Raw genomic sequence first — 70594 nt, 5'->3', positions numbered from 1 at the left:
ATAGACTTTGGCTGCTGATGGGCTTCCCATGATGCACTGAGCATTTCTTCTTCACGCTTCTCTTTTCACTATCTGTACAGGGAGTGCAGAATTATTAGACAAGTTGTATTTTTGAGGAATAATTTTATTATTGAACAACAACCATGTTCTCAATGAACCCAAAAAACTCATTAATATCAAAGCTGAATGTTTTTGGAAGTAGTTTTTAGTTTGTTTTTAGTTTTAGCTATTTTAGGGGGATATCTGTGTGTGCAGGTGACTATTACTGTGCATAATTATTAGGCAACTTAACAAAAAACAAATATATACCCATTTCAATTATTTATTTTTACCAGTGAAACCAATATAACATCTCCACATTCACAAATACACATTTCTGACATTCAAAAACAAAACAAAAACAAATCAGCGACCAATATAGCCACCTTTCTTTGTAAGGACACTCAAAAGCCTGCCCTCCATGGATTCTGTCAGTGTTTTGATCTGTTCACCATCAACATTGCGTGCAGCAGCAACCACAGCCTCCCAGACACTGTTCAGAGGTGTACTGTTTTCCCTCCTTGTAAATCTCACATTTGATGATGGACCACAGGTTCTCAATGGGGTTCAGATCAGGTGAACAAGGTGGCCATGTCATTAGTTTTTCTTCTTTTATACCCTTTCTTGCCAGCCACGCTGTGGAGTACTTGGACGCGTGTGATGAAGCATTGTCCTGCATGAAAATCATGTTTTTCTTGAAGGATGCAGACTTCTTCCTGTACCACTGCTTGAAGAAGGTGTCTTCCAGAAACTGGCAGTAGGACTGGGAGTTGAGCTTGACTCCATCCTCAACCCGAAAAGGCCCCACAAGCTCATCTTTGATGATACCAGCCCAAACCAGTACTCCACCTCCACCTTGCTGGCGTCTGAGTCGGACTGGAGCTCTCTGCCTTTACCAATCCAGCCACGGGCCCATCCATCTGGCCCATCAAGACTCACTCTCATTTCATCAGTCCATAAAACCTTAGAAAAATCAGTCTTGAGATATTTCTTGGCCCAGTCTTGACGTTTCAGCTTGTGTGTCTTGTTCAGTGGTGGTCGTCTTTCAGCCTTTCTTACCTTGGCCATGTCTCTGAGTATTGCACACCTTGTGCTTTTGGGCACTCCAGTGATGTTGCAGCTCTGAAATATGGCCAAACTGGTGGCAAGTGGCATCTTGGCAGCTGCACGCTTGACTTTTCTCAGTTCATGGGCAGTTATTTTGCACCTTGGTTTTTCCACACGCTTCTTGCGACCCTGTTGACTATTTTGAATGAAACGCTTGATTGTTCGATGATCACGCTTCAGAAGCTTTGCAATTTTGAGACTGCTGCATCCCTCTGCAAGATATCTCACTATTTTTGACTTTTCTGAGCCCGTCAAGTCCTTCTTTTGACCCATTTTGCCAAAGGAAAGGACGTTGCCTAATAATTATGCACACCTGATATAGGGTGTTGATGTCATTAGACCACACCCCTTCTCATTACAGAGATGCACATCACCTAATATGCTTAATTGGTAGTAGGCTTTCGAGCCTATACAGCTTGGAGTAAGACAACATGCATGAAGAGGATGATGTGGACAAAATACTCATTTGCCTAATAATTCTGCACTCCCTGTATGTCTATACACCACTGCGCTATTCAGTCATTAGCAGTCATTAAACTCCAGCTCTCTCTTCCATAGTTTGCCCTTTGTCTTTTTCTGTCTCTGTTCCCCTCTACACAACTGGTCATAACAGATGTTTGAACCACCATGAGCCTGGTTCTGTCCAAAATTTAATTCTTTTAAAAATGAGATTTTCTTTCCCCCTGTCACCAAATGCTTGCTCAGAGGGGGTTGTGTAATTGCTGGGGTGTTGTTCTAATATTGTAGGGTCTTTACTTTAAGATGTAAAACATCTTGAGGTGACTGAATTAATTGAATGAATTATATAAATAAAATGGAATTGAACTGAGTTTTCCATCATGAATCTGCGTCTAGTTTATTGATATGATTGAAGAAGTTGCATGACATTGATAGATACATAGTTGATCTAAACAGTTGGTATTAACATTGATTGATATTTTGCCAGATATTTCAACCTTGGACATTTAAAGCTGAACACTAATGTCAATGGCTTGTAAGCTAATAAAGCAGCTCATGGATATTATATATTTCTGGTAGCTAAAGTTTTCCCTTTAGCAATACACCTTCACTCTGGAGGTCTCCATCTGCCATCTTGACTGAACAATCTTATCAGAGCTTTTGCAGAAGGGACTCCAGAGAAGCAGCAGAGAAAAGGCCTGCAGACAATGTGAATGTGTGAAGCACACTGTGACCAACGCCACAGACAGATAACAAACAGTTTATCAGTGAGCCAGAGAAACTCTGTTGGAAGAAGGAAAGCCATCCTGCAATAATCAGTGGAGGATGGGAACAAGTAGGAGTGGTGAAGAGGGTAAGGAAAAAAGAAACAGAAAAAGACTAAAATGCAGCAAGAAAAATAAAATAAAAGAGGCCAAGGGAATCTTTATTAAAGCAGCAGACCATTCATATTGCAACTGTCTGAGCCGAGCTCTGCCTTTCAATAGGGAGATAAATTTGAGGAATCAGATGGGTGATGAAATTGATAAAAAAAAGGCATTCTGGTATCCCATCACTGCAGAGGCACTTGACATTTGTGATGACATTTGAGCTTGTTTGAATCTGCTTGAAATTGAGCATTTCATCCCAATGTAAGGCTACACTTTAGAAAAACCCTTCTTATCTGCAAGATTACGCAGCTATATTATATGAAGGTATTATGCAGTGCTAATAGAGCATGTAGATACTTCACAAATGATACCAAAAATGCCTCGCACCACACATAAGGAGGGATTTGGCCCTTGAATAAAAGAATACTTCCGAGTATGCAAATGCCCACAAAAGAATTAAGGCTTAACAGATTTGACTCACTCAAACAATGGCATGCAGCTCTTTTCCCAAGATGCAACTGTGTTAGTTTGCAGGATTAAGGCTCTGGATTGTGACAATGTGTTGAATGAAAAAGGACAAAGCGACACCTCCTTTATTACAGGGGTATAACTATAAGTGCTTCTCTTGTTATGCCTCAGGAATGATTAAAACCAGGAGGCAGAGACAGAGAGGCAGAGGCTATACACTGCCACCTGCAGGAAAATTATGCTCACTGTGTTTTTTTTGTTTTTTTGGCTTTTTCCCTGAATGGTAGTGCTGCTCCCGGTGACATGGTTTATGTGAAGAATTGTTATACAATTGAGTGTAATTGCTGTTATGAATGGGTTTACTGTTTCCTGTATTGTGGCTGAGTTTTAATACAGTGTGTTTTTTTCCTTCCTTAAACAACATTATTTTAAAATATAGTTTAAGAACAGATGTTTAAGAAAACAACAACAACCCTTATGGTGGATGTAGCACAGGAGATAGAGCAAGGCATTAACTTAGATTGGTGGCTCAATCCTTGCTTGTTGTGTTTTTTATTTATTTAATTTATTTTTGTTGTTTTTGTTGTATAAAGCAATTTGCATGCTCAGGTAGAGTAGAAAAGCGCTATATAAGAATCAGTCCATTTGCCTTCCTCTTGCTCTCTGCCAGCTGGGAATGGCTCCATGAATTGGATAAACAGAAGAAAAGAGATGGAGGACATTTATTATTTAAATTAAAGTGATTATTTTTCCATGTTTCGTTACTGAATTACATGAAGAAATTTTTTATTGAAAGACACAACTTCATAATTCAGGAATTCAGGACTTTTTACATTTCAATGACAATTAATACAGCTAAACTTCAGCTGCAAGTAGAACTACATGACAATCCATTCAAATCTTGAAGGTACAGTTAGTTATTTTTTGAGTTTATCTAATAAATTAATAGTTGTTACATCTTCTACCAAATTGATTCATTCTCATATACTCGGATTAAATTAAAATACATAGAGTGAGCACCAGTTTGTGGTAGCAGACATATTGCCCCATTCTGCCCAATCACGTTATATGTATATGACTATAGACCCGCCACATATGTATTATACCAAAGGTGGAGGAGAAGAGACCTTGTAGGTGTTTGCATGCAATGGAGGAAATTTTAATTGATGTCTGCACCTTCAAGCTCAAGATATGATGGATTACATATAATTTTAACATTGAGAAGAGGTCCCCTTTATGAAAAAGTGAAATGCAAAGGAAAGAGACAACTGACATCTGAATAAAATATCCATCCTCTTTCTCCTCAGTTCAGTTCAATTCAGTTTTATTTATCTAGCCACAATCACAGCAACAGTTGCCTCAAACTGATTTATATTGTAAAATAAAGCACCTACAATAATACAGAGAAAACCTCAAGCTTCTCTCCTGAACTGAAGTCTGGGCTCTAATAGATGAAAACATGCATAAACATTCTCATTTATTCCCAGTACTGTCACAGTTACTTACTGTCAGTGTTAGCCAGCAACTTGTACAGCAGTACAATGAACTGGTAAGCCAAGTGTAAGTGGCTATAAGCTAACATTATGCCAGTTAATGTAAATGTGTCCTAAAAGTCACACTTTCCCTCTAATAAACAGTTTGATAATATTGATTATATTCTCAAATTGTATGACAGTTTATTCAAATAAATTTTCACTAATGATGTATCCTCCAGCATCCTCCAGAGTAAACAGACATGGACAAATTTTTTCAAAATTACTCAGAGTTACACAATGAGCTTTAGTCAGTGTATAAAATATTTAATAATAACTGTAATAATTACTGTAACAAAGTGTCAGTGTTTCTGTCTGACTGATGCCGATGAACTCATGTCATGGTGGTGCCCACCAGAGAAAGCACCACCATATACATAAAACACAAATATATGTTTTATGTATATTCTAAAGAACAAATATACACAGTTTTGTATATTTTTACTATATTGTCAATTTGGTTTATGTTGTATTTAGATTGCACTTGTTTCCTCATTCAACATTATAGTTTCTAAATAAATTCGGGACCATGTCTTAAATGTCATGTTTGGTTTCAGCAGAGGTGCAGTTATTGTGGGTTGAAGGATTAAAAATACTCAGATGATAACCAACAAAAAATAAGTGTCCACATTTTTCTTTAGGTTAAGCCCTAAAGAAAAATGATATAAAATGATATAAAATACAGACTGTTGTAGACTGTTGCGTGTCTTTCTCATAATGGGGGTTGACATTGTGTTTCACGTTTGCATGGTGTTCAATCTTCTGCCTTGTATCTTCATCCAATATGAGCAGAAAGTCAGTGTGCTGAGCTGGATCTCTTATCAGCTCAAGCAATACATTCACCAACCTACCGCTCACCACCCAATCATACTTCACATAGCTTGGGTAATAGAAAAATAAATTGCAGCAGAGGAGGTTCCAAAACTGTGTGGAATTAGAAGAATCTAGAGCCTGATTCCTCTAATATAATGGAGCTTGTAACGCTGGGATTAGGTTATCAAACACAGATAGGATTACTTGCTAGCTCATCCTGATTCCACATTCAGTGTCAGCATTCCTCAGCTATACTGACCGAAAGTAGATGCACACACACACACACACACACACACACACACACACACACACACACACACACACACACACACACACACACACACACAGAGTTTGGTTTGTAAGTATGCATGTGTAGTGACACATTATGTTCTCAATAAAAAATAACTAGAAGCAGCCTAAAGACTCGGGTTTCTGTGAACAACACCAAACATGACTTAGTAGGGTTTCCATACCTTTAAAACACTGGGGCAATTGTGGTTCTCTGTTAAACTGTACATCACGTGTACATCACCCGGCTCGTGATATATATATATATATATATATATATATATATATATATATATATTTCCTCAAGCATTCAGCAGCCATGTGAGTCTTTTGATAAATTTTTGACAGACCTGAAGCTCAAAGCTCAAACGTGCTACACTACCTCACTCCATGATTGTCTTTGGCAATGTGAACGAAAAGTCAGAGAACCACTTCAGAGGGAGGCTGAACTGACACTGTAAGGAGCTATAAAGATTTGTCAAGCATGTGAGTTGTCACAACAGCATGTTAACCGCATGCTAATACAGTCAGTGGCAGTGCTACTGTGAGCAGTTTCCAATCAGAGAGGGAAACACATACAGCCACAGTCTGAGAACAGGATGTTTGACCACATATGCTGTGGCTTAAAGCACATGACTAAACAGTGGTAAGTGGCCCATGGTAAGACATGCTCCATCTGCCATGGGAAGAACCATTTTGCCAGGCAATGCTTCTCGTAAAGAGGAAATGAAAAGATGATCAGTAAACTTGGTTGAAAATACTGATTTAAGTGAGACATTTTTGTTAGTTTGAGCAACTTTTAAAATGAGCCAGACACAGAAATAAATGCCATGGTAAAAGACAAATGGACAGTACCACTGGTAACTGGGACACTTGTCACACCGAAACTAGACACTAGTGTGTGAAAGCAAATCTGATCAGCTTATCTGACATCAAAGGAATGAAAGAAAGGCCCAAAATATAAACAACATAATCTACCCTGAAAGACTACAATGGACAAAATATTAAAAACTTTGGCACATGTAGATTAAAGTAATAGTGAAAAAAAAAGTACAGTAGTCATTGAAGAACACGAATCACTGCTTGTGAAAAAGCCTGCAAAGATATTGGACTTGTGAGACGAGTGTACTATATCAGTGCAGATGTACAATCACCAAATAACTCTCTTGATGACCTAGTTCACATTTTTGCAGATGTATTTAAAAGACCATTCACATATAAAATTGTGCTAAAGAATGACGCAAAGCATGCACCAGTTGTGCATGCTGCAAGAAGAGTCCCTGTACTACTAAAGTTCGACACTTCACAAGGTTTCTGGCTATTAAAGCTGAATGAAAGCAGCACCACATACTGCATCTTCAATACACCGTTTGGCAGATACTGTTTCCTAAGACTACCTTTTGGAATAATCTCAGAGAATCTGCGAGATATTTCACAGGGCAATGGGGCATGGAACATGGAACAATGGAACAGAAGGACTGGAAGATGTCCAGATTTATGTGGATGAGATAATTATCTGGGGCTCTATAATGCAAGAACACAAGGAGAGACGGAGCAGGGTGCCTGAGCGAGTACACAAATATAGACTCGGCAAGAGTAAGTGCCAGTTTGATGTGCAAGAAATTGTATTTTTTGGAGACAAGCTCACTGCACAGGGTGTTCAGCCTGACCAAGAAAAAGTCAAAGCAGCACTGGACATCCCAAAACCCACAGAAGAGATAGGAGTGATTAGTGAGTGAGCAATGACTGAACGATGAGTCAGCATGAAGAGGGGAGGTGCAACAGCTAACGGACAGGTGAGAGTCAACAACCTGTCTCTGAATGTGAATAAAACAAAAGAGTTGATGGAATGATGACTGTCCACTTAACATCGATCCTCTGTGGAGGTTGTAAAGAGCATCAAATTCCTTGGTGTTCACCTCGCAGACGTTCCTCAACACCAGCTCCATAACTAAGAAGGCCCACAGTATCTCTACTTCCTGCAGAAGCTGAGAAATGCCCACCACCCATTCTCACCACCTTCTGCTGAGGGACTATCAAGAGACACTATCTTGTGTCTGAATTGCTCTGTTCTGTCTGGTGTTGCACTGTCTTTGTTTTGGGGTTTTGTTTTGGGTTTTTTTGCAATTTTTGCACACTCAAACTTTATTCAATTCAATTCAATTCAATTCAATTTTATTTATATAGCGCCAAATCACAACAAAAGTCGCCTCAAGGCGCTTCATAGATACAGAGAAAAACCCAACAATCATATGACCCCCTATGAGCAAGCACTTTGGCGACAGTGGGAAGGAAAAACTCCCTTTTAACAGGAAGAAACCTCCGGCAGAACCAGGCTCAGGGAGGGGCGGCCATCTGCTGCGACCGGTTGGGGTGAGAGAAGGAAGACAGGATAAAAGACATGCTGCGGAAGAGAGACAGAGGTTAAGAGGACTTTATGTGGTCCTGTGTTCATTGTCTGCTATATGTACATGGTCTTGGAGGAAAGTTGTCTTGCTTCACTGTGTACTGTACCACTGCTGGTTGAAATGACAATACAGTGGTCCCTCGCTATATCGTGGTTCACTTTTCACGGCCTCACTGTTTCGCAGATTTTTTTTTTGGTGCAATTTTGTTTTGTTTTGTTTTTTTTACAGCACATTGTGTTCTGCGTCCTGATCAGCTGTAGACCATTTTCAATTAATCTCATGCCGTGTCTCCTGTACAGTACAGAAAGTGTTCCGCTTGTCAAATTAACATAAATCTTCACTAGCAGAAGACAACAAACACAACAGTGTCGACGTCAAAGGATTATAAGGTGCATTAAGCGAAACAAAATAGTTAGATAAGTCAAACTTTACTCAAGTCATTCTTTTTGCTTCCTCTATATCCGTACCATTGATTCATTAATGTTTTTTGTTTTTTTTGCCTGTCCCATTTGGTTCTTTAGCCGTCAGAATTGTTGTCTGAAGGCCAACAAGGATACCCAATGGATTTACTTTACCAAATGGATCATCACGGTCTTGCCGTATTGGTCCATTTGATCGACCTTTGTTGTTATTATTTATTTTATTTTATTTTCAGTTGTTGCAGACGGGACAGACATGACTAGGGGATAGGAAAGGGAGAAAGAAAGATGAAGGAAAAGAAAAACAGAGGGGAAGAGGGACAGTGAGAAAGGGCACTTAAAAAGAGGAAGAGAGAGAAAAAAACAAACAAAAACTCCAGGATCACCTGTTGAGAGAAAAAGAAGAGAAAACAAGCAAAAAAAGAGAGCAACAAAACCATTGCATTAATCTAGCTAAGTTTGGAGACTTTGGAGGGCCTGGGAGTTCCCAGAGAGGTGGAGTCTATGACCCGACCTGACATATAGACACAGACAAACAGGCACACATATACAAATACTCAGCACTCACCCAACGTAAAGATAGACACAAATGGACATTGTACACACAATCAATTCAATTCAATTCAATTTTATTTATATAGCGCCAAATCACAACAAAAGTCGCCTCAAGGCGCTTCATAGATACAGAGAAAAACCCAACAATCATATGACCCCCTATGAGCAAGCACTTTGGCGACAGTGGGAAGGAAAAACTCCCTTTTAACAGGAAGAAAATCACACTCCCCAAACATACTCTATACCCCGGGTCCAGGTACCCTCGCCCCCAGAGGGGGAAACGGCACCTAGACCCATGAGATGTTACCCTTTCCCCCGGGGTGGAGGCAAGCAGACTGCCCCGGCTCCGCAGCAGCAGGGAGGCCCCGCATCCCAGATCCCAATCGGACGGCCAACACCTCGTCCCAGCCCCCCCACCCCGATGGCCAGCAGAGAACGGGGGTGTGTGAAGACCCCATACCTCCCTCCTCCCGCTCATGTGTAGTGTTGCTGCGTGTTGTTCTAAAGTGCATTTAAAACACGGGAGGGCGCTTGTTGCTGCTGCCAGAGAACAGCATTCATCAATGTTGAATTCTCTCGCAGTTGCTTTATTCCCGTGTTCTGGACCTGAAAACAGGGTTTGATCTTTGGTTTCATTCTATAATACTGGACTTATTTTTCTACGAAGGTTTGAACTTTCAGAGTGTTTAAACAAGAGAGAAATGTGTGAAAATGCCGATGCCTGTCTGAGAAAAGTGTATGAAGTGTGTAAGATAAGATAAGATAAGATAAGATAAGATAAGATAAGATAACCTTTATTAGTCCCACACGTGGGAAATTTGTTTTGTTACAGCAGAAAGTAAAGTTACATAGAAAATTAGGAAAAAACACTGAAATAAGATAAGAATAAGATACTGTACACAACAGAATAGAATAAAATAGAATGCAAATGCTATATACAATTGAGTATGCCAGAAAAGAGTATTGCATTTAGTGTTATTGCTATTGCACATGTGTGTGTTTGATCAGTTGAAGTCTTTGTTGTGGTGTCTGACAGCAGTGGGAAGGAAAGAACTGCAGAATCTCTCCATCCCACATCGTGGGACGTGGGGACTCCCACGTCTTCATTGTGTTAAAAGTGATTTGAGTGCTCAAAAAGCACATAAATGTGCTACATAGGAATCAGTCTTTTTACCATTAACTTGGTCTCAGTGTTGCTTTTTTTTTTAACATGACATGACAGCTGCACAGTAAAGCTCTGAAACATAACATTTTATACATTTAATTAGTGTTCAGTGCAGTCAAGTTCTTGCTTTGTGCACAGTCATGTTTGAACAGGAAAAGACTATCCCTAAAACTGTTCTCACAAAGATGAGAGCAGTAAATTGTTGCAAATGTTTTGGTATGCTGGAGCATTAAGAGTTCCTTTCACTGGAACTAAGGGGCCAAGCCCAACTCATGAATAAACAACTCAATTACATAACACCCCCTCCACCAACAATGCACAATGCAGTCAGATAAGTACAGTTGTCTTGGCAACCGCCAAGCCCAGACTCATCCATCGGACTGCCAGATGGAGAAGTGTGATTCTTGAAACCAGAGAACATGTCTCCATTGATCTAGAGTCCAGTGGTGGTGTACCTTACCTTAAGTATCTGTTGCTTTGCTTTGTATTTGGTTATGTAAGATGCAGCTGCTTCGACCACAGAAACCCATTCCATGAAGCTCTCTATGGACTGTTCTTGAGCCAATCTTAAGCTCAAGTTTGGAGGTTTGTAGTGAATGGAAAATATTTAGTAGCAAGGAAATTTCATGACTGGACTTGTTGCACAGGTGGCATCTTATCACAGGAATTTACTGAGCTTCTGAGAGTGACCCATTCTTCACAAATGTTAGATAGGGAACGCAGTGCACTGCTCCTGCTTCTGATTGAAGCAATAGTCAACTTAGTTAACAGTCAAGCTTAGTGTATTTGTAGGTAGAATCATTAAAAAAAATTCTTCCTGATGATGATTCCTGATCATACTTCAGTAAGAAATTTAGTTATGTTTGTGGTGTGATGCACATGCACCTGTTATGTTGTGCATGTCTCTTGGGAAAGGAGACTTCATTTTTTACTGCACACAGTGTATTGTAGAGAAGTTTTGGAAGTAGACTGTTACCCTGATACTAACAGGACTAAGGCCCCACACAGGAATTTGGCCTTGGTCATAAATATGCTGTTATATGGTAAATGGACTATTTCTTATATAGCGCTTTTCTACTCAAAGTGTTCTATACAACATGCCTCATTCACCCATTCACACCCACTCGTACAAGCACTTCTATACACAAGTGCAAACTAACCTGCATTCACACGCATTCACACTCCGATGAACGCATCTTGGGGTTAGTATCTTGTCCAAGGATACTTGACATGCAGACTGGGGAAGCCAGGGATCGAACCACCGCCCTTCCGATCAGTAGCTGATCTGCTCTACTACCTGAGCCCCAGCCACCCCATAGTATGTACTATACCCCCTTGTTAACCCTACACTGGAGGACAAGAGATGGTTGCAATGGTAACGGAAGCGTCATCTCCAAATAAGAAGTGGCCAGAAAGCTGCAGAAAAAGAAACCTGAGTCGACATCAGACCCAAGACCACTCTAAACTGTTTTGACCAATCACCTTGGTGCCCTGTTTATCACACATAATATCACACATAATAAAAAGCATTTAATTTCTGGGTGTGGGGCTTTTTGTTTATTTGGATCTCCTGAGGAAGCAAAGAGAGATGACAGCCATTTTTTAACTCGAACCTTTGATTGCTCAAATAAAGAAAACATAAAGTCGGAATTTGAGTCATCAAATTTCAGGCATCATTGCTTTTTGTATTTAATTAATGGAAATATGGCTTTTGAGTATCAGTAGTGTTCCCTCAGGATAAGCAAGGAAGTAGTGCTTGCCTTGACACATTTAAAAATAGACATAAAATGTACCAAACTAAAACTCTTTCTCCTTTAAGACACTACTGACATGAAGCTTCTTGCCTGTCAATTAATATGTCCATCCAGCCTTTACATTTGTGCCATCTTGTGGCTGCAGTTGACTATTGTCGCTGAAAGCTGCAATTATTTTGACCTCATTGAAAACTGTCGCTCTCTCTGTAACACAGGCGGTCCATCCGCACTTCATATGGAAACACATTAGCAAGTAAATGAGCTCCAATGATTTAGCATCTAACAGACAAGTTTCTTCTTGCTAACCACCTTGGTCAATGTATGTGATATAGAGAAGATGGAGCTTGAAAAGGTTGTTAATAATAGCTTGAGTACATTAGCAGGGAAAGCTAATGTACTCAAGGACATTGTCAGAGCTGACAGGGGACAGCAGCTCTGACAATGTCCTTAACCTCCTGACTACCAGGAAAAAAATGTTATCCAATCAATTTTTCTTTTAAATCCCCCAATGTTTGTAAGGTAATCAGAAATATTTGGTGACTGAAATATTTTTTTGGGGAAAAAAATATTTATTTTTCAGATATCACGTGTCCACCGCAGAGGACATAGGAAGGCCAAGCATGTAAAACTGAACTTTTATGGCAAACATTTGCTTCAACTCTTCACCAAGGAGCAGTTTGAAGTCAGGGAACTTTAGTGGTATCTTCCCCCAAAACTGCAAGTCACTGCTATACTGAAGCCATGCGTTGGTGATTGCCAGATCAGAAAAGTAGAGAACTGCACATACTGTCCATTTCCGAGTGCCAGAGACCGTCCTGTACAAACTGAATATTCGGTCAACAAGGTCCACGCCACCTATGTTGGTATTGTACTCAGCAATTGTCAGTGGCATTGGCACATGGACAAACCCTTTGTTTTTCTTGGACCATCTTGTGCGTCTGTCCTGAGGTTGATTGCCATAGGCAGAGGATGCCATGACAACTGGCTTTTGTCCAACCACTTAATGACAGCAAGTTCAGGAGGACTTTGTCTGAGTACCATCTCTGATGCTACTTTCTTTCTTCTTGAAGGGCTTATTCCCTATGACCTTCTTCATCAGACAACTCAAGATCTGAGTTTCCCTCAACAAAATGCAATACATTTCTTTCTAAAAAGGACTCCTTTTCTGGTCATTTGAAAAAACAGAACAAAATGGAGGAAATGACTACAAATGTCCACTATGGAGGACATTTTTTAAACACTTCAATGCTATACTAAAATAAAGTTAGAATTAAGCATACTATGTTTTAATGTGTTATTAAGAGACTTATCTAAAATATGTTAACAACATTTATAGCCAAAAATTGCTCAGTAAACAGTTTTATGCACTTACTTTAGTTCTTTCCATAAAATGTGCTTGCAGCAATGGCCGCCATATTCCCTGATGAAAACACTAAAGTCCCCAGAGCCCCACCTCTTCATATTTGGTATCATTGGAAAGCCCTAAATGTCCTCTGTAGATACCAAAAGGAGGTAATTCTGTAGTATGCAGTGGATGGGAGATATTCAGGTTTAGAAAGGTCCTCTACAGAGGACAAACAGGCAAGTTGAGTTCAGCAGCACTTTCAGATTAGCATCTATGAGAATGTCTAGGAATATACTTAACTAGCTTTTAATCCCCCGTAGATATTGACAGTTAACCATGTCACTCACTGCTCACCTTTTAATTCAGCAGTTTTTGGGTTTTTTTTGTTATCAACATATTTTAGTATCTTTGTTTTCTCTAATTAGATGTGTGTTCCTCCCAAGACAGACACTATAAACTTTATAAAAGACGCTGGAAATGAAACACAATATCAAGTACTTCAAATGAGAAATATTAATTACTTTAACACTGATTTTTCCATTTTTAAATTCATCATATATATGTATATATATATATATATATATATATATGTATATATATATATATATATATATATATATATATATACATATATTATATAATATTCATTATATTTCATATATATATGTATATGAAATATAATATATCTATATATATAGATAGATATTAAATGTTTGTAAAAGTCACAGACGCCACTGTTGAGTATTGTCTTGTGTTAAGTGATTATGTTTTTATCTGATGGAGAATCAAGAAGAGAGATCACAGAGCTTTTCAAATTGAAATATTGTAGGCCATGAATACAGGAATATCACTTTATGAATATAGCCATTACTATGAAAATATTTCCTGTGAATTTGACATGTTCGCTTGAGAGCATTCAAGTGCTGGAGGTGTTAAAACATCTGAGAACAGAAATATGGTTAGTGAACAATATAAATAAATAATATAGATAAATCGAATTAATACAATTACGAGTTTTAATTCCTTTCCACATGATAAAGAAAAAAATATGTATTACAGTAATCCTTCATTATTCTTCTATTAAGTTGAATGTCAGAAATGTAATTAGAAACATTTTAAATTTCTAACGCCTTAATGCCTTAATACCTTAATGCCTTCTTTATCACTTTGTCAACTAGTAACATAAGGATTCCAGTCTTCACTGCCCACAAGAAAATTAACTAATGTTTTAGTCATCTGAAATGTTTTCAGTGACATAGCTTTCTCAGAATCAAAGACGAAACAAAGAAAAACAAGATACACATTGAAAATAAACTACAATAAAATGACATAAATGCAATACAGGAAGGTAATGGAATTAGAGACGCTTTTTTACTGTAGGACTTTATTATTGTTTTAGGGCAGTGAAAAACAGTTGGGATTCTGTGCATGTGGGGGAGGGTTGCACAGGATTAAGGTTGGAGGATGCTGCCTGGAAGGTCATGCTCAGCATGCCTCTCTGGTTGGAGAGCGATAGAGGAGGAGTGACCTCAGGTTTCCAAGTGAGGAAGATAGCTGAGCATAGAGGGTGGATCTACTATTACCACCAACAACAACCACTCCTCCTTACCTTACAGACAGCAACCAAGTGATGCTGTCCTTGGAGAATCTACCTGATAGACATAAGGAGCATTCAGTCAAAGGACAAAGAAGGAGTTTATTTTAACAGGAGGCAGGGATCTGAGTAAATGGTGGAAAAAAATCTAGAAAAAATCTTAATACCATCAATGAAGTAAAAAGGAAGCTGACTTAATTAATTGTGGACTGCATTAGATGACAAATGCATTGCAGATTTTCCTGAAAACTAGCTTTCCAATGCAGTCAAAGCCTGTAAGTTAAAGCTGATTATCAGTCAACAATTAACAATTAACGTGTTAGAGCAAAAATGAGATCAACTTAGACGTCATTGTCATCATTCAAATTGAATAATTTTTTTATGCAAACCTGATGAAAATCGTTCCAATATTTCCCCCTGAATGAAGATGTAGAGAAACTGTAGCTGATTTCCTGTTTTGAGCAGTGAAGGACTGAGGGAACAAGTACCCTGTAATAAAGCAGAGTAAGGTCAGCAGACTCCCAATGTGTCAGCACACTGTGCTGGATTAGCTGCTGTAAGCCTATTAAAGTGGATTGGACTGGGTGGGCCAGCACAGACTACACTTCACTCTTTACATGCAATGATGCAGGCTGGCTAGCTTGAAGCTGCGACCACAGTACGGCATGTGTCCTGTAGGAGTGTCCTTGACCAGCACGGTATTGCTAGACGCATTCCCACAGTCCTTTCAATGTTCTTTTAATGGGATGCAGAGAGCTCAGTTGGATAAGCTGCAGGACCAGGCTGACACCAGAACAAGTGCTGGAGAGGCTGGTCGGGCTGACTCTCCCACTGCACCTCCCCTACCCTCTACAGTGGCAGTGACGCCACATAGGATGGGGGCGGGCTACGACCCTCAGGTATTCCTTGAAACATTACAGGCAATGGCAGAGGCATGCCAGGCTACCTGGCTACCTGTGCCGTTGGAAAGAGAGGTGCGGCTGTCAGGTCATGCTGACGGCCACGCAGCCAGAAGAGGCGAAGGGTTGCAGCCGGCAGCTAGTGGGACGAGGCTATTTCCAGGTCCCCACAGCCCTGCCCTGGCAGAGCAGCCACTGCAGCTACGGGACACTAACCCCTTTCTCCCAGATCTGTCTCACCAGGTCCTGCCAGCGCTGACCCACGGAGGGCCACACCAATGCTAAGGCAGAAGTGTTAGAGATGCTGGTGACAGGACATCTGCGGCGGGAGTGTCCATTGATGGAGGTTGGTCAGGTGTTCCATGTCATTGGGGTCCCAAGAGGGACATACAGTGTTCGGGTAAGCTGCCAGGCTTTGGTGGACTCAGGCTGCATGCAGACATTCCTTTTATCTCAAAAATTCTGAAAAAAAGACTAGTTACAAAACAGCTAACTGATCATCTGCAGAGGAATGTTTATTTAAAGAATTTTACTCAAGATTCAGATTTCATCACAGTACAAAAACAGCATTGGTAACAGTTACAAAGACTCTTATGGCTTTTAACAGCGATTAGAGCATTCAAAAGGCATTAAAGGTACTGCTGCAATAGTTTGAATCTTATTTAATAGACCCCAATTTGTTGATGTAAATGGAGAGCCCTCTTCACACACTTAATGATGGACTTCTACAGGATCTAAAAGACACATACACGTATGTGTATGTATACATGTGTATACATACACATGTATACATTTATACATGTGTAGACATGTATTATATTACTGCTCCCCTATGAGCTGTCCCAGGCAGGCATCTTCTGCCTGATACAAGACTATAAAAGTTTGCTCAAATATCTTATGTATCAAAGTTGTATTGGCGATTTGTTTTGATCTATAGTTTTAGTATCGTAAATTTTGTGTTTTATAGGCTTTTTCCATGTAAATCCCACATTCACTCAAGCCGGTGAATACTTCTGGCTTGAGTGAATGCTGGTGCGTCTGGCTGCCGCTACTGACCGGTACATTTTTTGACTTGGATTTATTTTATTTTGTGCTTCTTTTTTATTTTTCCTTTGTCATCATTGTTATATTATGTGTTTTATTCTTTTTTTTCCACCGCTTGGTTCTTTTGCCATTAGAATTATTGTCTAAAGGCAAAGAAAGATGCCCAACAGATTTACTTTACCAAATGGACTATCCCGGCTATGCCGTATTGGTCTATTTGATTCACCTTTGCTTTTATTGTTTATTTTATTTTATTTTATTTTCACTTGCTACACACGGGACAGACATGACTGGGGGAAAGAAAAGGGAGAATGAAAGAGGGAAAGAAAAACATCGGGGAAGAGGGACGGGGATAAAGGGCAAAAAACAAAAACCAACAAAACAAACAGACAAAAAAAATGCATATATCAATCACCTGGATCACCTGCTGAGAAAGAAAAAAGTGAAAACAAGCCAAAAAAAAAAAAAAAAAAAAAAAAGAGAAAGCAGTATAATAAAGAACATCATCGCGATAATCTATGTGAATATAACAGTAAATACTAAATATTGAATATTATTGTGCAGCACGTAGGATCAACAGCGCACAGTGTGCTTTGAGGTAGGAGCCAAAAAGGGTGTAGTTTGTGTGTGTGAGCACCCGTGTGTACACCTGTGAGCATGAACACGCTTGTATTTAAAAGGTTCCTTCATGTAATGATCTGCTAGAGGGTGTGGGGGGGCCACAGCCCCGTCCTCCAGGGCATGAAGCAGGTATGGAGGAGATCAAGACTCCAGACATCCAGAGGCCCCCAGAACACAAGAGACCAAGGAAGACCAACAGAGGGGCAGCCGCGGCACTATCCCAGAAAGAGCTGAGGAGAGCCCCAGATGAGGGGTCACTCAGCAGCCACGGAGCAGAAGCCGGGGGCGGGGGTTTGCAGTGACGTGCTCGTGAGCTCCGCCGGCAGCCAGCTGCGCCAGAGTGACCGAGCCCCAGGCCGAGGGCAACCGACCCCCTTTGGGGGTGGGGGCTAGAGTTTTATTCTATTGTTAAGTGTCCTCTGGTGTCTTGAAAGGCACTTTCAAATAAGATTTATTATTATTATTATTATTATTATTATTACAACAGTCTTCTCTCAAGACATGTTTTGCACTTCATTGCTTACCAGACTTGGTGACAAATATGCTCATTTGATACTAGTATTAGGGGTATCAGGTCATCTAAAACTAGATGTGGAACATTTTGTCACTCACTGCAAATAATTTGCAACTTAGTAAATATGTCCCATAGGCCTTTCAAGACCCCATGAAAATTTTGATACAAGGAATAAAAATGCTTTTCATTGTGACTTTAATTGTGCAATTTACAAATAGTGCAAAATGCAGACAAAAAAAAAAAAAAGAGAAAGTAAATTTAAAGAAGACATTTTACTGAATATAATTAAGATTAATTATCATTGACTGTTCACACCCTCCCGCTGATCCATGTAGCTGTCTGGAGGGTGCAGCAGATTGAAGCGCAGCAGCTGCAGATCCACAACTTGCCGTTGCTCCTTTACATGGCCCCAGCACTCTCTGGGACCCCAGGCAGGTGGAGATGGGGGAGGCGGGTCAGAGTCAGCAGGATTGGAGTAGTTTTCCTCAGGATGCTGGTGGTTGTTGTTGGGGTTAGAAGGGGATAAGCTGCTGTTGCTGTGGCAGCGAACTAGGAATTTTCCCCGGTGGTGACGATGGTAGAACATGCCGGCAACCACCAGCAGCGCAAGAATTAGTGAGCTGAGCAGGAAGAAAAGGACGTATACACCTTTAGCTTCAGTGGACAGGCGTGAGCTGCAACCTGAAGGGAAAACGAAACCCCCGTCCCCCCCCCAAACAAAACAGGAGATCAGCAGCTGAATTAAAGCAGAATATCTGCAAGTCTAAGTAAGATTTCTGATATGGGTCAAGCATACCTGCAGCCTTCATGTCCACACAGATGGTTCCTCCTGATCCCAGGCGGGACTTATCCTGAAAGCCTGCCCGGCAACGGCATGAGTAGGAGCCAAACTGGTTCACACAGTCTGCATTGATGTCACATTGAACAAGCTGGGTCCCACACTCATTAACATCTGAAACAGACATGCACAGAACTTTTAGCTGATAATGTGTTTAGTATTATATGCATTTAAAAAAAAAAAAAAAAACTATGTAAAACAATGTAGTGTAATCAAATATATATTTATCAGTAATCACTGTTTTTGACTCCTTCCTATTTACAGATTTGTTAACATTACCAAGCAATTTTGGACACTTCCATACCTGCAGTCGACACAGACATGATGATTGCCTTTCTCAGATTTCCTTTGAAGTTGATGCCAGTGGCAATGAGCCCCTGGAGAGCGGAGTGGATGCCCCTGTGGACATGCATGCCTCTAGGTCCCTGTCTAACTTGCAGCCAGAGGATGTACAGCACTCCTGCATGCAACCTGTGCACAAAACCTGTAATTATGTACCGTAACATATACCTTAACAGTAAAGCAACTTTATGGTCCATAGATCCCACTTCATTGTGTAGTCTAAAACAGTCAGACTACACAATGACATAAGTTCAGGCGCTGCAGAGTGAGGTTTAATGTAATAAATACACCAGTCCACAGTTCTCAAGTGGAGTTTCCAGGATTTGTTTTTAGTATGGTAGCAAAAGAGGAAAAAGAATGAGAGAGTTGGGGAAAAGGTCTGGTCCTATATGCTGGATACAAAGTAAAAGGCACCCTTTTTTTCCCCAAGTTGGACATGGAGTCCCAGAGTGACAGTCAAAATGTCCAAAATGTGAAGCAAATGAAAATTCCAACAACCAAAGCAGAACAAAGGGTATCAGACAATGAAACGCCGATAGCAGACACTGAGCATAATTAACACAGATAAGAACAATCATGGGAAGACTGAGACAGGAACTAAAACTTACACAGAGCACTAAAGAAAACAGAATCGAAAACTAGGGGACAAAAGCATAAACAGAAAGACAAGACAGAGGAGGACCAAAATAAGGAAACTAATCAAGTTAAACACATAAGAAATAAGAATGTCAAAATTGGAGCCAAGGTTTAATACAAACCAGAATTTCTAAACTAACACTAGAACAATGAGGCAATCTAAACAGGTACCCAGAACTCCAAAGAAACTAAACAGGGACTTAAATAATACAATTTAAAACTTCAAACACTACAATAAAAGTAAAACCCTAAACAGAAACCCAAATTCAGCAACTTCAAAATCAACACAACACAGCACTGCACAAGAGCATAAGAATTGTAAAACAATTGACACAAAACAAAGTGGCAAAACTGTAGTGAAGTAGAAGAAATATCTCAAGTGTACAAGTGTTCAAATTACATTTTACATCTGATCCCATCTATACTTTCATCCAGTCGTGGTCGGTTTTGCAAGATTAGACCAATGGTATTTACGTGTGGAGTATTCAGTGTGGAGTTGCAGTTCTTTTCTGCATAGGTTCACTCAGAAAAGACAGTCTCATTCAAATGTTTTTAAATGTATTCAAAGACAAACTTATACTTCAGCATTAATGGAAAGACTTGTGAGGATGTTTTCTACAAACCTTTTTATTCTTTTGGAAGACACTGACAGTTGTGCATGCAGAGCCTCCAGCTGTTTGCTGATCTACAGAAACAAAAGCCATGTACAAAGTTTAGTCTGGGCCTTCACCATTTCTTAATGCGTCAGTGAAGCTTTCTTTTTAATATTTATTACAAAAAAAACTATGCACATGCTACATATGACACGCACGTACACACACACACGCACCAAAGCTTTTACTGAAAGCAGCAGTGATCTGGCCAGGTTGTCCCAAGACTTCAGCAAATCCTGACTAAAGTTGATCTCTATAGCCACTTCAAACAGGTGATCTGTCAGAGAGATTTCAGAAGACCAAACCAAAGTCATTATAATAACAGTTTCACTGGTAGCTCAGATAAAATAAATTAACGTTGATCTCCAGATTAGACATACAGGCATACACAAAGTTTGTACACACCTTCTCATTAAATATTTTTTTCTTTAATTTTACTACTTTCTACACTGTAGACATCAAATATATGAAGCAAGATGTATGTAGCAAAGAAAAAAACAAAAAAACAAAAAAAAACAAACCCTCTAAATATACTTTATATTTTAGATTCCTGAAAGTAGCCACCCTTTGCTTTCTTGACAGCACTGCAATCCCTTGGCCTTCTCTCAATGACCTTCAGGATGTAGTCACCTGTCAGGGTTCATTTGTGGAATTTCATACCTTCTTAATGGAGTTGGGATGATCAGTTGTGTTCTGCAGAAGTCAGGTTGGTACAAAGCTGACAGCCCTGTTTGACAACTATTAGAAATTATATTATGCCAAGAACCAATCAGCTAAATAAAGAGAAATGACAGTCCATCATGACTTTAAGAACTGAAGGTCAGTCAGTCTGGAAAATTGCTAAAACTTTGACTGTGTTGCCAAGTGCAGTCTCAAAAACCATCAAGCACTATGATGAAACTGGATGAGGATGCCCCAGGAAAGAAAGACCAAGAGTCAACTCTGCTGCTGAGGATATATTCATCCAAGTCACCAACCTCAGAAATCTGAAGTTAACAGCGACTCAGATTAAGCCCAAATAAATGCCACACAGAGTTCCAGTAGCAGACACATCTCTACATCAACTGTTCAGAGGAGACTGTGTGAATCAGGCCTTTATGGTCAAATAGCTGCTAAGAAACCACAACTAAGGAAGACCAACAAGCAGAAGAGATTTGTTTGTGCCAACAAACACAAGTAGTGGACATTGTTGGGCATTTATTCAAAATTAAAAGGCACACAGAACCAGCATGGTTACCACAGCATCCTGCCATCTCATCCGGTTTGCATTTAGTTGGACCACCATGTATTTTTCAACAGGACAATGACCCCAAACACACCTCCAGGATGTGTAAGGGCTATTTGACCAAGAAGGACAGTGATGGAGTGCTGCGCCAGATGTCCTGGCCTCCACTGTCACCTGACCTAAAACCCAGTCAAGATGGTTTGGGATGAGATTGAGCGCAGAGTGAAGGCAAAAGGGCCAACAAGTGTTCAGCATCTCTGGGAACTCCTTCAAGACTGTTGGAAAACCAGCTCAGGTGACAACCTCATGAAGCTCATCGAGAGAATGCCAAGAGTGTGCAAAGCAGTAATCAAAGGTTGGCTATTTTGAAGACTCTAAAGTATAAAGCATGTTATGAGTCATTTCATACTTTTATCTACTACAAAATTACATGTGTGTTCATTCACAATTTCGATGCCTTCAGTGAGAATGTACAATGTAAATAGTCATGAAAATAAAGAAAAAACATTAAATGAGAAGGTGTGTCCAAACTTTGGAGTGGTAGTTTATATATGTATGTGGACACACACACAGAGACTGTACAACAAGTCAAAGTAAGGAGGCTGAGGACGGGTGAATTCCAGAACCACTATCCAAGCTGAGACAAACATCCACGAGTACAACCAATGGCCACAACCAATTGCGTACTTAGTGAATACCTCAGGCAGCAGAAAGAAAGAAGAGGAGCAAGGAGAAGAAGCATCATGGAAGGATGGGCCCCTGTATGGTATAGATAGAGGAAGTGGCTGATATCCAGAAATCCTACCAGAAGCTGGACAAAGCTGGAGTGAAAGACAGCACACAGGCTCTAATCATGGCAGCACAGGAACAAGCCCTAAGTACAAGAGAGGTGGGGGTCTACCACACTGGGCAAGATCCCAGATGCAGCCTAAGTAAAGATGCCCCAACACATAACAGCAGGGTGCGCCACAACCAAGTGGCCAGCATAGTATACAGGAACATCTGTGCCAGCCTGAAAGTCCCAAGGTCAAAATAGGAGAAGCCCCTAGGGTGGTCAAGAATGAGTGAGCCAAGATCCTGTGGGACTTATATAAAAAAAGCTGGTGATGGCTAACAAACTGGGCATAGTAGTGGTGGACAAGCAGAGGAAGATAACCGTAGTTATAGATGTAGCAATACCAAATGACAGCAACATCAGGAAGAAGGAACATGAAAGGTACCAAGGGCTCAAAGAAGAGCTCGAGAAGATCTGGAGGATGAAGGTAACAGTGGTCTCAGTGGTAATCGGTGCACTTGGTGCAGTGACTCCCAAGCTAAGTGATTTGCTCCAGCAGATCCGAGGAATAACATCTGAGAACTCTTTTCAGAACAGCGCAGTCATATAAATAGCAAAGATACTGCACAGGACCCTCAAGCTCGCAGGCCTCTGGTAGAGGACCCTAGCTTGAAGGATAGACCACCTGCGGGTGGTCCATCCTTCAAAAAAAATTAGTAAAAAATGCATTTTACTCATTTTTTTTTTTTTTTTTAAATGAGTAAATCTATCTATAAAACATTTTTAAAATCCTGCTCATGACCAGACTGTGTGTTCAGCATAAGGTACAATGGCAATTTAGCCAGATAAAAAGAGAACCCACACTTCAGAAAATAAATAAATAAGACATTCTTGTTCAATACTCACCACCAGGAAAATGTTGAATTTCTGAGTCATTTTTCATGTTTGCTATGAGGGACAAAAAACAAAACAAAAACAAAAACCACACAATAAAAAACCAAAACCAAACCCCTCTCCGACTTCCCACGAATGAACCAGTTGTGTAATCCAGTGCTTATCTACACTTAACATAATTTAACACCACTCGACCATATAGATTATTTGTGTGCGCTTTTGTTCGGCAAAAAAACCCCATTTCTTTATAGTACATCCAAAAGTATCTAGAGTGCATCACTTATTCCACATTTTGACATATTCTTTCACATGCACTGTAATAATAATAAATTTTATTTATAGGCGCCTTTAAGACCCTCAAGGTCACCTTACAATAGCACAAACAATAACAGCAATACAATATAATAAAACATGGCAAAATAAAATTTAGAAATAAGAGGAAAAAAAGCATGAAAGTATAAAATCAACTATATAGTTTCTTTTCAGATCAAGTACAATCAACTAAATTTACCACAGGTGAACTCCAATAAGGTTGGTGAATCGTCTGACAGATGATAATTGGAAACTGGATGCACCTGAGCTCACCTCTGAGTGTCATTACAAAGGCTATAAATATTTATCTACATGTTCTATTTCATTTTTTTTATTAAAGTGTAAGAATTTCAAGTTTTTCACTTTGTCATTGTATTGTTTTGTGGTGTGTGTAGAATTTTGAGGTGAAAATGAATCAATCCCATTTTGGCTATAACATCACAAAATGTTGAACAAGTGAAGCACTGGCAATACTTTCTGGATACAGTGTATTCTTATGTTAGGGTTGAAGGGGCCTTAATTACAAGGTTATAACAGGAAAACACTTAACATGTGGAACTTATTTTTACTCACGTATGTATCATGTATAGCTCTTTTAGAAAATCAAAGAGCAAGTTCAAATTTTAATAGCTGTTTAACCTGAAAATGTTCATTGAAAATTTGGTTGATCATGATCTCATTTCAAAGAACTAAACATATCTATATCAAGTGATATAATTACAGTTAGTCAATCCAAAAAAGACGAGTACCTGAAAGATCCAGGAGAGTGTCTGTGTTCAAATGTACTCACAGTTCCCTCTGTGGTCCGACAGTGGCTCCACCATGTTAGGCTGAGGATGAGTCTGATCAGTGCGCTGTATTTCTTGTCTGTCAGAGGATGGGGAAAGCTGGACTGAGGTCTGACTGACCTCTGTTATATTCTCCTTCACTGTCCAGCTCAGAGTTGTGGTCTCATCCTCTGCAACAGTAGATTCCTCCTCATTCATTTGTTTTGCTGTTGTAGTGTCAGTGGTGACTTCCAGTTGGGTGTGAGTGATACCTCTCCCTGATCTGAAGGTCCTTTGGGTGGACACTGATGCAGTTGGCATGGTTGTGTAGTTCCCAGCCAAGGACAGAGGGTTGTTTTTATCCACCTGAAGGACAGACGGTGAAGAGTTTTACAATGTTTTCTGGAATTTACAAGCAAAATAAAAAACAAAACAAGTACTGCAGATTTTTGCAAGATTACCTGGTCTTTATCATGTTGTTTATACTTCTCTGGGTTTCCTTTTGACATATAGGGTCATTACCATTAATGTTTTACGTTCCTGAGCAGTATCCAGTATGGCAATTTGGTGATTAAGTAATGTATGTTATTGTAATCATATTACATTTATGTGTAATTCAGTATTGTATTAAATTCAGTTGTCACATTACAGTTAACCAAACAGCTATGTCACTGTTACTTGAGCTACATAGATTATATGAATGATGGGAAAATAAAAGAAAACTATGTAGCCTTGATTTTTTTAATGCTAACTCACACAGTAATCACGTGACCTCACTTAATGTATGAAATATGACATAAAATGTGACATTTTAAAAAATATATTTTAGAAAGTTAATTTATTAAAGAGAAAATCAAAACAAAGTGCAGAAAAAAGCCTAAATGATTTACACTGCAGAGGAACTGAAAGATCAACTGAAAGAAGTTGCTAAACTTTTTTCTACATTTTTTTTAATCAGTGAGTGAAATCTTTAACATTAGATAGTAATTTTACTAGGGCTGTCAATGTTGACGCCAATTAATCCATCATCACAATTTACAAGATTACAATTTTTAAGGCAATTAACCCATCTGGAGCTCAGAATGACTCAAAATTCCTGAAATGTCTCTGTCAACGCATTTCGGGCAGTTTGTCCAGTCTGTGCTCCATATGGGTTAAAACTTTTAATTGCGTTAATCGTGATGATATGTTAACATTGACACGTTGACTACTTTTTACCCATTCTTAAATTTAATAGTGAATATGCAGCTTTTGCCAGTGTTAGAAATATTGCCAGGCAGTGTAAGGCATCTAAGACTAACACTGTGTCCACTCACCCAAGTGTTTGTGTCTGCAGGCATCTTAGGCTCCGTGGGTAGCTCAGTCATCATTGCTAATTGTTTCTCATCATAACCATACCCCATCTGTTCCCTCTTTGTACCTGGTCCAGATTCACTGAAGTCCATCAGCCCAGGAGATGTCTCTGACTCATTGCTTGTCTCTGTAAAGCCTTCCCCTGGGTTATAAATGACTGGCGATCCAAATGCCTGGTAGCGACCATAAAAGCCCCTGTACAGGGGGTTGGGCCAGCCACTAATCAGTAGCACTACATACAGAATATTGGAGGAGGAGGTGTATTTGGCCTCTTGCCAGCACTTCTGTAAGACTTTGTGTCCCGCTAAATCTCCAACTGGCTCGTCAATGTGGATTTGGTCCTGTTTGAGGTTACAGATGTCATCAGGGGTCAAATCCTCCAGGTAGAGATGAATCCTTTTACTCGGATCCACCTGGATTGTCCAGTTGCACCACAGGGGAGGATTGGAGCATAGGTAGTCCGGGGAGAAAAACTCACCACTGTCACTGTATAGCAACCGGTGACAACTCCGCAAGGCAAAGAAAGTGTTTTCAGCTCCAGAGTCTTCTGTGAACCGAATAGACAGACATGTCATTAAATGAACCGAAATGGTTTTATATATTATTACTAATGCAATTCACTTTTCAACCTAGTTGGCAGGTGCATATTTTAAAATCAGGAAAATATACTAACATCATTCACTTTCACACTGAATAAAAACAATCAAATATTAACCTGTATAAGGAAGGCTCTCCCATAAATCCATATGGGCGATGTCAAACTACCAAAATGAGGTACAGTTTATTTAGAATCCAATTAGCTCAAATATAATGGTCAGATTTCATAAGAAAGTTTGCATGTGTGTTGGTGATCAGGTTTTATGAAACTAAAATCAGTTTGTTAGCACAGGCTGAAACATTTAGACTTACAAAATAACATAGAAACATAGAAAACCCCAAGTTAAACATTTGCAGACTCACCTGGAGGCTGCTCAGTATCTTCTTCATTCACCTAAAGACAGAAAGAAATACACAATTAAACTGTTAACACAAATCCGAAAGAGGTTATCAGTGAGGCACAATAACTTACCTGTGCATTACAGTCAAATGTCAACAAAAATATGAGCAGCACACCCTTGAAGTTTATGACGGCTGTTTGTTTCATTTTCGTATGCAGTTAAATTACTGAAATTTGGGAAGCAACAAAGTCAATCTGATCCTCTCAGATTCAGTTCAACGGCTATTTCCTTTCCTGTCTCTGCAGGTGAATTGCATCAGTTAGTTGATTAAGTTTCCTTTTACTGGCTAGTAATATCCATTTTATCCAGCAGAGGGCACTGTAATATTTATTATTGGGCTGGTGCTTTCTGCTTTAAAGACAAAGCTGAAGACACTGCACCTATTTTATTTAGGGGTTTAGGTTTTATCTGCTACAGATGTTTGCTGTGTTTGAGTTTCATAAACTATTTATTTTAATTTTTTTCCAGGCAAAAAAATAATACCAAAAATCACATGTTATAATTTATGAGATTAGAACACTTTATTGTCGGACATTCAAATACAGATTAGTTTAAAATTTACCACAACAACACACAATAACAAGAGACAGTTTTCATTTATTGAGAGTGAGGAGCAGATGGGTGGGGGTAATGGCTAAAACAATGTCAACAAAACTTAATCCTTATTCAGTCAACCATGGAAAATTGTTGCATATGAGCCAAACTCACTTTACTGCTTATTCAAATACACACATACAAATAAGCAAGAAAAACAGTTAAAATAATATTTCATGAATTGAATTATGGAAGTCTGTGAAAATATGTGCCATGTTTCTGTCAGATAAACCCGAATTCTTCACAGCAACACCCAGTGTCTGATCACTTTAAGTTTTATTTCATTTCTTTAACTTAGTCACGTCAGTTAAGGCTGAAAAGCAATGCATTTAAAATGCAGTGATATTAAAAATAAGACTCCTGCTTATATTTTTCCTGGTGCTTCTATCCATGTTTTTATGATGCTTTGAATTATAAGAGCCTTCAGATGTGTGAAAAGTGAAAATGTGTATTAAGAAGAAAATGTAAAAGCAAACATGCACATGATAATCATGTTTTTTGTTTCTTTTTTTTGTGGCACGGCTGTTATATTGGAGTAATAGCAGTGACAATGTCTGATCTATTATTTCATCTACTAAATGTAGCGCCATCTGCAAATCTAAAAATGTAGGTCTAAATTTTATATACATTGTGCAAACGTTCAGCCACAGTTTGATGCTCAAGCTCTATTACCTTATTGAGTTACCTGCTTTTGTTCATTTTATTTGCAAGTGGTGAAGATTGGGATTTGACCAAATAAAAGTGGGATGAAAACAGAAATAACAGCTGGACTGTTTACCAGCAAACACATCCATTAAACAACAAATATTAACAAAGTAGTGAGCTATGTTGAGCTTATAGTAAGAGTGTTCTTTGTTATGAAGGTGGCTTTCTTTTTGCCTGCATAAATCACCATGGTAACATATACTTACCACATAACTTATACCAGGTTTCAGGTTAAGTTCTGAATTTCAGTTTAAATTTGGCGAGAAGCATCACATGATCAATAATACTTTTATTTAAAGAATGTTTTTTGTCTTTTATAGATTCTCTGCTGAAGGTATCTGTGTATGCAATCTGTTTAACCTCACTTTACTCACATCACTAAATGAAGCCCAGTTGTGAAATTACAGCAGTGCAAACAGTGTGTCATGTGTAATGCATGTATTCAATTGCAAAAACTGTATAAAAGTTTGGTCTGTTTGCCAAGTCTCTTTAACATTGTTTTAATGCAGCTAATAAAACATAGATTAGAAAATTGAATTGTTGCATTTGTAGATGATTTATGGTCAATAATTTCCAATCAATAACATTTATTTCACTTTCATCTGACTACAAGCTAAATGTCTTCTTTATTAGGCTACAGAAGAGTATCAGACCTGAACACACTGAGTAACATTTACTGATTAAATGTATCAAAGTTTCAGAGTTCAAATACAAAGCTGTTAGAAGTTGTGTTAGAAATAAAGAGCAACACCAAGAGCACACAGAGCGGTAAAATAAATATAACTCAAGCTAAAACAAGTCACCTGGATCAGTGACAAAACAGCACATTACTCTTGTATTTTATTTACAGTATATGTGTTGCATTTTACTGTTTATATTATATGCAGCATTTTTTTCTGAATCTTTAGTGTTCTCTGTCACTCATGTTGAACGATACATTTAATTCTGGCTGTAGCTCAGGCGGTAGAGCAGGTCATCCACTGATCGGAAGGTTGGTGGTTCAATTCCTGGCTTCCCCTAGTCTACATGCCAAGTATCCTTGGGCAAGATACTAACCTCCAACCGATGCATCCATCGGAGTATGAATGTGTGAATGTTAGCTATGAAGCACTTAGAAAGATGTGCTTGTGCGAATGGGTGAATGCACAAGTTGTGTAAAGCGCTTTGAGTGCTCAGATGAGTAGAAAAGCGCTATATAAGAACCACTCCATTTACCATTCTCATCTGATACATTTTTTGTGAAAGAAGAGTCAAATGACACATCAAATGGCTCCTTTTGTGTATGTGCCCAGAGCCTGAAGCAGAAAGCCTGAGCTACCAAAGAAATCTGATACTGTGATAGCCACGGATTTCAGGATCTGTCAAGACAGCTAATGCAAAGAAAGCCTCACTATGTGGAACTTGCTTGTGAAGCTAATTTAATATCTTTAATATCTTTGGACTTTGTTCTTTTTAGATTACATCTGTTTTAACTTTAGTCGAGTGAGGTTAATGTATGCCCTTTAGACTGTTGACATAAAATACGTTATTTTGTATAAATTTGCTGCATCTTGAGGAAGCATACAAAATTCAGAGACACTGTAATTTTTTAATGATTAAAAAATGTTGGGGCAAAGCTTCACAAAGAGTCATCTGTGAATGGAACAGACATACATGTCATTAAATGAACAGAAATGATTTTATGTATTATTACTAATGCAATTCACTTTTCAACCTAGTAGGCAGGTGCTGATATCAGTACTGTATATAAATCAACATATAGTTATGCATTTTTTTAAATCAGGAAAATGTACTAACATCATTCATTTTCAGGATGTTCATTTTTACTTCATGTTAGTTCTCAAAGTGTTTATTGTGTTTTTAAACATACTGAATGCCTCAAATTTTAAAAATGCATCAGATGAGAATCAAATGTCTCTTTCAACATGACTGACAGAGAACACTACAGATTCAGAAAAAAAATGCTCCATATAAAAATAAACAGTAAAATGCAACACATATCCTGTAAATAAAAAGTAGCAACCCTGTTGAACTTTGATTTGAAAAATATAGAATGGAAGGATTGAAAATGACTGACAAACTCAGTATTGCAAATAGCGATTAATAAAGCTTTCACTGGCAGTCCAGCTCGGGTTGGACAATGAAGGGCCAAATTGTTAACATCTCCTGTGGAGTTCGGCTGTGAACCAGCATCAAGTTCCTGTGGATACAAGGATTGTCTTTATACTTCTTTTCAATGTCAAATGTCTTGAAGCCATTGTGCTTCTCAGGAACAAGACCCAGCTTCTTGAGACACATCCCAGTGTATACATCATCAATGGGAAACAGCACTACTTGCTGAGATACATCGTGTAGGCGTATCGCCAACTCCCCAGAGTACAGATATCCTCCACCACCAGCATAGGGAGGATAGTTACCCACAAACACACTCTCTGGGATAAAGTATTTAAGTTTCTTGTCTCTGTGTGGCCCAGCATTTATTATAACATCGCCTATGAACAAATCCTTGGACTCACCCTCTGGCAGGCCTTCCAGATAGTTAACAATTCTTAAGGTGTTCACAAAGACGTCGTCATCGCCCTTAAGAACAAACCGAGCTTGAGGACAGTTTTTGGTAAACCACTCCAGAAAGAGGACCTCTTTCAGAGTTAGGTTTAAGAAGCTGTCTCTGTAGTCCCATTGAAGTATGTCTTTGTGAAGCTTTGCCTCATGACTCAGTAACTCCTGCAAGTCTGGGAAGTGGTCTGACGACAAGACGTTGCCTAGCAGGAACACTGTTACCACAGTCTGGTTGGCTAAGACTCCTGCTTGTCCCCAAGTTTCACGAATCGTCTGCCGCCTTTCAAAATGAGAGATCAAAGACTTGACAACCAGCAGTAGGAAAGGTTTTTCACTACAAACATGGGGCTGATTTATTAACATAGGGTATGTCCTACAACGCATGTACAAAAGAAAGTCCTGGAATTGCTTTGGTAGGGAGTTGTAGTCAAAGATATGCCTGGGTACTCTGTAGTCCGGTTCACACGGGTCCAGAGGTCCAGTGTCATTGAGCCAATCTGGCAGTGTGTTGCGTAACGTGCTGGAGAATACAGAGTTAAAGTTGGGGTTGTAAATGAAATCCAAGCGTTGCTGCTCCTTGTTCCAGAAGGTTTCATTCAGTATGTGTTTACTCCAAAACCTCTTGGATGGGATGTGAACTTTGTGATGGCCACTTCTCTTGTGTCCAAGGTTCCATGACACGCTTATCACGACACAGATGAAGACGTTAAGCATCATCATGTAGCAGAAAGCCTTTATTTTATGGTGACATAGAGCCATGCTGCCTCCCCTCTGCATCTAGACATGAGAAAAGATATTCTGTTTTCAAAAAGATAGAGAAAAAAAAACATCTGCAGTGTCATTGCATTACAGGCAAACTTACAACAAAGCCAGGATACAAAGGAGCACTTGGAAACATGGAGACTATTAAGTTGAGCCTGAAGGCACTAACAGGAGTAAAACCGAACGAATCTGTGCCAGCAGGCCAGTGGCAAGCTTAATTTCCCCTGGTTTTGTTTTAGAACTGTGACTGGCTGCACACAAAGCTCCATTTTTATTCCTAATCCTCGAGGAATGGCCTGCGAATATTTTTCCGCTCATCTTGACAGACAGGAGTCACACATTTTCAATTCAGCAGTGCACATGACACCAATCTGTGTACTGCCTGCTCATAAATAAAATTTACATATGTACCACTTGATGTCACTGTTTTTCTGGTAGTAGTACACCTACAGTATATATTTGGTAGGTTGTGTTTTTCAACTTTTACAAAGCTTATATATGGATATACATGTATTACTCAGATAACTGATCTAACAGTCAATGTTTATGGTTATCTCAGTGCTGGAGTTTTTAATAAGAGACTCAAGTAGTAAATAAACCTGCATGCATCTGTGTACGCTCATCACACTGGGAAAACAAACAAACAAAAAAACAAAACAAAACACCCAACGCACAGTCTGTTAAAGTTCATTTGAAGTCAAACCTGATTTACAGCTTACAGCTAATAATGAGGGTGCAACCTGTCGAGTATGTTCATGTGTGAGTTTAATTATTCACAAACTCCTTCAAGTAAGATAAACTTATTTGATGAATATGGTGAAAATCCAGATCGATCTTACTAATTTGACTGATAATGATGTTATTACTTTAATACTGGTAAAAAATAAATAAATTGCAAGCTATTGGAACAATTTGAAAATAGTCCCTATCCTTTTTCCTGGTGTTTAGGCTTAAAATGCTGTTTTGTAGCTGGTCCGGTCTATAAAGATGTGAAAACTCATTATTCTTTCCTGATCATTCCTCCTCACTAATCTCTTGTAGAGGTGTGGAGCATTGGGCCCCTTCTAACCTTTTTGCTCTTCCCACTTTCATTGTGCAATATTTAGTGCTGCAACAGTACCTATTTTATTTATGTATTATTTAAATACAAGCTTCTCAACCAATAGTCAAAGAGCAAAATGAAAGCATTCCTCATTTCACTAATTATAGGATGCAATCAATATGCTCCTATCTTCAGATCATTTTAATAAAATATATAAAAGGCTTTTATTTGAAAATAAATAAATAAACGTTAAACTGGACAAGATAAGAGACTCTTTAAAAATTCGAATCATTCATCTTACTGTAATCCTGTTTATTTTGCTAAAATTTTACTTTTAAAAGTATAAGTGACACATCTGTGGTATTTTTAACAAAGCTTGTGGAAATATTTAATTCGGCTCCCTTTACTGGAACATCTGCCTCCATTTCACCCTATTCATAGCATCCTGCTCTGCCACACCAGTCCTCTGTATGTCCTCTTTCAGTACATCCATGAATGCTCTCTGTGGTCTCTCTCCTTTTCTCCTGCCTTGCAGCTCCACATTTAACATCCCTTATTCAATATATCCACTATCACGCCACTGTACGTGTCAAACTTGCCTCTCTAACTTTGTCTCAAATGCCTGGCCTGAGCTGTCCCTCTGATATATTAATTTCTAATATTGTCCTGATCTTTGGATGGCTGACCCTCATCAATCTTCACTTGCTCTACTCCTTACAACTTCCTTGTCAGACCTGTTTCCATCTCATTCAGGTACTTGTATTCTGTCTTGCTTCTAGTGGCTTCATTTTTCCAGCTCAACCTCTCCAACCTAACCTCTGACAGCTCTCTACTCTCACTACAGATCGCAGTGTAAACATCACAGTCTACGGAGTCTACGGTGTCTGACCTCATCTGCTACAAAAATTGTAGCTTGGCAGCATCAGACGGTAGTCTGTAGATGGCTTTAGGACGTCTAGTCTGTCCATCACCATAGCAAACAAAAGGGGAAACCATACAGCTGCTCACTGATCATCAACTCTCTCCTTAACAACCCCTTCCTTTAGTTTCATGGTTTGGCTCTGAAGTTGCTACAGCTCTGCACATCACCCTTTCTAATTTTCTTGATTCAGGAACTCCTCAAATTACTCCTTCCATCTTCTCAGTACACTTGCTTTACTTGTTAGCACATTTCCATTCCTGTCCTTAATCACTTTAACCTGTCTTGGTACATTCTCATTCATACGGGCGAGGAAATCCATCATCATGAAATGAGTGATGAAACACTTCTCCCACTGAAAACGCTACGTCCAGATGAACAGAATCAACTTTTTGGAATACCCCAACCTGTTGCACATCCTTCCCAGCCCGATCTTGCTGTCTAAAAAAAAATCAATAATAGTCCTTTTCTTCTTCATTAGTGTTCAGTCTCACATCGAACTCAGTATGAGCCTTCTCCTTTGCCACCTCTCCCTTTGCTGTGTGCCTAGCGTCCCAATAACCTTTCCACTTACATAGTTTTCCTGACGATCCCACTTTTTTGTTGCTAAACTCTTCCTTTAAATACTTCCCTGTACTTCATTCCGCCACTAAGTCTGTTTGTGCTCTTTCCTCTGTCCAAAGGATAAATACCTTCTTCGCTGCTAATTCAGCTGTACTTTCCCAGTCATCAGGTAACTTTTCCCTACCACCCAGAGCCTGTTTCAAGTCTTCCCTGAACTCTGCGCAATTTTCTTCTTTCTTCAACTTAATCCTTATATCTGCCTTCATTTCAGACTACCATCTGACCCTGCAGCTAAATAATATTTGCATAATGTGCAAATTTTTAAACACATCTGTCCACCTATGTTTTATAGGATCACTGCTCGAAAAAAAAAACAAAAATGCAAAAACCAAAAGAAAACAAAAGGAAAAGTTCACGACACTTTTATTTTAATTCCTACTTTTAGACCGCAGACATTCACTTGAAGAGCGCACAACTGTCCTCTCATGTCGCATAAGACTGGAAATTTCTGGCAGCTATTTAAATTAGTAACACACATACCTTTCAGATTCGCTCTATCTATAGCTCTGATCATCAGGCTACTACTTCGGCACCTGCACCTTCCTCATCCTGCGGAGGGAACGTGTTTTAGACATCTCGGCGTTCCAGAATCCCCTTTAAAATTTGCGAATCGGACGCTTCGTAAATTATCAGAGATGATCAAACCTCGCAAATATCTCCTTTGTACCATCCTCAACAAGGCTAATACTAGAAGCGTCCGTCCTTCCTGTGTGTTGCGGGTAGTGACTCCTCCCTAATTTCAAGAGCGTGCTCAAGAGGCTGGATAGAGGCTTCGGGTCCCCAGGCTCAACAGACTATCCGGCAGTTCAGTTAGTATTTAAAATGTTTCATAGCCGGGAATGTGAGCTAAATTTGCATTTGAGAAATGTGGATGGAAACAAAAGTGTATGCAAATCAAAAATCATACAAGTTTAGGTCGTGCTTACCCTCGACAAAAGATTTGATTCACCACTGGTTGTTGGTTGCTGTTCTGAGCCCAAGTCTGGCAAAACAGACCTAAAGATAAATAAATAAATATATATATATATATATATATATATATATATATGTTAAAAAAACCAACTTGTAAGATCAACGTGAAAGTTTTTAATAAGTGAATTTTTTCATTTGTTTTGGTCCAAATCTTTGCTTTGGCCATCTCTATCTTTGGTTTAGGGATCCTCGAGACATTTTAGAAAGAATCTTCCAAAATACTATATACAGTATGAATTGCTTTAAAGCTACTTTATACTGTTATAATGTCATGTCAGTCAAAAAACCAGACTATTTCACCAGTTCACATTTATTATCAGGATAATAACAACTTGGTAAAAATCATTCTCCAGGCCACTTCATGGTTGTTGTTTTTTTTGTTTTAAACATACTAAGTTGGACTTTTAGTAGTCTTACTAGCCTTTCTCCAAACTATGGATTGTCTAGAGATGGTTGCTGTGAAAATGTGAATGCTAGCTTTTTGGTGTTACTGCAGTTAAAAACACAATAATTACATCTGAAGAGTAAGGACTGATGCAAGATGGAGAATCAAGTTAAGACTTCTTTTATGCTGTCTCAGATCCATCCTACAGAACTACATGAGGTGCAGCAGCAACAGCAGTATAATGTCAAGAACACTGTTTAGGACTAAATGAAAGGTCAAAAGACGTCAGAAAAGTATAATGATTTAATGTTACATGTATTAACCATCTTTGAAGATGTAAGGTCTCCAGGTTTACATTTAAATATGTATAAAACTATATTAAGTACTGTACCAAAGGTTGTAATAAGTTGAATTGCAGCATGACGTTGTTATTTTAAATACACCAAATGAAACGAACAGTCTTTTCTCCTTATCCCTGCATTAAGATTTGTATTATTGTATTACAGTTTTGATGTGCCACTGGAAATCAAGCACTGACATTCTGAAGGTTTTTTTCCTCTTAAGAGTTAATGAAACACCAAGAATGTACGGGGCTGAAGTTTATTACCACTGCCTTAAAGTAACCTAAACTTCTTTTATTTGCTTGAGGAAAAAAAATTGTGCAGTGCTTATCTGTGTAACATAGACTTCCTCCTTTACCTTTGGACTGTTCTGTGCTTACTGTGCTTACCTAACATCATATGATAAGAGCCTGATTACTATCCATATTTGTGTGTTTGTGTGTATGTATATATATATATATTAGTCTTTGTTCTTCAAGCTTGGTTCCTCTACCAGAGGCCTGGGAGCTCGGGGGTCACTGCACCTAGTGCTCCGATTACCACTGGGACCACTGTTATCTTCACCTTCCATATCTTCTCTGAGACCCTGGTACGTCTCCAGCTTCTCATGTTCCTTCTTCCTGATGTTGCTGTCGTTCGGTATCGCTACATCCATCACTACGGCCGTCTTCCTTTGCTTGTCTACCACTACTATGTCCAGTTGGTTAGCCATCACCATTTATGTCCGTCTGTACCTGGAAGTCCCACAGATGTTCCTGTATACTATGCTGCCCACTAGATTATGGCATTCCATGTATGCCCTGCCTGCTAGCATCTTGCACCCTGCTGTGATGTGCTGGATTGTCTCAGGGGCATCTTTACACAGCCTGCACCTGGGGTCTTGCCTGGTGTGATAGACCTCAGCCTCTATTGATCTTGTGCTCAGAGCTTGTTCCTGTGCTGCCATGATTAGTGCCTCTGTGTTATCTTTCAGTCCAGCTTTGTCCAGTCACTGGTAGGATACACCCCATGTAATTTATTTTACATGAATTAAAAATCTACTTCAGTCATTTTAACTGAAGATGTCACGATTAGCATTAGTTATAATTTTTTTTTTTAGCTAATTACTGTTTGGGAAATATGCTCCTTGCTACCAGATACAGTTAGCATGTTCATACAAACAACTGAATGTAATAATACCCTAATTTGATAACTGAATCTGTCTAATGAAATTTGCACATTTCTGATGTAGTTTTGTCAGGCTGTAGACAGTTGAAAGAGTTTCCAATTGTTACTTCACATGTAGTTTAAACACAGTTTTATCCAACACCATGGCCATGAAGGTGATGCTGAAGGAGAAAAAATATTAATAGTAAAAACAAACAAAAAAACAACTTAATCTTTCTGTCCCTTTTAATAATAATAAAAAAACAATTACACGTGGGATACTTCTTATTTAGTTTTACAATATCTACAATTATATTGTAATACATTGCTTTTGTTCACTTTAGTTTCATCGCATTTCTTATTTCTCATAATCCCAGAATCCCAAAGCTTTGCAAACTATATTGCAAAAAGAGGAATAGTTCTTCTTTAATGACCACTTATTCTCAGAGGACGACCACAAGTATTATCTACTAGAATTGATAGTGGTGTGTATATCTGTACATGTACACACCACTTTCATTTCTGATAAATCTGTGAGCAAGTGGAAAAACTATGCCTCAACATTGCACTCTTAGTCACAGTTATCTTTCTGTCTCTGCTGTTTGAGATAAACTTTCAGGAAGTACTTTCAGGTACTGTGAACAATTCTGTCGATGCTCTCCTGGATGTCAGCCATCTTCTTCAACACTTGATTGACTTTGGTTTCATCAAACTCCAGACACACAAACTCTGAGTCCTGAGAAAGACAAAAGAACGGAGGTGTTAGAGGCCGGTGAACGGATTGAACATAATGGGTCAGCAACTGATGATATTTCCAAAAAGAATTTAAATATTATTTTCCAAAACAATGATTCAGTCTACTTCTTAATCAATAAATAATTACTGAAGGAAGCAATATAATATTCCCTGCACATCATTCAGTGATTGCGGATAAAAATAGAAAAACTTTGGTTTAATTCCTAGTGTGAAGCTGAAGAAAAACAGGGGACTCTGCAGTGATGATGGGCATCCTATCATTAGGCCTTTTCTGGGATTCAAGACTTGAAAGACACCTTAGCAATTCATTTCACTAGTTACCAGTCTCCTGCACCTTCTTCCTCAGCCTTTGAGCTTTTATTAGCTACATTTAAATTGACTTGAATGGGGCAATAATACTGCTGAACAGTAGTTCAGTGGCATTGTGCACATTGAGAGTATGTGCTGCTCTGATCTGCCGATCTGCTTTCTCTGAGCTTAGGAACCTGCAGAAAAAAATACACCAAATTGAATAGACTCCTCAGTGTCAGCAGCTGCTCAGCGGTACAGCACATTAAGCCATCTTAAACTATGTTTCATTCTGTATCCAAAATACATGAAAAACAGTCATGCAGGCTTTGGCATTTACACCATGGTTGTCTGATCCACTTCCTGTCAGGTCATTATGCATTCTAAATCAGACAGCAAGTCATAGGAAATGACACCAGCATCAACTCTACACATTAATATCAGCTTTCTATGGTGCTAAAGCAATTATTTGACTGCAGTCTGTACATCCATGAGGACATATAGCATACCTAGTTTGGTTCCAAATGTGACAAGAACTAGAACTACAAGGGTACTTCATGATAAAACAGTAACAGTTCTTGCAGGTAGAAGAATCATAGCTGCACGTAAAAATGCAGCTGCATGTATATACTGCATTATATACATGCAGTATATAATGTATATGTTACAGAAACTCAGAGGACCAGAAATCCTGGTAGTCTGGACATTGCTGATTACACACACACACACACACACACACACACACACACACACATTGCTATGGTCATGTGGGCTCATAGCAACGTAAATGTGATTTCCTATGACTTTTACTGACAAATGGATTTCTTCACAAAGCAACAACAGCTTAAATCAATCATAGGCAAAAAAAATCAAAGCCATAGACATGATCCAACTTTTAAATTCTTTACAGTCTCTTTATGTAGTGGTAGAAGTGCCTGTGGCAGTATAGATTCGGGGATTTTTTTCTATTATTACAATACTGAATTGTTTAAAAAGCAAATATCCAACAGTGATCCAAAATTTAAAGGAGAAGGCAATGCTCCTTCTCCTAAATCTGAATATACATTTGAATACACTACAAAGGTAAGCTAATATTACCAATTTTACAGAACTTTTTTTCAGCTCTAAAACTGTTCAGGGCACAGAGTAAATTTAAACCTCTCATGGGACTGAGGCTCACTAAAGCTATCCAGTACGGCCACACTGAAACCTGCTCTTTCAGCAGTAGTTAATTAGACAGAATGACACCACCATGTGGTTAGTTCCATAATGGCCTCTCCGTTTCACCCCAAAGGTTACAGAACCAGTTATGGAATGGATATCAGTCAAATCTAAATGGGTACTTAGAGTTGATGTTGCATAACAGTAAATGACAAAGCTATTGCTGTCAAACTTTACTGGACAGAGTATAGTTACGTCCCACCCATATCGAAAGGGCAAAACAATTCATGACTCTCCTCTGGCTTTATGATGTGTAAATGCGCTTACATGTCCATTTGAACTGCTAGCAATAAACTCATAAATGTGTGGAGTGCTGCAGTAAAGAAGCGGTGCGGTGGTTAGTACCATACCCCACAACAAGAAGTTCCTGGGTTTGAACCCAGTCTAGAGTCTTTCTGTGTGGAGTCTGAGACTCAGTATGCCTATATTTATATCTCTAATGATTTCAGGCTACTAAAGGCATCTTAATAGTGTTTCAGTCCTTTGTAACATATTATAGCCCTCACTGTTTTCCCCTTGAGCTAATGTCATTTTCAAAATATGATCATTTGTGCTCCAGCTCTGCTTTGAGAAAATACTGTTAAACATCCACAAACTCAAATCCTGAAGCATAATTAATTGGCATATATAAAAGTTTTGGTTTTTCTAATGTGATTGTATGTCTTGATGCATGAAACCAGCCCACTATAGGGATACATCTTTCACCATCTTACAATGCTGTGATTGCAGCCATTCTCCAACTCTCTGTAAATGGTACTCATGGCCATTGATCAGTGGTCTTTGATCAATGGTCATGAGAATTTGCACAATTACGATGAAGCAACTGTCCTCCCAGCCCACTGTTCCCTCAGTGGGCTGGTTTCAGTCATTATGCAAATGTACTGTTTATAAGGTTGGGGAAACATGCAGTCAGCTGAGATTGAAGAAGTCACTTGGATGAGTGACGAAATGTTTCTCTCACTGAAAACGCTACATCCAGATGAACAGAATCAACTTTTGGAGATAATGGGATTGTACTATTAGAAAAGTCATTTAGGATACTTTATAGTTTTAATTATGGTGGCACATTTATTTTTAATAAAAATGAAAACAGGCGAACGTAAATTAGCACCTCACTACATCCTTGGAAGCTAAGAATGATAGTTTGTGTCAAAGAAAAAAAGAAACTGGAACTATAGCTTACTTGTCCTGTTCTGCCGAGCTCGAGCTCCACCAGGGCGACTGGGCCGCTGTGAGCTGTTCCCCGTCTGCTGGCTGCAGCCTGGAGATCCACTCTCCAGGAAAGGCCCCTGAGGCTGGGCTCCCAGCGGCTATGAGCCACCAAACTTTCCTTAACCCGAACTCGTTGGCTCTTCCAGAAACGAGAGAGTGCAGCGGCCTGTTCAGTGCTCAAGCCACCACCACCTTGTTTCTTGGTCTGAGCTGTGAGGAAGGCCTCCAGCTGGGCATGGTCCATGTCTGCTGTGGCGATGGACTGAGAGATGCAGAAAAGAGGACGATGAAATTCAACACAAACCTGGAGCTCTAAAGTCTTGTAATCATATCGCTACAGCAGTGTCGTGTGGTGACTTTTATGAAAACGCAAGCAGTTTACTTTAATACTTTTAAAATGAAGCAAAGTATTTATTAATATTAGTAGTATTATATGACTTTTTAAGGACCAGTTTATTTTTATTATGACTTGATATAAAATTAGAAATTAAAGAGTGTGTACTTTCTTTTTACCTTTACTGTTTCCAAAACAAGAAGTATTTTCCCCATGACATTTATTTGGAAGCCCCATGTAACCAAAGTAAGAATAAAGTAAGTTTGGGTGCATTTTAACTGGACAGTGTATTCGGTCTTTCTATACATTTAGACAGTCTGTACTTTTGACATTTGTATTTTCCCTGTTTGGCCAAATCTGCCCCGAAAAATACATTTCACAGGCACTTTATTTGTTTCCAAAAAAAACAACAAAAAAAACCCAACTCCTCCACAACAAAAAATAATTATTTTGGGCATTGTAGGTACTGAGTAGGATATTCATGTTAGTGCTGCCCCCTATTGACAAAAGAGACGAACCAGTGGAAAAATTACAAACCAGTAAATGGTTTGTCACCCTTACCTTAAACATTACAAAAATAATAATACGTTTTAAATTCTTTCAAATTTAAGACAGTCCAGTCAGGATTTAGCTATTTTATCTGAAAACAATGTGTTAAGCTGTTATTTAATGGAATATTTCTGCCTAGCATGGAGTAAAAACATTAAATGTATTTAAAGACACTTGTCAAACAAAAATCCATTGATAAAAACATAGAAGGAAAAGGAGGAAAAGAAAAAAAAGAAAGAGTGACATAATAACATTTAAAGTTATAAGTAATAAGTCTGTTTAAACAGCATTTTTATGAGATTTTTGAGATATTTTATCACGGCTGTTACAGTGGCTTGCAAAAGTATTCGGCCCCCTTGAACTTTTCCACATTTTGTCACATTACAGCCACAAACATGAATCAATTTTATTGGAATTCCACGTGAAAGACCAACACAAAGTGGTCTTTCACGTGGAATTCCAATAAAATTGATTCATGTTTGTGGCTGTAATGTAACAAAATGTGGAAAAGTTCAATATAAGTTCGAATACTTTTGCAAGCCACTGTATTTGTTCAGTCGGGATAAGACATTAAAGTTGCGATCAGAAGTTTACATATTCTCATCATGTCATCATGCAATGTTAATTTTGGATTTTGAATGACTTCTTTCAACTGGTCTTATTCCAGGATAGAATGATTTTGGCATTCTTAATTACTTCTTTTTTCAAGAGAAGTATGTGCACAAGTTTGAATTTCCTTTGGAGTTTTTCTAATTCACACAGGGTCAAAAATATACATACAGGTTGAAATACATACATACACTCACTTAGATACTTTAATAAGTATTGCTGGAGGTTCTGCACTTTTTTTTTTTTTTTACTTGATAAGGTCAAGGTCTATTAACTTCTTAATTGATAGGTTGCAACTGGTTAGTTCTGTCTGTCAGTATAACAAGAAGTCGGCCATCTTGGATACAACTTTTGTTTTTTCAATAGGAAGAGGGCCATGTGACACATCTAACTTATTGGTAATGTCACAAGAAAAACAATGGTGTGCTTGGTTTCAACGTAACTTTCTTCTTTCATGAGTTATTTACAAGTTTCTCTTTGTTCACAGCCATTGACAAGTCGAAGAGGTTAACACGTGAAGACCGGATTGAAATTGTGTTGATATCTGGTGAACGCAGTAACCGAGTCATTGCAGCAGATTTCAATGCAAGACACCCCACGAGACCACCCATCTCCCATGCTACAGTTAGCAAACTGCTTGCTAAGTTTCGTGAAACTGGTTCAGTGTTGGATTTGCCAAAATGTGGACGCAAGAAAACTGTCACTAATGAAGAAACATCAGTGGCTGTCCTAGCTTCATTCAGCAAGAGCCCACAGCGTAGCACTCGCCGCATGTCACTGGAGAGTGGCATTAGTCGAACATCCCTTTGGCGGATATTAGCTACTCACAAATGGCACCTTTACAAACTCCAGCTACTGCAGCATCTCAACAAGGATGACCCAGATCGGCGCACAGAATTTGCAGAATGGGCAAAACAAAAATTGGAACAGGACCCTCAGTTCACGCAGAAGATTTTGTTCAGTGATGAGGCAAACTTTAATGTGAATGGTGAAGTTAACAAACAAAACCACCGCTATTGGTCTGACACTAACCCACATTGGATGGATCCTCCAAGACTGTTGGAGCAACAAAAGTGATGGTTTCGAGTTACGTTGAAACCAAGCACACCATTGTTTTTCTTGTGACATTACCAATAAGTTTGATGTCTCACATGGCCCTCTTCCTATTGAAAAAACAAAAGTTGCATCCAAGATGGCCGACTTCTAAATGGCCACCATGGTAACCAACCATCTTGAGGAGTTTGCCCCCTCACATATACTAATGTGCCACAAACAGGACTTTAATATCACCAACCATTCCCATTTTATTACGGTGTATCCATACATTTTTGACTCTGTGTGTATTAGAGAAAATCCAAATTAAATGTATCCTTTTACATCGACTTCTTATGTTTTTATATAGTCATTGAACAAATATGATGCACAATCATTTTAACCTAGAAGAAAATAGTTCAAAGAAATCATTACAAGCCCAAAATTACCATGACCGTGATGAGAGTATGTGAAATTTTGACCACAACTGTATCAAATGTTATGTTTTTTTTTAAGTTGCAAGAGTCTCCATCAGGGCATCAAGAGATCGACTAAAAAATTTTTTAGAAACATACCTACTATGTGTCAGCCTCTTGCCTGATTGTTGACACCAGAATTTCCTACAAAGATGAGTTGTGTAGCTTTATATGCACCAGGGCTGCTGTCTTTGGCATCATGTAGTTATGAAAGTGATGGGCTGATAGTTGTGTGGCTTTTCCTCACCAAGTGAAAATATCAACCCTGACCATTAATTGCATCATTCACAACATAGAACTTGTGGTCCAAGATGCTGTCAGATGTTAAGGAGCTGACATCCCCTACCCTCAACATAGGTTAGCCTTATGTTGCCTTGTACATAAAAGAATAATTTCCAATTTCTTCCTGGCAATGAGGCAAGCAACCCATTTGACTCAATCATTGCTTCACTTGTACTGGAAGCAACCCAAGGCCAAAGTACTGAAATAGCATCGAAACTACAGAAAGCTGGATCAGTAGGTCCTGACTTTAAATGCTGGGAGTCCAAACATGGTGACACTCACCCATAAAAAGAAAGACAGTTCATTTGACAGATGTGTTCATGAAGACTTCTTCGTTCGGCCGCTCTTTTAAGAGAGAAACATTCGGACAATGTTCTGAGTTGCGTTTTAACAGATATTCTCACGGTGCCTCTCATTAATGTGTGTTTGTTTGCGTGTTGTGCATTTCTGGATGGGCACAAGCATGCACTATCGCGCAGACACAACCCTTTCTCCTAAACTGAAGTGAATATTAGTGAAATCAAAGCTAGAGCAGAATTGCTTGGTCTCGACTGCCACTTCAGCATCAGGATCATCAGTAGTGCAGGGTGCCGTGTTGCATTACCTTTAAAAGGCCTTTCATTTTGTCGTGCAAAGCTGTGAACTCGTCTGGCGACATCTCGGGGTAGAGCTCGCTCTTCAGCAGCTCCTCTGTGATCTCGCTGTTGTTGTAATATACTTTCTGTGCGATTCCATTTAACAAGCTGCTCAGAGACTTCATCGCGTCTACTTCCGCCATGTTTGCTCTTGTGGTCACATGAATTGCAGTACAACACGGCATTGTGGGACTTGTAGTTGCAGATTCCGACGGCAGCGCTTGACATGTATCGTTTCATCCAAGCCTCCTAAAGGGAACATCAGAAACTTTGCTAGACAAATTATGAAAAATCATTTTCAGTTACAAGGCCAATTTACCAGATAAAATGAAGCAATTCGATTTATGTTAAAACGGGCAACATGCTGAGTTTTATCAGATGTTTTGACAGTGCGCATTAGTGTGGATTTGAAAAGATTTCTACATTTGTGTGTGCATAAGCACAAATAGGAGTATTATGCACATATGAACATAGTCGTGCACATATGAGCCCATGTTCACTGAGAAGGGAAAAAGGTGAAACAGGCATGCTTATGTAATATATACCGAACTAAAGTTAAACTAGTAACTACAGACAATATGTCTAAAAGAAAGGAACAAAGATGGGAGAAGAATTTCAGAAAGCAACAAGGAGCTAGAAAGGGTGTCAGCAAAAGAAGGGACAAATCTACAGTTAGTTAGAAAAGAAGATAAGAGCTCTTTACAGAGAGACTGTCAAGAGAGGCCAAAAAAGAAGAAAAAAAGACATTTTTTAAATGGCCTGAAATATCCCATGTTTTTTAAAATGTGTTATTTATTTAAATCTTTAATGCATTTTAAAAGCAATGCTGCATAATTATTAAATCAAGAGCATTTAGACATTGATTCAATTCATTTAGTCTGACTATCCATTTTTACTGATTAGCTGGCCTATTTCACCTGAACAATGTCCATCTAAAAAAAGAAATAAAAAGTGAAACAGTAATGTCAGTACAAACTGTAGTGACTGAGGAGTAATATTTTGATAAAATAGCTTTAACAGAAAACATGTATAAAATAGCTAAATGTTATATGCAATGCACTATTATGTTCATTAAACACATAACTTTAAATGTCATGAGCAATAGTTCAGAGAATTTGGTTTCAGGATATACAGAAAGTTCTAGCTTGTGCAGTCCTTTATTTATCAAAGCAAGTCTAATAGTACCATAACACAGGAGTTTCCAAATAATTGACACAGAGACCAGAATGCATGCCAAGCCAAGCTTTAATCAGGAAGAGCAGAACATTAAAGTTTTGATAATGTTTAATCCAAAGATTAAACATTATCAAAACTTTAATTAAATGAAATAGTAGTCAAATCTCTTCAAAGTCCCTGTTTTGTGACTCCAATTCATGATTCAAGACAAAAGTTTCAAGTTGATTGCTCCTACCACAGATCTGTAAGAATGTTTCACAAAAGCTCATTAAATCAGTAAAAGGTTGTAAAATTCTTAAAGTGGACATATTCTTTTAATTTCTTGTGTCATGTTTCTTTTTATTATTTTCAAATGTATTTTACTCTTTTTTTAAACCAACATTTTCTGGCAGCTCCTTGAAGGTTTAAACAGCAGGTGACATGGGACATGATCATATTAACTCACTGACAAGTTCGAAAGCAAGTTATTTTGTTTATAAAGGCCAAAAAACAAGAGTTATGCTAGCGTAAAAAACAACAACTAAATCTATGAAAAGGAAAAATAATGCAGTTTCTCAGAGGATCTTCCCAGCTTCACTGGGTTGCTTGTCAGAGTTTAAGGCTATGACAGACCTGTTTTACCTTAACCATGCCATCCCCCATTTCCCTCTACGTTTACCACCTCTTCTACTCTTGTTGCGTCTTTTGCTTTTGCTTCCTCTTCTGCCTTTGCCCTGTTTTCTGCCTTGCTTGCTTCCTTTTCTACGTCTACCTCCTCGTCTAAGCTTGCTGCCTTTTCTACGTCTACCTCCTCGTCTAAGCTTGCTTCCTTTTTTACGTCTACCTCCTCGTCTAAACTTGCTTCGTTTTTTACATCGACCTCCTCCTCTAAGCTTGCTGCCTCCCCTGCGTTTGAAGCTTCCTCTTTGATTTCCTTTGCACTTGCTCATTTGACCCTCTTTTCCCCTACCTGAGCCTGGAGGTATCCCACTGCCTATGTCAGTGCCTATGTCAGTGCCTATACCCGTGCCTATGTCATTGCCTATGTCATTGAATAGACCAGTGTCAAGGCCTGGTTTAGGTGTTTCTACATCTGTACCTTGTTCTTGACTTGACAGGGCTGTGTTTGCAACACATGTGGGTGTAACATCTCCCCCCGAGGAGCATCTTGTGCACTGAAAAGCATCATCTCCAGGTGCATAACAACGATATATGTTGTTAAGCCCAAGTTTGGTAATCTCAAGATGCTTAAATGATTGAGTCAGCTGAGATGTGTCTGAAGCAGGAACATCAGCTACATTAGAAAAAACAAATGCATAACCGCTCCAGTTATTAGTGATATCACTAATGTTCAAAGTGATACCTTTGTCATTTGAAATTGGAGAGTTTTCAGAGTAGATGACGAGAACGTTACCCTCACTACTTTTTATGAATGGTTGTATGTTATGAAGAACATGTGATAGTGCCTGTGACTGTGTTGCTGCCACCACCCTGGTGCCTTTGTACACTTGGTCCTGTGAAATGGCTCCTCTCACTCTGTCTGCTGGGTCATTCTGAAGGACTTCTTGGAGACTGCTTGGATCTTGATTCTGTGGGATGTTCAAAGCCACGCTGAAGGAATCACCTAGTTCATACCTGCCAAAAATATAATATAATAAGTATAAACTGCACACTAAATTCGGACTACCAGTGATGATCTGGGCTTTGTCAGTGAGTTGTAAAAGTATATTTTGCATTGAGTGTCTTGAGGGTACCAGGGAAAAAGAAAAAAAAGAGCCATAAATGCCTCACACAGATGATTAAAATGTATTTTATGAGACACTAATGGGACAATAGACATAACAAGCAATCCTCTGCATCAAATTCTTTTTTTTCTCTTTTTTTTTAAATTTCCATATTAAAAAACAAGTTCATTTTATGGTACATTTTATTCTAATGAATAACAAAAGACCCTGAGCAACCTCGGAGTCCAATTATTGATCTACTATATATAACCTGAGGCATAGCTGGACTGGCCATCGTACATCACTGTTACAACGGCGTTTATTTTCATTCAAAGGCTTCATGGCTTTTCCTATAATACCTGGTGGGCCGGTCTCTAGTCAAAATGCCCGGGCCGATTTTTTGTCTCAGTCCAGCCCTGGCCTCAGGTCAATCAGGTCTCACACTCACAATCCGAAACTCATAAACAGCTTCTTCCAAAGGATAGTTCGTACTGTTAACAATCCACCCCTGCCCACCCAGCTCACCAGTCTGAGTAACCCTCATCACTCAGGCCACTTACACGGACTTTATTCAGACCAAATCTTACTTTGCACTACTTACAAGCACTTTGCAATTATTTTATTCTCCAAAGTTATTTTTGCATATATGTCTCTTGTTTGCTATTTATTCCTGCTGTCTAATAATTAGATGTTATTCCTGCACACTTGACATGGAGCACCCATAATTTTGTTGTACGTGTACATTGTATTCTATATATACTATTACTATAGATTTTCATTAATAATCACTTACTACTATTACTATTAATAATAATAATAGTGATATCATTATTAAACTAAAACATACTATTGCAAATTAATAAATAATAGTAATAATAATAATAATAATAATAATCTTTTATTAGGATTTAAAGCTCATTATAATCACTTTAAACAACAGAAAAACTGCACTGTAAAATAAAGTCACATACTTTGTATTACAACTATACATGAAATAAAGGCTGAAGTCATAGAGAGATGTCTTGCCTTCAGGTGACTCAACAGATTGATAATAGCACTAGCAGATTAGAAGAGCAGTGATTAGATATAATATCACACATAAAAACCTTTTGTCAACTCACTTGTTCTTGACAGCTGCTACAATGTCCGTGAGCCAGTCCTGGTTTACAGCAGCCAAAATGTTTGGAGGAGACAGGAAGAAGGCTGGCACCATCACCAGCCAGCACAGGCCAGCCATCTAATCAGATCAGATTTAACAACACAGTGGTTTTCACAAACAAAACTGTTGTGTCTTAACCAATAAACTATGACAATCATAACAATTAAACCAAGTGAATGTTTTAAGGAAACAACACAAACATTTAACATGATATCGAGATGCCTCACTTACCTTCACATGTGTTGCCAGCTACTTCTGGTTATAACCCCCTGTTGAAATAACACAAATAGACCTTTTTATTTATCTAGATCAATAGTTAGTTTATAAATTAATTCATTAGTTTACAGAACAATCAGTTTGCAATACTTGACAAACAGTTTTTTATGCAGAAATGCAAAGCATACAAGCTTTCAGCTTTTCGTTGATGGTGTTTATCACATTTTTATTCCGGTTTTGCACTTTCTTTGAAATTTTGTTTCATAAAAATATTAATCAAGGAAATTACCAACAGGTGACAAAAACAGACAATGACAAAAAGTAGTTGAACAGCTTGATTTTTACCAGCAAAAATTTAAAAAATCTAAAAGCAAAAAACTTTATTGCTTTACCTTTTTTGGAAAAAGAGGCGATGCCCACACCTCCTGGTTAATTTCAAGTGTGTAAAAGGGAGATGCTAAAAACGTAGACACAGTACCGGGGAAGTTTTGGTTTTTTATAGAGAACAAAGTGACCACCCCCTGGTAGGCACACCATAACCATATTTGAACATGTCTGTAGAAAACTATGAAATCAGTATGTGATAATAGATAGGAAAAAAATTGCTTTTTTATTTGTCATCTTCATTTTGGAGGAGAAAAAATAACAGAAAGAGAGAAATTCAACTAAAGAGGAAGAAAACATTTAGGTTTTTGACCACATCATGACTAAGATGTTTTTGCAGAGATGCAGAGAACAATGCACAGAAAACAGAGATAAAGATAATAGCTAAACTAAAAGCTGGAAAAGAAGCTATGGACATGCGAGGTGTTATTGCAGTTACAGTGCATAATTTTTTGAAGAAATGTTAATTTTGTTTTCTCTGTTTGCTGCTGGAATCATGTTTATATATTTTCACTGTAAGGACTTATCACTAGGATGAGTGATGAAATGTTTCTCCCACTAAAAACGTTTTGTCCACATGAACAGAATCAGCTTTTTAGGATTTCACAGATTACTTTAAATTTCTAAAGTAATTTGCAGACATTTTTAAACAATTAAAGTTTAGGAAGAGAAAATGTTTTGCTCTGGGAGTTCAAACAGAAAATAATTGAACAGAAATGATTCAGCAAACTGGAACAGCATAACAGATATAAATTAAGAAATCCTTCTCTATCTCTTGTGCATACTACAAAATTGCGACCTGTTTGCATCATTGCTCTCAAAACACTTATTAGACTTCTTGGTCATAATATGCCATAAAAGCAGAATATACTGATTAACACAAGGATAAGACCTACAATAAACAACATGCAATAACCCACAGTGACAAGAATTCTGCTGTATGTAGACTCATTTTCATAACTCTGACAGTCTGTGCATTGCCTCAGTCTGCTTTTCATTACGTGAGGGGAAACAAAATAAATACAGGCTTATGGTGTTGATGCTGAGCTGTAACACACGAAGAGCATCCTCACTTAGCTCCTCCTGTTCTCCAGATGGCTCAGCCTCTGTGTGGGGTGATGGTGATGGTGTCCTAGGTTGACCTATTTGCTCTGTAAGCAAACTGGTAGGGGTCGAGGGAGGGGGATAGACAGTTTCTGGTGTGCTGCGACACTTTCCGCTCAAAACACTTCATGACTTCAGACGTGAGGGCTATAGTTCTGTAGATTACTGAAAAGACATGAACAGGAAACAGATGGATGAAGAAATTAGACAAAACTTAAGTAGATATGGAAAATATTGACAGTGTTTTACATGTGTATGTGTTATGTTTGCCTACTGGTGGTGGTCAGAGGGCCCGGTGGCGCCAGTGTCCGGCAGCCTCGCCTCTGTCAGTGCGCCCCAGGGCATCTGTGGCTACAATGTAGCTGCCATTGCCAGTGTGTGAATGTGTGTGTGAATGGGTGAATGACTGAATGTAGTGTAAAGCGCTTTGGGGTCCTTAGGGACTGAGTAAAGCGCTATACAAATGCAGGCCATTTACCATCTATGGGGAAATAAACTATTGCTGCATGACCCAGCATGAGCTGGGTGAGCTGTGGCTTGGTGTCATTTGGAGATGAAGATAAGATAAAGACTTCTGCTTGATGGGTGACTAGTTCCTCTTTTAATTTTGCCTTTTCATGGCTTCATGAGAAAAAGACAAACAAAGATGTAGTCTGGGGCACAGGTTATGTGCACATGGTTTATGGTACTGAATCTTTTCAAAGCATCTAGACCAAACTTCACTCCTTACTTCAACATTTTCTGGTGATAAACTTGATGTTGTGAACTGATGTGCTCTGTGAATGAAAAGAAAACTCATGAAGAACAAAGCATTTGTCATTCAAAGGGTCATTCAGATTAATTCAAAGAGGAATTAATGTTAGCCAGAATGACGAGACTTTGATCAGGGCCTCTGATCTGCCACTTTCACCTTTGGTGCCCATGGAGCAAAGTTAGAGAGTCACACTGTTAAATTTTCCCAAATGTTTTTTTTTCAACCACCATTTGGCAGACAGTAATGCAGAACACTCACATGAAGACTGGGTCTGGGGGGGTTATTTACTAATGACAGGATCCAGAATTGTAGATGGCAAATTGCTGGCTGTCACATTTCAATGGGCTAGGTCACGTGTAGTACTCCAGGTAAGTACAGGGAGTGTGCTCAGCATGAACAACCACTATAACTACTTTCTGCAGTCTGGCAGAGAATGGATGAATGAGCTGCATAATAAAGATATGTTGATGAAACATTTCTACCAGCGAGATATGGAGCTGTAACTGTTTGGAAGGATTTCAGAAGCCATTGCATTCTTATACCAGCACATAGTATTATGATGTTTTTTTCATATTGTTCTGGCTATGATCCTATTAGGCACAATGTATCTTTAGTGTCAGTGTGCTGATGTACCAGCCATGGCAATATGTGGGCGTTTCCCCCCACGAGGGACAATGGACCACCTAATGATCCTCTACCTAATCACATGAGCCAAGGTGTGAAAACGGGTGTAGGTCACAATCAGCCAAGGTTTCGGGTGAGCTCATTGTGAAACCTGGCCCCTTCCTATCATGTGATTTCCTGAGGTCAGATGGCCCAGGATGTGAGTGGGCGTTAAGGCATCTGGGAAGGGATCTCAAAACTGGATTATAGATGGCAGACAGCTGGTGTTGTAAACCACCACCTCTGTTCATTTGTCACCCTAGTTTATATTTTTTTGTTTTTTTTATTACCCTGTTGTGTCTTACCGTTTCATGATTTATTTCATTTGTCACTCAAATCAAACAATATCTTCCATGTAAATGGGGCACACCATCAATTTAGGAGACACTGCACAAAGTGAAGCCCCTAGCCAACATGACCAACATGCATACTCAAATAGACAGGAAATTAAGGCCTACAGTGAAAATCTTGGAGTGATTGTAAATTGGTTGGAAGGATTTTGCATGACATAATTATATATTTTCCACTTTTCATGTGTTTTTTTGGAATACTAATAGATGCACAAGATGGGATGATATTTGGCATGAAATGGCAATTGAATTGGACTGCAAAAATAAGTCAAGCCAACATGGCTTATGGATGTCAAGCAAACACGCTTGTCCTGATCCCAATCCTGTCAGAGTCTCCTGCATGAGGTGGGAGATGTTGTCCAACAGGGATGAGAGCTTAGTCACCATTCTCCTGTCACTCACTACCTCCAGTGGGCCCAGAGGGCATCCTAGAACAGAGCTGGCCCTTCAGATCAGTCTGTTCAGTCTCTTTCTGTCCCCAGCAGAAATGCTGCTGCCCCAGCAAACCACACCGTAAAGGTTTTGCTGACAGCTGACGTGTGACCTGACAAAGAATAAACTCTGTATACTAACAGATTATTGAGCACAAAAGTTTACCTTCGAATTGTTGATGCTTTTTAAATAGACATCTGCAATGGTTTCCAGTCCTGGTTCAGTCTGCTGCTGAATCGTGGTCAGCTGCAGGAAACTAAACAAGCATGTTGAGCTATTATCACGAGTCTTTAAGCTGCTGCCTTAGCATATAAGCAACATATCTTGATGCTTTGTAATATTATTTTCAAAATATGGAAGCTGTACAGAGTAATACACCTGTAAATTTGTGAATACCTCATTAAGAATAATTCAGACTGCTTTTTAACCTATAATATAAACAGAAATATATTTGTTGGTGCTGAAAATTCATTAGTGGAAAAACTAACATTTCAGCTTAATTTGATTTGTATTTAGACTCTTTTTATCCAATTGGTCTTTTGAGTTAGCTTTGGTGATTATTTCCTCCAAACCATCAACATGTCATTAAGACCTACAGGACTGTTCAAGCCTTCAAGCTGGCAGTAATCAACCACTTTCTCAAAATTTCCTGAAAGAGTAGTTGTAAAACAGTTAACTCATCATCTACAGAAGAATGGTTGATTTGAAGACTTTCAGTAAGGCTTCAGAATTCATCAGAGTAAAGAAATGGTGTCAGCGAAGGTAACAAATGATCTTTTTTTAGATCTTCTTACCCACCTTGGATATAATATATAATATAATTTGGAAAATTAACATGAATTTTTTGACTTGAGTATCATTATCATAGCCACACTTTACTGTGTTGTCACAGCATAACTATTGTAGGCTGACTAATCATGTTAAGAGTGCTAAATCTGAGTAGCTGTTAGTGAGATGCACATTCATTTCTTGTAAGGAAATACATCATCAAGATTCTTGTAGAGTTGAACTGATACATACTGATACTAATATATAAATAAATGAAAGCGCTTCATTTATTTGAAGCGCTTTCACTGCAGCTGTTGAAACTGCAGTGAAACACATCAACATCTTGGTTACACGTGACATGAGCCGTTTCAACCACGCTTCAGAGCAGCGTTTCAAAACTACTGCGCTTCGTAAGCATCGAGTGTTCTACAGTTCTTAAATGTCATCATCATCACTCTGAAAACGCCAGCATGGTGTGAAGATAACAAAGCTCACTGCTCCAAAGAAACACTGCTGCTGCTGAGGCCCAATTCACTACTGTAGACTGTAGTCACATCTTAAGCATATTCTTGCTTTCAGTCTGTGTCTCCCTAACTCCTCCATATTTGCCACACAGAGCACTACATTTACTGCTCATTTAACACAAATGACCGTTCCAACAAATGAGGAAACGATCACACAGACCACTTCTTTGTTAGATGCGCGCCTGTTGTAGCACAATTCATAGATTTCCTCCAACACAATGTCCGGCCCACTGTGCAGCTCAGCCAATGAGAGCCGAGGGCCTGCGCAGTGATATTAGCATACACCCTGTATAAAGGGAGCTGCTCTCTTTCACACAGCTCATTCGTTGCTGCAGAGTACCGAAGGAACAAAATGCCTGAACCCGCAAAGTCCGCGCCCAAGAAGGGCTCTAAGAAAGCCGTGACCAAGACCGCCGGCAAGGGCGGCAAGAAGAAGAGAAAGACCAGGAAGGAGAGCTACGCCATCTACGTGTACAAGGTGCTGAAGCAGGTCCACCCCGACACCGGGATCTCCTCCAAGGCCATGAGCATCATGAACTCGTTTGTCAACGACATCTTCGAGCGCATCGCTGCCGAGGCCTCTCGCCTGGCCCACTACAACAAACGCTCCACCATCACGTCCAGGGAGATCCAGACCGCAGTGCGCCTGCTGCTCCCCGGTGAGCTGGCCAAGCACGCCGTGTCTGAGGGCACCAAGGCCGTCACCAAGTACACCAGCTCCAAGTAAACTGATCCTGCTGTCAGTCAACCCAACGGCTCTTTTCAGAGCCACCCACTTTCTCCTGAAGAGCCTACGTTCTACCTTCAAACGTGCAGTTACTATGTTGCCAACTACTGCAATCGCGGAAATGGTTCTTTGTCACTAGGTGCTATTGATCCGCTACATTGACTCAGACTCAGGAAATGTCTTCTTGTGTCTGTTGTGGAACGATGACAAAGTAACTACAAACACAACATTAATGCGACTTTACATTTGACAGTCTTTCAGTGCATTTCGATGGCTCCCCTGTGGGCGGCGCCTCCGCTGCATTTCCTGCAGGACTGAGAGGACGAGAGCCACCTCTGTCCCCAAAGCCACTCTGCTTTTTAACTCCAGCCCTTAAGACCATTTACCACACCCGTAAACATGAACTACTCTACGCTCTTTTTGTGCTGCCGACACTTTATTCACTTTTAGTCCCTTAGTTATTTATTCACCTATTCAGTCACTTTAATTTTAAAACTGTGTATATGCTGTGTATTTATTGTCTCATTCTTATGGCCTGTTTATGCCCTGTCCTTGTCTTCAACGTCATACTGCTCCATTGTATCTTAATTGCCCCTTGGGGATGAGGGGTTATTATTGAGTGTGTGTGTGTGTGTGTATAGATTCTGATTTCCAAATATATTCAATACAAAGCAAATTCCAAAAAACAAATTGAAAACAGTACTGAACACAAATGTTGCTCTGGCCAGTTAACTCATTTTGACAGTTTCTTTACTGTGTGTAAAATGGAAGTGTTTTTGTTTTTTGGTTTGTTTTTCTGATATCCAAAGTTAAGTTTGTCATTTCACAAAAATTTTGCATAGCAGAATCCAAAGAAGCAGTAAACTTAAAATTTAGTATCAATTTGTCTGTATCGTTCTGATCTGGGGTTGCACCGTTTTTCTTATGTTGTACATTTGCACTTTATGTGGTCCTGTGTTGATTGTCCTATGTAGCACCACGGTCTTGGAAGAACGCTGTCTTGCTTCACTGTGTACTGTACCACTGCACATGGTTGAAATGACAATAAAGCTACTTGACTTGATGATGTGCTCGTTAACACTATAATCACACAACTAGACTAACAACTATGATAAAGGCGTGGTTTGTTTGGACTATTAGAGGGCAAACATTAGCTACCCTAGATGCCCAAATGGATACTAGGAAAGGTATGAATTACTACCATTAATATAATTTTTTATATTAAGTTATTATTAATATTTTTTTGTGTTTATTATTATAAGAAAAGGAGTCCAATGTGTTTTCTCTTCCCCCACTTGTGGTACCCCCGGATGGAAGGCATCTTTACCATTTGCCTATACTGCCTATCCCACAGGCAGGCTCTGCTGTGTCCTACGCATCCAGCTTTCCTAGCGATGCTCAAAGAGGAATTTCCGTCAAAGCTATCTTCAATCTAATTCATAATTTGTTGGCTCCGTAGCCACCTTTCTATATGCCTTTAGATAGTACAACTATTGTAGCAAGTGCTGTGAATAAGATATATCTATCTGCTTAGCACTTTTATTTTTTATGTTTAGTTAAGTGTTGTCTTACAGTATGTTTTGCACTAAGTACCGAAGCAATTTCCTAATGTTGTAAACCTGCTCAACATTAGGAAATAAAACCCATTCTGATTCTGATTCAGAGGTGAATTTTGGTCATCTCAGTCTCTCACTAAAAGCTCTTCTGTGACTGGTCAAGCACATGATGGGAGGGTGGGAGGTATTGTGCAGCATTTTACTTATCTTGGACAACAATCTGTGGTTACACATTTTTTTAGTGGGTGGAAGAATAATAGAATCCTCCAGAAAAAGGAGCACAGATATACTGGGCATAATTAAATGCACTGTACTAGATTAGACTGAGGTCGCTATCCAGGACACAAGATAAGCTTTATTAGTCCCAGAGCTGGGAAATTCACCTTGTTACAGCATCAACGTGGACAGAGCAGGATTAAATAAATGCCAAAAAATAACAGCAATATTACTCTGATTAAATAAATGAAATAGATATAAAAATACGTTTGACTAGTAGCTACAAAAAGAGAATGTTTAATAGTGAGATGGTTGGATGTTTTTTTTTTAGCAGGTATTGAGTATTGCACATTGAGATACTTAGTGATCAGTTGGTGGATGTGTGTATTCACGTGTTCACTCGCTGTTGTTGTTTATAGTAGAGTCGGTAACTGTAGCTGGAAGGAAACAGACTGATGCAGACTAAGAGATCAGGGCCAAAGTGTGGAAGCGAGCTGCCGTAAGGTGACTAACTAATGGTGATTTCTGATATACAACAACGTGAGTGAAACTCGAGGCCGCTGTGCTTTGGTTAGAAGTGAGCAGCTCTCACGGAAGTCTCGCTGCTCCGTGGGCCTCCAGCTGCATCGGTGTGTTTGCTGGGAGTTCGCGGCGTCACTTTGTCCCACAGCTGCGCTCACCAGATGCTGCTTTCAACTCGGAGTGCGCGAACGAACATGTGTCTGAGCTGGAAAAGGGCTTTTCACGGAGCTCTGCTGCGGCTCCCATGTTTTAGGAAAGAAAAGAGCGCAAAAAGCCGCCGAGCAGCGCTGAGCTCCGCACTGAGTCGCTGAGCTTTGGAGGCTCCATAAAGCAAGAGCAGAGAGCACCAGAGCCCGACACGAGGCCTGCCCGAGGAGACACGAGTCCGCTGTGGACTGCTCCACTGTCGGCCTGCAGTGCTGCTCACACACTCACTTTGAGCTCTTTGATCCCGAGACACGAAACACAAACTGAAGCATTGCGTGGCGCACGCGAGAGCGGCGCGCGCTACATTCACTCTCCACGGTTCTCATGGTGCGTTTAAGTGCAGCGTGACGCTTCCGAGTTGCCATCACTGCACTGTGACTCTCGATCAGAAGCGAAAGGGGAAAATGTCAGAGGAAGCACCCGCACCTGCTGCCGCCGCCCCGGCCAAGGCGGCCAAGAAGAAGACGACAGCTTCCAAGCCGAAGAAGGTGGGCCCCAGCGTGGGCGAGTTGATCGTGAAAGCCGTGGCCGCTTCCAAGGAGCGCAGCGGCGTGTCCACAGCCGCTCTCAAGAAGGCTCTGGCTGCCGGAGGCTACGATGTGGACAAGAACAAGGCCCGCGTCAAGACCGCCATCAAGAGCCTGGTGGCCAAGGGCACTCTGGTGCAGACCAAGGGCACCGGGGCCTCCGGATCCTTCAAGATGAACAAGAAGGCTACCGAGAGCCAAGCCAAGAAGCCCGCAAAGAAAGCCGCTCCCAAAGCCAAGAAGCCCGCCGCTGCCAAAGCCAAGAAGCCGGCAGCAGCCGCTAAGAAGTCCCCCAAGAAGGCAGCGGCAGCCAAGAAGCCCGCAGCCGCTAAGAAGTCCCCCAAGAAGGCCAAGAAGCCCGCTGCGGCGGCCAAGAAGCCCACCAAGAGCCCCAAGAAGGCTGCAGCCAAGAGCCCCAAGAAGGTCACCAAGAAGCCTCCCGCAGCCAAGAAAGCCCCCGCCAAGAAGGCCGCCAAGCCCAAAGCCAAGAAGGCGGCCACAGCAGCCAAGAAGAAGTGAGCTGCCAACACTCTCTCGCACTCAACAACGGCTCTTCTCAGAGCCACCACAGCAACACGCCAGAGCTCCTTCCTCACAATCACGCAACACTCGGTTATTCATAATAATAGCATTCTTGTTAAAGCAAGATAAGATACTTTTTGTTTTTTTTTTTTTTTTTTTTTTTGTTTTTTTTTTTTTCTCATAACACTTGCAGCTTGTATTACTATCATGGCTCACATTTCACAATCAGAAAGTTTTATTGCCAAATTGGGGGGATTATGACATTAGGAAATTGCTGCGATACTTGGTGCAAAACATACTGTAAGACAACCCTTAAAAATTAAAAGTGCTCAGGAGGTGTGTGTGTGTGTGTGTGTGTGTGTGTGTGGTGATGATCAGCGCAACAATGGAACAGATGCAGAGAACACAGTATAGGGTCACGTGTTTGTGGTGGGAACAGTCATATGTACACCAGTGCTGTGTCTTCAGAAATCTACAACTATGTTTACAGTCATACCTTCATAGTCAATACATCAGACCACTTCTTATCTCTTACTATGAAGCATTATAATACAAGAAACCTTTAAAAGTCATCACCTACATTTTTTTTTTTTTAAATAAACAACAAATATGACTGGAAATAAATTAATAGATGCATGTTATTATCATCTACGTATGGAATGTTTTTCTGTTCTATTTTTATTTCTAAACGGCTGTTTTAGTGGAAACACACTGTATATTTTAAGAATACCGAGCCAATATAATCAAATTAAATGCTCCACTCTACAACCCGACCTGACTAAATCTAGGCCAGTTGAACTGATATTAGGTGATTTCAAGCACACACTTTACTCCAAGCTGAACCCATGCAGCTATTTATTGTCGCATGTATTTATTTCATGACTAATGTCATGACCATTTTGATTAATGTACATTTCAACAAATGGGCTTCCTTGGCGTTAAGGATGCGGGGGAATTCCCATTATTTCAAAATATAGACACAAAAACCTAAGCCTAGACGGAAGTGACTTTCCAAAATTTCCCAAATTCAGCAGCAGCGCTGAACACGTCGCAAACGGCTCCACATTTTCCTCCCTCTGCACCTGGATAGTTCCTGCAGCACCAGAGTACGTCCCCCTCCTCTGTGTTATGGCTTTTGCGTTTGACAAAGTTTGTGGTCTTGCCTCATGTGTCATGAACAATGTTCCCTCTAAGCTGCGCGCGTGCGTAATTGCGCACTGCTGGCACTACGGAGCCCCGGAGGGGACATGGGAGAAAAAAAAATTAAGACGGACTTTTGCGAGATCTCGCAAAACAAACTCGGGATCTCGCAAAAGTTTTGCGAGATCCCGAGTTTGTTTTGCTAGCAAAGCAGCGTGGCTGATGTGGAGTGAAGCCACGTTAATGACAACGTGTACAACCATTGGAAATGTGAGCAGGACCGACGGAACAATTGATGGAAAAAGTGTGGACTTTATACCAGTTTTTAAATTGTGTTGATCGGCCACGTAAAACCAGAGTTATGATAAAAATATCTGCAATGTTTGGTTTTCTTCCTGAATACTATCGTTGTTTATATTTACTGCGGGAAGAAACGGTAAAAACAGCGTTTTATAAGGAAAATACTCGAAAACCTGTGAGCAAAAACAAAACCAAAAAACCCCACCCTTTCCTATTGGTCGAAAAATGTACCGTGTCAACCAATCAAAAATGATATGGCAACAGTTGTTTAGGAAGGGGAAAAGTTTTAGGAATGTTTTGAGACGTGAGAGATTTGAGACGTTTAGCACAAATCTTGTGTAGTTAGTGTGTAGTGTAGTCAATAGTTTTGTTGTGTGTGTCAGAACAATGAGGCGACTGCTGAATGTTACAGGTGTTACAGCAGTGATACATCTCCTGTTGTCAGGCCTGCAGGTATCAGGCCGTTGTTCTCCTTTATCTCATAGTGGACAGAAATTATTTTTTGGAGTGGCACAAATAATTTGTGTGGCATCAGATTTGATGCAGAACAGCTGATTGTTCTGTAGAAAGTTTGAAATGTTTATTTTAAACTGCATTTTTAGATAAACAGCTGCAAAAAACTGTTTGTAAAACTCAGTTACTTTTTTGAAGAAGTAACTATATAATTAATTGCCCAACATTGGTCATTATATGCTGTATTTTGCAGACAGAGTTACAGGACTCTCTCCCAGACCACAGACTCATAATACAAGTCAGAGCTTTTTTTTTTTTTTTTTTTTTTAAATATAAAGTTGTTTTCAAAGTTGGAGTTCAAGTTATTTTTACTTCCAATAGTGTTAACATACTACACAGGTCATGAACAAGATTTTTTTTTTTTAATTTTCATTGTAAGTGGGGCTAAAGCAGTTAATTAAAAGTAGTCTAACATAAATGTAAATGCTGTAATTTGATTATTTTAATAAACCATGTAACTTGGGTGGATTCGATGCTGGCGTGACTACAGTGCACACGTCTGCTGTTGCTCACAGTGTCCGCTCAGGGAGTTTGTGTGTTCGCTCAGACACATGAAAAATTAGAGGGAACATTGGTCATGAACCACGTCGTGTCTGTTTCCACGGGCTTAGGATCTGCTTTTAATGTCAACCATGATGCATTTCTAAGGCCGTAGTTAGCATATCAGTAACGAGTAGCTCCGAATTGTTAAGACCGTAAAAACGTGATGTAGTCAGTTGTGTTGAACGTGATCTTTTGACTTGAGCAAGTTTGTTAGAATAAAGTGACCGATTTCTGAAAGATACAAGCTAACGGAGGTCAAAAAGGCACGGGCATCGATCACGCTGCGAGAGAGACTGCAAGTGGTTTTGATCCAAGGAGAAGTGTGCAGTATTACATGAGTTGCTGAAAAGAAATGTTTTCTGGAATAATTTGTAAGAGTAATAAGAGGTAAGTAACTAAAAGGTAATGATCTCACACACACACACACACACACACACACACACACACACACACACACACACACACACAGTTGGCGAGAATAAGGCAATACTACATTTCCAAATACATACACCAGATCAAGAGCCACGAGGATGTTTGCTCAGACATAAGTGCGTGGCTCTGAAAAGAGCCTTTGTTTATTTGTTTCGTGCGTGAAGCAGAGGCTTTGGCATTTACTTGGCCTTGACGGGCTTCTCGGTCTTCTTGGGCAGCAGCACGGCCTGGATGTTGGGCAGCACACCACCCTGGGCGATGGTGACTCCGCCAAGGAGCTTGTTGAGCTCCTCGTCGTTGCGCACAGCCAGCTGCAGGTGACGCGGGATGATACGAGTCTTCTTGTTGTCGCGGGCTGCGTTGCCAGCCAGCTCGAGAATCTCGGCGGTCAGGTACTCGAGCACAGCTGCCAGGTAGACGGGGGCGCCGGCACCCACGCGCTCCGCATAGTTGCCTTTGCGCAGTAGCCTGTGGACACGACCCACGGGGAACTGGAGCCCGGCACGGGATGAACGGGTCTTGGCCTTAGCTCTGGCTTTGCCTCCGGTTTTGCCACGCCCACTCATCTTGAAACTTCTCTTCGCAGTGTTAACACTCAAAGGAAATGTGGCCCGATCGGCGCCGAGCCTGGCTTATATTTCCGCAGAGCGCGGGAAGCTTCGTCACACACCAATCGCAGACAGGCTCGCGGCAGCGCGCGTTTTCAAAGCGCCTTCCTCCAATGAGCAGCACACACCTAGGCGGGGCGGTGCTCCTCTGAGCGGTGCTGAGCACCACGTGGAGCCCCTCACCAATCACGAGCCGCAGCGGCACCGCGTCACAGCCAGTCACACACTTTAAGAGCGGCGAGTCTCCTCCGCTTGTTACATTTTCTGTTTTAAACACAGGAACGGCAAAGAGAGAAAGAATGGCAAGAACCAAGCAGACCGCTCGCAAATCCACTGGCGGCAAAGCCCCCAGGAAGCAGCTGGCCACCAAGGCCGCACGTAAGAGCGCCCCGGCCACCGGAGGCGTCAAGAAGCCTCACCGTTACAGGCCCGGCACCGTGGCTCTGCGCGAGATCCGCCGTTACCAGAAGTCCACCGAGCTGCTCATTCGCAAGCTGCCCTTCCAGCGTCTGGTCCGCGAGATCGCTCAGGATTTCAAGACCGACTTGCGCTTCCAGAGCTCCGCTGTCATGGCTCTGCAGGAGGCTAGCGAGGCTTACCTGGTCGGACTCTTCGAGGACACCAACTTGTGCGCCATCCACGCCAAGAGGGTCACCATCATGCCTAAAGACATTCAGCTGGCTCGCCGCATCCGCGGAGAGAGGGCTTAAGCTGTCTGCACGCCCTCCTACAAACAACGGCTCTTTTCAGAGCCAACACACTCACACCGAGAGCGCGCTCCTTTCTTACAATAACATTAATCTTATACAACACAGTACAATGTTCTTGGCTTTTTGTTGTTGTTGTTGTGCTTTTTTTTAATATAATAGAAGCCATATGGTTGGCATGAAGGTGGCATCCAGTAACTTGATCGAAGCACCAGTACTTCTCCAGTACTTCCAATTCTTTCCTGCTACACGTTACACATTACATTACTTACAGTAGAAGTAGTACTTCCATAGTAAGTGATAATAATTCGTAATTGCTGTGTAGCATGAATTATGGGTCTTCATCAGCAGGAAAACTACACATACAGTTACAATTCTAAAATGTGTCCCTCCTTTACTTATCATTTTCCAACGCTGGTCACATTGGAGTGCTTTGCGCTATGCCATATGATTGACACCCCTGCTCTAAAGTACCTTTGGTAAACTCCTGTTGTTTAAATTGGCTATAAACTATGAATGTACATAACAATAAGCCTAACATGGATCAGATATTTTTCACAGTTCATGTTCAGTTCACAGGTGCTTTTTTTTTTTTTTTTTTTTTTTTTTTTTTTCCACTCCCCAAAGATATATAAAAAATAACAATTTAACACAATTCTTTGAAGTAACTTTGAGCATGGAAACACAGCATCGTCATGTTCCGCTGGCGTTGATCCAATACCTAGGTCACATCGCTGATGTTGGATTGAAGCTGACTTTTGGGAACTCTGTTAAACTAATCTCACTGCACAAACTGTCTTCAGACTTTGACATTAACATTGATAACATACAGAAAAATGATGCTGTGAAGCTGTCCAGATAAGTCCAGTCAAGTAGAGATCATAGATATAGTGCTCCCAGAGTATGACTCGCTGCCACTTTCAAGTCAGAAAATATAGTATTGACATTCTCAATAATCTGTTGCGATCATCTGTGAATGCTATTGCATGCAGGAAAGCCAGTATAAACACACTTCTAAAACTACACTGATTCTGGAAGTATGGAAGTTCTGGAATTCAGAGTTTCAAGGTAAAACCCGATTAACAACCTATTTGATCTGGGGACAACTAATAATATTTCATGGCATGACCTTTCCCCCCTTTTCTGGCTCCGTTGGAGGCACCACTGGTTATTGGCCTTTAATAAAGATATTAACTGGAGAACTGGAAAACTGTTGGATTGTCTCTGTGACACATGTAGTACTCAATCTCATATCGTGTACAGTACACAGCTACTGCACCCCAGGCACAGTCATGCTGTTCCTCATTTCCGCCAAAGGCCAGTAGATGGCCGTAGTTTCAAGCACTCCTGTTTTCTTTTACGTCCTCAAATCAGATGTAAATTCAGGAGTCCGTCAAGCAACCCCTCGCATTCGTTTCTGAACAGTCAAAATGAGTGGAAGGGGAAAGGGAGGTAAAGGACTCGGCAAAGGAGGCGCAAAGCGTCACCGTAAGGTGCTCCGTGATAACATCCAGGGCATCACTAAGCCAGCTATCCGCCGCCTGGCTCGCCGTGGTGGTGTGAAGCGTATTTCTGGTCTGATCTACGAGGAGACCCGTGGCGTGTTGAAGGTGTTTCTGGAGAACGTCATCCGCGACGCCGTCACCTACACCGAGCACGCCAAGAGAAAGACCGTCACCGCCATGGATGTGGTGTACGCTCTCAAGAGACAGGGCCGCACTCTGTATGGCTTTGGTGGTTAAGCTTACTGCACTGATCAACAACGGCAACAAAGGTCCTTTTCAGGGCCACCCATCTCTTCTGTAGAGCTCATCCTATCTCTTTTGTTTGTGTCTAGTCAAGTTGTATCAAACTTCTTTTCATATAAATGGTCAATCTGACTTGGAACCCGTATTGAAAAAGCTTTTGATGTGTGATAAAGCTTACATATAAAATAAACATACACATACAATTACATATACAAAACCGTGATCACACACCACCCATTAAAGGAAAACAAGGAGGAAAATCGAGCATCTGAGTCCACAAACCACTTTTAAAACTTACAGTTTCAATACGTTCCAGGGGAAGGGTTAGGTTATGTGTATGTTTATTTTATATGTAATTTTGTATACTTTAAATAAAGTGTTGCAAACACATTCAGAATTTGTGTGCTACATGTCATGAATAGTTGCTGATTTGGATGCAGGTCACGTGGAAGCCAGACGAGGGAGGTGTTTGAGTTTCCTTTGAGTGCCGATACTACGAAGAAAAGAACCTGTCAAGATGAGTGGTCGCGGCAAGACCGGAGGATTAGTTGGTTATTAGTTATGTAATCATGCCCCATTATCGTTTGCTTCAAATTTCAGCAATCTATGGGTGAGACTTAAGTACATCGGAAACGGGGATCCCCCGACCCGTGATTATGTTGCTGAAGAGCTGTTATTGCAAACATCATGGCTGAATGTGCAGGACATATACTCTTTCATCGCTCTGCCCAGTAAACGGGATTTTGAGCTGTGTTTCACCCAAGAGGCGCCTTTACGTCGCTTCTTAGAGATCTCTTTTTCCAACGCATCGCATCCGAAATGGAAAGACTGGCAAGTGGAGTCTTCTGTCCAGGTAGAGGTAGTGACTCTTGTTGTTAAATTCTGGACTGGAAGGATTCCAGACCAAGATATCGAGCTATATCTTAAAAGGTACTGCGAGATTCTTCAACCCCCAGTCAAACCAGTGGACAAATTCGGATTCTGGTATGGAGTCCGAAAATACAAAGTTCGGATGCGTAGAGATGAAGCTGGACATATAATCTCCATCCCCAATTCCATCTCGTTGGGCCCCTATAATGGCAGGATTATTTATCCTGGCCAAATGGTGAGGTGCTTCATCTGCCAAGGTCCAGACCATCAGGCGAGAGAATGCCCCACTGTTAAATGTTGGAAATGTGGTGAGTTGGGCCACAAGGCTAAAATTTGCCAAAACGAAAGTGAGTGCTCCCTCTGTGGCGCAAAAGGACACACTTTCTTTAAATGTCCCAAGTCCTTCGTGAATATACTTAAATCTTCCCAACAACCTCGATTTTCTGACACCATGGAGTTCCCTTCCTTGGAGGATCCTTCTCAAGCTACGGATCCCCCCGTGAATGACCAGGTGAGAGAGCCCCCTCCCTCTCCTCCCCCTCCCTCTCCTCCGACGGCTGCCTCACTGTCATTCCCAGTTTCGCTTGGATTAGATAATCCACAAGTGTATGACCAGGATAATCAGTCTAGCCCTGTTCAAAATGAGTTACCATCTCCACTGTCTCAGTCAAGTAAAAAAAGTGACGAGAGTAATGAAGAGCTGGATGGTAACCTAATTATAGAGACATCGGATGGTGAGAATAAAAGCGATAGTGACGACGACGAAATAGACAGCGAGCAGACACCTGATGACGACGGAGATAGCGAGGACCATGGATCCTTTCCTCTCACAGAGGCGGCTTCCCTGGCTCTTGCTTCGCTGCCTGAGGAAACGAAAGTAAAACGGAAGACCTTCTTTAGTGGAAGTCATCCGGCCCTAGACGAGCTCGTCAACGAGGATACGAGAGGAAGCAGAAAAAGCAACGTTTCTGCTTCTAGCTCTGGAAGAGATAAGCGGAAGGATAATAAACCAAGTCCTCCGTGAGTAAGATTTCTGAGATGGTCTCTCCTTTAGTGAACCTATGAGTAACATCAAAATAATAACATTTAATGTCAGAGGTCTTCAATCAGATAAGAGCAGGAAAAGGAAGGTTGATTTCTTAAAAAGACTGGATTATGATATTTTGTGCCTTCAAGAGATGAGATTAAAAACACATGTAGATGTATGTGAATTAAATAAAATGTGGAGCACTGCCCATTCAATAATATCGATAGGGGAAGACAGCTCTGACGGAGTGGGCATTTTCTTTAAAAAAGATACGGTGAATATAATCAAAAGAAGAGACATAATACCGGGACGACTCCTCCTTGTTGATTGCTGTTATTACGGGCAAAGGTTGCGTATTATTAATGTTTATAATGCACCCGAACGAACGAAAAAGATACAATTATTGAAAAAACTGAAGTATTTATTAGAGGTTGGTTTTAATATAATTCTGTGTGGAGATTTTAACATTGTTACTGAAGCAACTGACAGAATATCCAAGGTTGAATTTAGAGAATTGCGAGAAAGCAAATTGTTGGTTAAAGTTTGTAAGGAAGCAGCACTTCGTGATTTATACAGGCACTTGCATCCACATACCGTCCATTACACTAGATTTGATTCATTAACTAAAACAAGGATTGATAGATTCTACATATCACATAATGTTCAAGGTCTGAAATATGACACTCTCTTAACAGACTTTTCTGATCATATGGTGGTTATGGCAACAGTATCGTGCTGCCCCCATGAATTTTTGAACTATTGGAAATTGAATACATCCTTGTTAGCAAACGAATCGCTTGTGTCCGAAGTTAAATCTGAAATTAAGAAAATATTACATCTTAAGATTTTCACTACTTCTTTCTCGGAACTTTGGGAGCTCCTTAAACGGCGTATGTGTCACTTTTTTAAATTTAAAGCGAGAGAATTAAATCATGCAAAGAATGTAAAATATAATGAAGATGTGAGTAGATATATATATTTAAGAAATAAGAAGGAGAAGGAAGAGGAGGAGGAAAGCCAAATGATGTCTCTTAAAAAGGACATTGATCGAGTCAATAGTGAAGTTTTATTTAATATGTTGAGACGTTCTGACTTTCATGGGAACAGCGATTATATGATTCTTAATAATCAAAAGAAATGTCGAAATGATTTTATTGTCTCAATTAAGGATAAACATGGAAAGTCAGTTTTTAAAGAAGAGGGGAAAAGACAAGTAATTAGAGACTATTGTTCGGAGATGTTTTCATCCATAGCTACAAACAGCGATGCTATTAACAATTTTTTGAGTGAGGTTGAACCATTAGATTCTGTTATTTATGAAACTTTGATTGGAAAAATTAAAAGAGAGGAAGTGGAGTCAGTAATTAACCAACTTAGTACCGATAAAACACCTGGTCTGGATGGACTCCCCTCTGAATTTTACAAACTTGTGTGTAAAGAACTGTCTGAATCATTAACTCAGTATTTTAATGAAGGAATAGAAAGAGAAACAATGGGTAAATCGTTTTATGAAGGAGTTATGTGTTTATTATATAAGAAAGGTGATCGAGAAGACATTAACAATTATAGGCAACTGACAATAATGAATGTAGATTATAAAATTTTTACTAAAATAATCATGTCCAGACTAGAGGATGTATTAGATATTATTATTGAAAAAGAACAGACATGCGCAATTAAGGGACGACTTATGTGGGATAATTTAAGTATGTTAAGAGAAATTATTTATAATGGAAAGGATTCAGAACTTTGCATTTTAGGCTTAGATCAAAGGAGGGCTTTTGATTCTGTTTCCCACTCCTATTTATGGAAAGTAATGAAAGCTTATAATTTCCCGGACCAATTTATTTCCATTATTCAACTGATTTATAAAAAGTCCCTAGTGCGAGTTAAAGTAAATGGAAAGCTCTCATCCCCTTTTAGTGCTGAGTGCGGGGTTAAACAAGGATGCCCTTTGAGTGCTGCGCTATATGTCCTTGCAATTAACCCCTTATTGAAAAGGATAAATGATGATAAACAGATTAAGGGATATGTCTTTGACAAATCCCATAAAATCGCAGCTATGGCGTATGCAGATGACGTGACGGTGATAATTAGAAACCAAAACGAGCTGTCTTCAGTGATGGAGATATTACACCACTACGAACATGCATCAGGTGCCAAGCTGAACCAAGATAAAACTGAAGGGGTGTGGCTTGGACATCAGACCAGACAACCTAAAATGATGATCTCTTTATGTAAGGAGATTAAAATTTTGGGTATATGGATTGATAATACTGACTTTAGTTTACTAAATTGGAATAAGAAAGAAAATGAAATCAAAATGGAAATTATGAAATGGGAAAATAAAGATACAAATTATAAAACACGTATTAACATTGTAAAAACACACATAATTTCTAAACTTCTTTTCCTCGCCGCAATACTTCCTCCTCCGAGAACAACTGTTATGAAAATAAGTAAGATGTGCATTAAATTTATCTGGGGATCCAATCGAGAAGTGACTAAGAGAAAATTTATGTACAAGAGTAGGAAGCACGGGGGTTTGGGAGCCCCAGACTTAGAGATTGTCTTGCGAATCCCATTTATTAAAATTACTCAAAGTGCAATTTCTCGGGGTGCCCCGTGGGTTCGAGGGAAAGAGGAATTGTGGCAAAAGAAAAGAGGCAGGGCCAGAGCGGGCGTTCCATACCACAGACTTATGTTTGGTGATTTATCAAGTCAATGGGAACATTATAGTTTAAATATTCTCCAAGATAACACGAAAAATATCTATAAAAAAATTAATGAAATTAAAAATGAAGGTGTAATTCAATATAAGTATGCAAATAAAGATGAAAATCCTTCAATAGTTAAAAATATACAAGACAAATTACTATCCGAAAGCATGAGAGACGTGGTATGGCTCATCTCGCTCGGGCGCCTCCCTGTGAGAGCGGTGGTACAGTGGAGTTGTTTTGTCACCACCATGAAATGTCCTATGACAGACTGTGATGAAGATGAGACCCTAGAACATCTTCTATTGGATTGTTATAGGACAACTGAGATCAGGCAGAAGATGACAGAGATTGGCTATGATGTGGATGTTAATATTAAAGCAGTTAAATATGGTTTGTTTAAAGAAAAAATGTGTGATGACAAAAGGAGACTCTTTTGGTTGGTAATGTGTGTAATAAACACACATATTTGGAAAACCCGTACCAAAGGAGTGTTTGAACAAAAGATGATAAGTAGTGATGTGGTGAGTAAACATATCATTACAGATCTGCGGAGAAGACGAACAATGGACCTAAAACTTGGGAAAGTTTTCCCCTGGAACGTATTGAAACTGTAAGTTTTAAAGGTGGTTTGTGGACTCAGATGCTCGATTTTCCTCCTTGTTTTCCTTTTTCTTTAATGGGTGGTGTGTGATCACGGTTTTGTATATGTAATTGTATGTGTATGTTTATTTTATATGTAATTTTGTATACTTTAAATAAAGTGTTAAAAAAAAGAAAAAAAGAAAGGGAGGTAACATCAAAAGGGAGTAACATCAAAATAATAACATTTAATGTCAGAGGTCTTCAATCAGATAAGAGCAGGAAAAGGAAGGTTGATTTCTTAAAAAGACTGGATTATGATATTTTGTGCCTTCAAGAGATGAGATTAAAAACACATGTAGATGTATGTGAATTAAATAAAATGTGGAGCACTGCCCATTCAATAATATCGATAGGGGAAGACAGCTCTGACGGAGTGGGCATTTTCTTTAAAAAAGATACGGTGAATATAATCAAAAGAAGAGACATAATACCGGGACGACTCCTCCTTGTTGATTGCTGTTATTACAGGCAAAGGTTGCGTATTATTAATGTTTATAATGCACCCGAACGAACGAAAAAGATACAATTATTGAAAAAACTGAAGTATTTATTAGAGGTTGGTTTTAATATAATTCTGTGTGGAGATTTTAACATTGTTACTGAAGCAACTGACAGAATATCCAAGGTTGAATTTAGAGAATTGCGAGAAAGCAAATTGTTGGTTAAAGTTTGTAAAGAAGCAGCACTTCGTGATTTATACAGGCACTTGCATCCACATACCGTCCATTACACTAGATTTGATTCATTAACTAAAACAAGGATTGATAGATTCTACATATCACATAATGTTCAAGGTCTGAAATATGACACTCTTTTAACAGACTTTTCTGATCATATGGTGGTTATGGCAACAGTATCGTGCTGCCCCCATGAATTTTTGAACTATTGGAAATTGAATACATCCTTGTTAGCAAACGAATCGCTTGTGTCCGAAGTTAAATCTGAAATTAAGAAAATATTACATCTTAAGATTTTCACTACTTCTTTCTCGGAACTTTGGGAGCTCCTTAAACGGCGTATGTGTCACTTTTTTAAATTTAAAGCGAGAGAATTAAATCATGCAAAGAATGTAAAATATAATGAAGATGTGAGTAGATATATATATTTAAGAAATAAGAAGGAGAAGGAAGAGGAGGAGGAAAGCCAAATGATGTCTCTTAAAAAGGACATTGATCGAGTCAATAGTGAAGTTTTATTTAATATGTTGAGACGTTCTGACTTTCATGGAAACAGCGATTATATGATTCTTAATAATCAAAAGAAATGTCGAAATGATTTTATTGTCTCAATTAAGGATAAACATGGAAAGTCAGTTTTTAAAGAAGAGGGGAAAAGACAAGTAATTAGAGACTATTGTTCGGAGATGTTTTCATCCATAGCTACAAACAGCGATGCTATTAACAATTTTTTGAGTGAGGTTGAACCATTAGATTCTGTTATTTATGAAACTTTGATTGGAAAAATTAAAAGAGAGGAAGTGGAGTCAGTAATTAACCAACTTAGTACCGATAAAACACCTGGTCTGGATGGACTCCCCTCTGAATTTTACAAACTTGTGTGTAAAGAACTGTCTGAATCATTAACTCAGTATTTTAATGAAGGAATAGAAAGAGAAACAATGGGTAAATCGTTTTATGAAGGAGTTATGTGTTTATTATATAAGAAAGGTGATCGAGAAGACATTAACAATTATAGGCAACTGACA

The 70594-nt window shown here is 39.6% G+C and overlaps 9 protein-coding genes across 13 annotated transcripts; 4 read left to right on the top strand and 5 right to left on the bottom strand.

The window, feature by feature from the left end:
• Window positions 1–17912: 17912 nt before the first annotated feature.
• LOC146386200 (uncharacterized) lies at window positions 17913–26946 on the bottom strand. Of its 5 annotated transcripts, XM_084932275.1 has the most exons (12): window positions 26758–26946; window positions 26649–26679; window positions 25652–26235; window positions 24608–24701; window positions 24477–24526; window positions 24359–24398; window positions 23269–23310; window positions 20539–20639; window positions 20333–20394; window positions 19036–19202; window positions 18690–18845; window positions 17913–18574 (listed from the first exon to the last, which is right to left on the bottom strand). In XM_084932275.1, exons 1-12 carry the CDS (start codon window positions 26830–26832, stop codon window positions 18192–18194), a joined length of 1785 nt encoding a protein of 594 aa, XP_084788401.1. In that variant the 5' UTR covers window positions 26833–26946; the 3' UTR covers window positions 17913–18191. The 5 variants fall into 5 exon arrangements, with proteins under 5 accessions (XP_084788401.1, XP_084788398.1, XP_084788400.1 ...); XM_084932272.1 differs by having other exon boundaries at window positions 24477–24701; XM_084932274.1 differs by having other exon boundaries at window positions 17914–18574; window positions 24359–24526; window positions 26758–26945.
• Window positions 26947–27220: 274 nt separating this feature from the next.
• LOC146386199 (N-acetyllactosaminide beta-1,3-N-acetylglucosaminyltransferase 2-like) lies at window positions 27221–31314 on the bottom strand. Its single transcript, XM_084932276.1, has one exon. The coding sequence runs from the start codon at window positions 31301–31303 to the stop codon at window positions 30098–30100; it is 1206 nt and encodes a 401-aa protein (XP_084788402.1). The 5' UTR covers window positions 31304–31314; the 3' UTR covers window positions 27221–30097.
• A 5649-nt stretch (window positions 31315–36963) lies between these two features.
• commd1 (copper metabolism (Murr1) domain containing 1) lies at window positions 36964–44305 on the bottom strand. Its single transcript, XM_084932269.1, has 3 exons — window positions 44099–44305; window positions 40184–40474; window positions 36964–37471 (listed from the first exon to the last, which is right to left on the bottom strand). Exons 1-3 carry the CDS (start codon window positions 44270–44272, stop codon window positions 37364–37366), a joined length of 573 nt encoding a protein of 190 aa, XP_084788395.1. The 5' UTR covers window positions 44273–44305; the 3' UTR covers window positions 36964–37363.
• A 937-nt stretch (window positions 44306–45242) lies between these two features.
• LOC146386197 (uncharacterized) lies at window positions 45243–48844 on the bottom strand. The gene is made up of 4 exons (XM_084932254.1): window positions 48776–48844; window positions 48399–48436; window positions 48130–48245; window positions 45243–46919 (listed from the first exon to the last, which is right to left on the bottom strand). The coding sequence occupies exons 3-4, from the start codon at window positions 48243–48245 to the stop codon at window positions 45923–45925; spliced, it is 1113 nt and encodes a 370-aa protein (XP_084788380.1). The 5' UTR covers window positions 48399–48436; window positions 48776–48844; the 3' UTR covers window positions 45243–45922.
• A 4829-nt stretch (window positions 48845–53673) lies between these two features.
• LOC146386196 (histone H2B 1/2) lies at window positions 53674–54137 on the top strand. The gene has a single exon (XM_084932263.1). It carries the CDS (start codon window positions 53715–53717, stop codon window positions 54087–54089), a length of 375 nt encoding a protein of 124 aa, XP_084788389.1. The 5' UTR covers window positions 53674–53714; the 3' UTR covers window positions 54090–54137.
• A 2806-nt stretch (window positions 54138–56943) lies between these two features.
• On the top strand, window positions 56944–57731 carry LOC146386195 (histone H1-like). Its single transcript, XM_084932255.1, has one exon. It carries the CDS (start codon window positions 56995–56997, stop codon window positions 57634–57636), a length of 642 nt encoding a protein of 213 aa, XP_084788381.1. The 5' UTR covers window positions 56944–56994; the 3' UTR covers window positions 57637–57731.
• A 2952-nt stretch (window positions 57732–60683) lies between these two features.
• LOC146386194 (histone H2A) lies at window positions 60684–61191 on the bottom strand. Its single transcript, XM_084932259.1, has one exon. The coding sequence runs from the start codon at window positions 61131–61133 to the stop codon at window positions 60747–60749; it is 387 nt and encodes a 128-aa protein (XP_084788385.1). The 5' UTR covers window positions 61134–61191; the 3' UTR covers window positions 60684–60746.
• Window positions 61192–61403: 212 nt separating this feature from the next.
• Window positions 61404–61951, top strand: LOC146386193 (histone H3). Its single transcript, XM_084932257.1, has one exon. The coding sequence runs from the start codon at window positions 61475–61477 to the stop codon at window positions 61883–61885; it is 411 nt and encodes a 136-aa protein (XP_084788383.1). The 5' UTR covers window positions 61404–61474; the 3' UTR covers window positions 61886–61951.
• Window positions 61952–63303: 1352 nt separating this feature from the next.
• LOC146386192 (histone H4) lies at window positions 63304–63673 on the top strand. The gene has a single exon (XM_084932266.1). The coding sequence runs from the start codon at window positions 63313–63315 to the stop codon at window positions 63622–63624; it is 312 nt and encodes a 103-aa protein (XP_084788392.1). The 5' UTR covers window positions 63304–63312; the 3' UTR covers window positions 63625–63673.
• The last annotated feature ends 6921 nt before the right edge of the window (window positions 63674–70594 follow it).

This window comes from Perissodus microlepis, chromosome 6 (assembly GCF_051167445.1).
Source record: "Perissodus microlepis isolate ML-2025 ecotype Zambia chromosome 6, ASM5116744v1, whole genome shotgun sequence".
Lineage (NCBI taxonomy): Eukaryota > Metazoa > Chordata > Actinopteri > Cichliformes > Cichlidae > Perissodus > Perissodus microlepis.
Note: the sequence above shows the minus strand (reverse complement) of the source record. Positions and strands in the feature narration are given on the sequence as shown.

Bases quoted from the DNA above. Each gene is read 5' to 3' on its own strand.
- LOC146386194 (XM_084932259.1), bottom strand. From the start codon at position 61,133: ATGAGTGGGCGTGGCAAAACCGGAGGCAAAGCCAGAGCTAAGGCCAAG.
- LOC146386196 (XM_084932263.1), top strand. From the start codon at position 53,715: ATGCCTGAACCCGCAAAGTCCGCGCCCAAGAAGGGCTCTAAGAAAGCC.
- LOC146386200 (XM_084932270.1), bottom strand. From the start codon at position 26,832: ATGAAACAAACAGCCGTCATAAACTTCAAGGGTGTGCTGCTCATATTT. The intron at 23,311-24,358 runs GTGAGTACATTT...TGTCCCTCATAG, and splicing joins GTCGGACCACAGAGGGAACT to CAAACATGAAAAATGACTCA. The intron at 20,395-20,538 runs GTGCGTGTGTGT...TTGTTTCTGTAG, and splicing joins TGCTTTCAGTAAAAGCTTTG to ATCAGCAAACAGCTGGAGGC.
- LOC146386199 (XM_084932276.1), bottom strand. From the start codon at position 31,303: ATGGCTCTATGTCACCATAAAATAAAGGCTTTCTGCTACATGATGATG.
- LOC146386193 (XM_084932257.1), top strand. From the start codon at position 61,475: ATGGCAAGAACCAAGCAGACCGCTCGCAAATCCACTGGCGGCAAAGCC.
- LOC146386195 (XM_084932255.1), top strand. From the start codon at position 56,995: ATGTCAGAGGAAGCACCCGCACCTGCTGCCGCCGCCCCGGCCAAGGCG.
- LOC146386197 (XM_084932254.1), bottom strand. From the start codon at position 48,245: ATGGCTGGCCTGTGCTGGCTGGTGATGGTGCCAGCCTTCTTCCTGTCT. The intron at 46,920-48,129 runs GTGAGTTGACAA...TATTTTTGGCAG, and splicing joins GTAGCAGCTGTCAAGAACAA to GTATGAACTAGGTGATTCCT.
- commd1 (XM_084932269.1), bottom strand. From the start codon at position 44,272: ATGGCGGAAGTAGACGCGATGAAGTCTCTGAGCAGCTTGTTAAATGGA. The intron at 40,475-44,098 runs GTAATGCAACAC...TGCATCTCTCAG, and splicing joins AAATGAAAGGCCTTTTAAAG to TCCATCGCCACAGCAGACAT. The intron at 37,472-40,183 runs GTAAGCTATAGT...TGTCTTTCTCAG, and splicing joins AGCTCGGCAGAACAGGACAA to GACTCAGAGTTTGTGTGTCT.
- LOC146386192 (XM_084932266.1), top strand. From the start codon at position 63,313: ATGAGTGGAAGGGGAAAGGGAGGTAAAGGACTCGGCAAAGGAGGCGCA.